The following is a 72,089-nucleotide window of genomic DNA, read 5'->3' as shown; positions in this document are numbered from 1 at the left end:
CTGTCTTTTACTTTGACGTAACCTAGTATTATTATCACTAAGTCTTAGTCTAATATTTATCGTGACTAATACAAAGTATACTGTTTGGAAATCCCACTTTAAACACCTCACTAAATCCAGCCTAGACATCATCCATGTAAGTAGATAAATCAATATAATGACTTGGAATCATTGATAAATCTTTTTATAGGTTCATAATAATTATAATGAATTTAAACATAAGTTATACTTAAAGTACGGTAAGCATAACTCAACTTACAAGTGGTTTAGCGAGAAACCAGACTCTGCCTGGGCAGAACTTCTAAACCAAAAGCTCTATTTCTCAAGGCTTTCTAGCACTCTAGAGCTTCACTACTAACACTTAGGAAGTGCTAGAGAAAGGAATTGAGGCCATTGGGGTAGGGGGCTTGGGAGAGAATAAAATGGAGATGTGTAAGGAAAAGAGTGAAATTCGCTTCTATTTATAGGTTGAAATGCGCCCAGTATGTTGGGTGTACACAACATTATGTTGGACGTAATGGGTTAAACAGGGTTATGTTGGGCATACATAAGAATTATGTTGGGCGTAATTGCCACATGCCATCATCTAGTGACAAGTCGTGGGAAGGAAGTGAGTGCACCAGATTGCGATACCTGTCACACCGAGGTTAATCCAAAAATTAATTATCTTGTAAAATTCATAACTTCGTATACGAGCTCCATTTTAGATGTTTTTTATATCCACACATAGCTATCGACAAGATCTACAACTTTAGTTTAGACTCCATCGGCTAATTTTGACTTTATTTTTAAACTTATATTGTAACAGTCTTAGACAGTTAAAGTCCGTTAAAAATTCATAACTTTGTCATCCGACGTCCGTTTTCGACTGTCTATATATCGTTCAACTCTTATTGACGAAATCTTCAATTCTCATTTAGATTGTGTTAGCTAATAATTGATCGATCTAAAATTCGATTTCCGAGTTGTACACTGCTACGCTGAATCTTAGAAAAATCATAACTTCCTCGAATGAAGTCAGATTTGGATATTCTCTATATGAACGCTCTCGGTTTAATGACTTCTACGACTTTTATTTTATATTACTAAGGCTAAAAAGTAATTTATCAAAAATTTACTTTTTACGATACGCATATATGTTTCGGTTTATTCGTGAAACTTCAATGGGTCATAACTTCTTCGTTATAAGTTGGATTTTAGTGTTCTTTATGTGTATGAAATCCTTGTGACGTATATCATAACTTTGTTTGAGATAGTTTATCCTAAATAATATTCTATCAAAAAATAAATTTTAACATTTTTATCTCTAAATTGGCTAACCCGAATCTATGAGCGTTACATCATACTAATGTGAACTAATTATTTCATGAATATGTTAACTTGCATGCTGCAAAGGTTAAATAATCTCATAGTGATTTATTTGAGCCTATTGTGCAACTCTTGTCTGAGTCCAACCGTTGTAGATTTGAGTATTTTACTCGAAGGATTATCTAAGCTTTATTGCATATCATTGTATTCATGAAGTATTTAGATGGAATTAGTGGGAGTCTTTAGGAACTGATGGTAGGGTGAGGACAAGGAACCAAGAAGAGCCTAAGAGGTGTCTTAGTAGGTATGGATGCGTTGTTCAGTAAGTATTTAGAGTACTTGTTTGACAGGGTGACTAGAGGATTCAGGATAATTATTAAGGAAAGTATGGATAGGTGTAGAAGTTAGTATTGGGTCCGTACTACTGGAAGCACATAATCCATACGTGAATCAAGGATGATCATAGATAATATAGGAAGCATGTAGGATAAGGACTCCTTGAGTGTGTTCTGATTATTGTTTGGTTGCTTTTGAGAATGGTGATGAGCACTCGTGGAGGAGGTTTGGGTTCTGATTCAGGCTCAGGTGTTGGCGTTAAACCGATTGAGGAGTGGATGCAGGAGTTAATCTTGTCGGAGATCACCCATGGTATTTTGGAACAGACTACTATAATCTTTAGTACTATTAAGGAGGGGATCATGGAGATTATGCAAGAGCGTCTGGTCGCATATCGCACTAGGGTTGTGGAGTTGTTGGATGAGAGACTCGGGGCTTTCGGGCCGAGATTGTGACATTATAGTTGGGAGCACGGACTCCCTCATTTCGAGAGTTCACGGCTTGTAGAGCTCTAGATTTCCTTGGGTCGAAGGACCCATTGCTAGCCACCGATGGATCGCTGACATATAGAATGCTCAGTGGGCAAGTTTCTATCCCGAGGGGGAAAAATTGGGATTTGCATATTGTCTTTTAAGGGACCGAGCCCATGATTGGTAAAAGGATATCGGTAGTGCATTGAGATCTGCAGCTGATGTGGCCATGTCTTCGGAAGATCTTGCACCAAAAATTAAGGTGCAACAGTTGGTAAGGGAAGCTTCAAGACCTTCTTCAGACTACTAAGACTATGGCAGAGATCACTGCCAAGTTTTGGGAGAGGGCTTGTTGGTTCTGCAGTATATGGTAGACGAGGAGATGAACAAGGTGAGGTATCATGATATGTTGAGAGATAACATCAAGGAGTTTGTGAGCTTTTCAGGGTGCAAGACCCTGAATGATATGATTACTAGAGCCAGAGAGCAGGAGATTGAATCGGAGCACATTATGAAGAGGAATTCAGAGCAGATTTAGATCGAAGTGGGCCAGGAGAAGAGGCCCAGGACTCAGGATTCGCATCTGTGATGCCATAAGGTTTGGGGCCATTATGCCAAGTGTGGGAGGACCCATGAGGGAGACTTACAAGAGACAAGGAGTGGATGTTTTAATTATGGTCAGATGGGTCATTTCAGTAGGGATTGCCCTTAAGGATCGATTTCGATGTTGTTTCATTCCAATCAGGTGGGACACAAAAAGACCGATTATCCAAGGCTATTGAGTGGAGCAGCAAGGGCACTTGCTCCAGCTACTTTGAGGATCACTAATGGTCGTGAGGGCTGATCGGAAGCCCCATCAGTGAGGATTCGAGCATTGCATCCTTAATTGGGAGAGGCTAGAGTTTCATCAGGTGCTATCATGGGTATGTTATCTTTTGTTTTCCCATTCCTTATTATTTGTATATATGTGCTTTTGAATCATGTGCTTGTATGTGTAAGGCATTTTCTTTAGCTTAGTTTCTATGTAATTACCTGGTTAACATTATCAAGGGTCTTTATATGTCAACCTTCATGCCGAGAGTTATGAGTGGGGCATATCTTGTTGAGCTAGATTTAGATTATCGAGCACCTTGTTGTGGGAATCGGTGGAAGCAGTTTAGGGGTACCACTTGGAAGATCAGTATTTGGATTAGCATGTTAGTTCAGCATCGGGGTAGAGGAAGTTATAGAACAAGTATGTTGGCTTTTAGAAATTCAAGATAGATTTGGGGTGCAGTCGATTGATTAGGATTTAAGTGCAAGAGAGTTGATGTCGGATCAATGCTCTCAGGACATGAGGGTGGTCCTTACATCAGAAGCTTGAGGCAAAGATCTCTTGAAATTGGTTGTGCCCCTATTCGAATAACATAGTCAAAGTTTAGAAGTGCTTACGTCACTCAGTATGGATGGAAGTGGTTTATCGATGGACTCTCGGGTGTGATCGCTACCATTACTAGGGAAGGAGTAGTGATGAGTAGGTAATGATGATGGTCGTGTAGGCTAGAATTGGCAAGGGAATTTCGAATTGTAATGGTTGAAGATGTTTAGAATGCATAAATCCTTCGATAAGTGGGATGTTGGGATGGTGATACATCAGCTCCGGTATAGGGGTTTGTATTTGTTGTCTTTACTAAGGTTGGCAGGGTAGACTTAAATCCAAGTGGAGGAGAACCATTTGGATTTCGGGGATATAATCAAGTGCGGAACTAGGAAGAGTTCCACATCCAAGTTGAGATGGAAGCTAGTTCAAGTGGCAATCTGGATAGAGGTTGCACAAGGTTGGGGGTTCAGAAACTCTCAACGATAGGGTGATGCATTCGTAGTGATTCATAGTAGATATGTGGTTTGATCCAGGTTGAGGGTTATGTTAGAGCATCTATACATGTTCTTATCTAGTGAGGGATTTTGGGTTTAAAGCATGAACCGAATACCTAATTGGGATGCAGTCAATATGGTCGTTTGATTGTGGGTTGGTATGGTAAATGGAGAGCAAGACCATGAGTTGGCTCATGGATAATATGGGAGTGTTGTAAGACTATAGGGTAACCGTAGCATACACAAGGATGAGAGGTTGATAGGGAAGTGTTATAAGTTTGCGATGTAGTCACGACAATCACCGGAATGAGCTAGGTCATTCTAGGAGTGGTCATTGGGCTGATAAAGGATCAGAGCATGTGTGGGTTGAGATTGAAAGTATTGTAAGTGGATTTATCTTGTTTTGGTATGAGGATCATTGGATCCAAGGCAAGGTTAGGCCTATGTAGCACTAGTTTGGGTGAGACTCGTGGGTGAGGCCCATTCAATTGTGCAGGCTGGGTGAGACCCATAGGCGCGGCCCGTAGGGTTATGATATAGTGGGTGAGACCTGGTCGAAATTGGCTTGAGCAAGGTACTAGACCACATTTAGAGTAGGATGACTCTGTGTTCATTGGTTGTTATCAATGTGATGGTTAGGCTACGGTATCCCTTATCAATTAGACTCTTAGTCGGAGTCTTGTGGTGGGACCAAGTGTGAGATTGTCAGTCTTTGCAATTGATTGGGGAGTTTATATCTCAGTTCAGTGGGAAGTCACCATGGAATCAGAAAATTTTGGATAGAAGCAAGTACGAGTCTTTGAATTTTGGAATATGAGTCATGTTCTTGGTTGGCACAAAGGGTTAGGAGTAACCTTTTCTTTTATGAAAGATCTTTTCAATAACAAGGTATGGTAAAGGATTCTACCTGCTAAGGGTATCAGTTGGACAATTTAGGATCAGTCTAGATTGCAGAGAGAGGATCTATTGATTGTGTTTTGGAATGGTTTTGCCTGTGAGGAGGTCAGGTAAATTTTTGGGGGTTTCGAACTTATAACAGTGAAATGTCAGTTTTTCCGCATTGAATAAATTAGTGGATCAATAATTCATTCTACATCAAGATGTATGAGTACTAATATGATTGAGTTTTGATGGTAGCATTGGAAGGTCGTTATGAGTATGAGCCAACTTTTCATCAAAGCAAGGTTCAAGAGGAATTGGACGGATCGTCTGATCTCCTAAAAGGTAGTAAGGAGTGATTTCAAGGACGAAATCTAATTTAAGTGGTGGAGAGTTGTAACACCCTATTTCAAGTCATTCCATAGTTCGGGACCATGAACCGAATATCAATTATCATAAGGCTTCGGGCCTTGGGGAAAGAGAGGTTAAGACCCATTTGGATGTGGGTAATATAGATTATGTGATCCAAGAGTTTGTTTGTACTTTGGATCCTAAGGGTATAATGGGAAAAGTGGTGTTTCAGACTTCTTTTATGAATTAAGGATTTTAGTTTGATGTGTTTTAAGTTAAAAGTAATTAGATAAGGTTGTAGAGCTCCTCAATACCATTATGTGGATATAAAGATCGTCGAAATCAGCATTGAAATGAAGAAGTTATGATCCTTTGAAGTTAGGACGGTTTTGGTTTAAGCCGCATACGTTGGGCGTACGGGGAAGTACGTTGGGCATACTAGGGTATCTTTGAGTACGCTGGGCGTACCAGGGGTATGTTAGGCATACACGATCAGTGCCCAAACCTTATTTTCATGGTTTAATCCCTATTTAAGCTCCTTAACTTCCTAAACCCATTCTATTCTCAGCCTCCACCTCTCCAACACCCTCTCTTTAAACCATAACCCTAGTTTGAGCCTTATGAGGAAAAATAAGGTGTTTTTAAGTGCTTTGGAGTGTTCTTGGTACATCTTCTATAAGAAGTAGCTCATTAGAGAAATTTTGGTTGCATTGGAGCTTGTAGATCCAGACTTTGTTCACCTTGATCTTTCATCTGGAAGTATAAAGCTTGAATCTTGATGATGCATTTGTTAGATCTAGCTAGTTTTGGGTGTTATGAGCTTTTAGTCACTTTAGTGAATAAAATTTAGATCTTAAAAGTTTGTGACCTTGTTGTGGATAAATTTTCCAACTTTATCCATCTAAGCATCATATGATTCAGATCTGAAGGTTGAAGACTTGGACGTAATGGATGAAGTTGAAAAAGATGCACTTTTGGTACCTTGGAGACTTAAAAACTAGATATTGGTTGTTTGGACAATTATAATGGATAAATTTGGAAACTTTATCCATTATGGAGTTATTAGGAACCATAAAAATATGATCTTAGACCTCCTATCCCCTCTATGCAAGAGTTAAGATGTCTTAATGGATAAATAAGTTGGGGTTTTAGCTTTTGGACCTTTTCTAACCATGGAAAGTCATAAAGGTGGAAACTTTATGACTTAAGTTGATGTTTTGAGATTAGATCTGAGTTTGGATGTTTTGGTCTTAAGCATTAAGTCCTAAAATGAGAAATTGTCATCAAGGGGGTATGATGGGCGTACATATGCATACGCTCAGTGTAATGCATGTCTTCCCGATTTCATATTGTGGCAAGTTATACCTTAAGCATCAATGAGAAGTACGTAGGGTGTACGAATGTGGTACGTGGGTCATACTAAAAGGGTTCTCGTTTTGGGCCTTTTGGGCCTTGGGTCTTTTGGAAGTTGGGCCATGAGTTATTGGGTCAGATACGGGAAGCATAAAATGGTCTTTTACCCTTGGTAATGATAGAGAATGAATTAGACCTTGGATTATGGGGAATTATCTCAATTATTGTCTACGAATAATTTGGTTGTGTTTAGTATGAGGAACCCGGTAGCAGCAGCGCGTGTGTTGCGGTTATTGCGGTTTGAGGAGAATCTCCTCCTAGAGTTCAGCGGGTCGAAGGCACCAATGTCGACGCATAGATTATTGTTATTTGTATACTAATTGTATGTATGACTCTTACATGTGTTGTAGGTGTTGTATGTATGTCAGGTGGGGCCTGATGTGTGTATTGGACGGGGCACATCGCATGTTACTGATAGATCTATACTGGCGTAGGGATATCAACGGGACCAAATGGGAGCGAAAATAGTTGCCCCCTCCCCCGCCCGGGAAATCAGTTGCTGCCCCCACCCGCGGATCCCCCATTAATATAGCCCTCAGTCCCGCCCCCGGTTACCTCCATCGCCCTCAGTCCTGCCCCCGTTCCACCGGCTCCTTCGGTTTATAGGCTTAAAATTCGATTTTTTTTTGCTAAAAAACTACTTTGTTTTAGGCTAAAGAAAACTATTTTTAATAACTTTAAAACCTTAAAACCTAATCTTTTAGAAACTAAAAAATTAAAAATCCAACATTACAATAGGACAATTCCAACACTCTTACAAATATAAAATACAACATTATAAATATAAAATACTTACATGTCCAAAAATATATGATCAATTCGCTACATCTTCAACATCTATTAATTGGAAACGGGAAAATGAAACCTACACTAAACCTAAAATTAGAACATCTATTTTGTATATGCATTTTATATTAAATATATATTTTTTACATAAATGTACAACCTTGGCCCCCGTGGGAGTACGAGACGGAAATACCGACTCCCGACCCAGGTCCCGAAAATAAACGGGGTTTAATTATGCCCCGCCCCCGTTCCCACTCTCGATTTTTTTAAAAATTTAGTCTCGTACGGTATCGGGGTTCAACATGTGTTTTTGGCATCCCTATACCAGGGGGCCGCTGTCGGGCGGGGCCCGATGAATACCGGGCGAGGCCCAATGCTGGGAAGGGCCCGATGGATGTATGTATGTATGGTATGTGGTATTTTGGGGAACTCATTATGCTTTGTGCTTAAAGTTTATGATTATGGTTTCAGGTACTTTCGGTTCGAAAGGGAAAGATCCGCTTGATCGTAGCGTATCCACCCATGTTTCCGCATTTTATGATTTTAGGATTGTACTCTGATAACTATTTATACTTTGATATGCTTTTGAATAGTTGAAAAGGATAAATGGTGTTTAAGTTTGAATTAAAAATGAAATTTTTACCTTATAATTTTTATGATGTTACATTGAAGATTACAAATCCTTATTTGTACAAAAGGCTACAATCATGGTATGAAATTGATTATGTTGATAGTTTTTCTTCAGTAGCAAAGGTTGTCGCAATAAGGATTTTACTTGCTATATCTACATCAAAAGGTTGGTTTTTACACACCAACTAGACATCAATAATGCATTTCTGAATGGTTTTCTTGAAGAAGAGGTGTACTTACTTCCTCCACAAGGTTATGACAAGGAAAAAAAAGGAAGAAGTATGCAAATTAAAAAATCACTATATGGACTAGAGCAAGCTAGTATACAATGACAAATTGAATTTTGAAACAAATTATTGAATTTTGGATCTCAACAATCTCCACATAATTATTGCTTGTTTACAAAAGGAGAAGAAAAGGTTTTTGTATCTCATGTAGTGTATGACGATGATGTCTTAAACACAGGCCCTAATGAAGCATTTATTACTAAATTCAAAAATTATCTACATCAGACCTTTACTATCAAAGATCATGGAGATGCAAGTTATTTTATTGGCATTGAATTACTGAAAACTAAGAAAGGTTTTTATGTTAATCAAAGGAAATATGTTTTAGACATATTGTCAGAAGCAGGGTTAACAGGGGAAAACCGACATTTAATCCAGTCATTAAGAACATGTAACTATGTTCAGCAGGAGGGAAAATACTATAAAAACTAGAGAATTATAGAAAAGTAGTTGGAAAGCTTCTTTATCTTATTTTACAAGGCCTAATATAAGCTATGATGTGCAACAATTTAGCCAATATTTGCATACTCGAACTCAAACACATTGGAAGGCTGCAATACAAGTGTTGAAAAACTTAAAAGATTGTCCATCAAAAGGTTTATTCTTTGAGAAAAAATCATAAAATTTAGAAATCACAGCCTATAGTGATTATGATTGTGCTACTTGTAAAGACACCAGAAGATCATTGACTCGATATTGTATATTCATCAGATCATCATTAATATCATGGAGGAATATTAAAAATACGTTTCATTCCGTTCAATATGGGTCGAAATTAATATATAAAATTCTTGTCCAAAAGACTTTTCAATGAGTATTAATTAACTTGAAGAATATGACCACTTAAAGACTCATCTTGTGGAAAATTCTTGTTACTTATTTGTCAGGTAAGGTTACATTGTCTTATTAACTAAAATAAGTTTTAATTATTATAGATCTAAATGTAAAATAGTTACAATATATATTTATCATTCTATCAAATCATCCAATAAACTTTGACATAGATAAAAACTTTTATCAAATTATGTAACAAGCTTCATAAACTTGATAAAGAAATGGTAAAAGTATTATAGTTTCTTATTGTTAGGAAAATATAACCCAAAGATTGTAGGAAAGAACAGAACTTTAAAATTGTTGATTGGGGATTGTGTTTAACATAGTTTCCTTAAAACAAATTCACCTTATATGGGTGTTTGTTTTCCAAGATACAACAGCAAAAAGCAGTTCTTCTAGATTGTTCGGACCCTCGCTTGACATGGATTATAAGTGTAAGAGAGGAAGAGTGAGTATTTCGTTTCATTCAGTGTATCTAATCAGTCATAAAACGAAATTGTAATTGTCACAATTAATCTAGAAATTAAAACCGAAATCTATGATTAATAGCTCTTAATTCGTTTTTGTAACTGTTACCCCACATGACACATACATAAAAGTTCAACGGCTCGAATCCAAATTTGGACGTATGATATATCGAAATGAAGATATCACGGAGGAGAACAAGAATATATAATCAATAGGTCGTTTTGATTTTATTTAGAATCCAAAATTTGTGCTCAAAAATGCAAAAAAATCCATTTTTGAAAATTAATAAAATTAATTTTTCAACTGCTATATTATATTAAAATATACATATTACATTAACCAATAAATTATGAAAATATTTGGCATTGTTAACAATCAACTCACTATTTTACCATAAAATTATCACTTTGACCTTTAGACGTCGTGTTTTAACCATTATCTACATTCCACCCATTCGTCTTATTTTCCAAAGTGCCTTGTGGATTTTGTCCATTATATATATGGTTGGATATCAACTAAAGATATCAAAACCGAAGCCATGACAACAATGCTAATAGTACTACTCGGCTTACTTTTAAGTCGTCTCGTATCCATAGGTTTTCTCTTTCTTTTCGTTACATTCACCGATATGATTTACATTTTTCATATATGTTTTATATAGTATGGTATGTTATTTGTATCGTTTCCGAATAAATGTTATTCTAATTTTTTATGACGTTCAAAATACCCACATGATATTCAAATTTTAGATAGAATTTCCAATAGTAATTGCTCCGGTTTTGTGTATTGGATATTTAGAGTATTCGAACATTCTTTTTCGTTAACGACATGGATCACCCGAATATATATGGTATCCGAAATGAGTCAATCAAAAATAGTGTTTAATTCTCGAATTATTTTGTACACTATGACAATTCGATGGTAGTTGAATATTCTAATATGTGTTTTAAAAGTTTAATTTTGAAATTTGTTAATAATTTTTTTATTTTGCGGAACTTCAGATAAATGAATGTGATACTAAAAGTTTACATATTTCTAATGTGTATATTTTTATTTGTATGCATTCATAGTGTCAAATAAATAAGTTCGTGCAAATTGTTGACTTATAATATCCAATACAATCTAGTTGTCTAAAACCAGTATGCAATTTAATTGTATACACGACAAAATATTATAAATTTCAGTATTTAATATTCACATCTAAATTTCTAAATATCCAATTTTGAATAGGAATACGTGTCTATATCTGAATACAAACGTACCCATAATAACTTGTGTCTGTTAACGTGAAAGAAGAACCATATTCTAATGATTTTATTTTTACAGATGCGCAGGTCGGCGTGTGTTACGGTAGAGATGGTGACGGTTTGCCGTCACAACAAGACGTCGTGAACCTCTACCGGCGCAACGGCATAACCAGAATGCGAATTTATGATCCAGATCAAGCTACTCTTCGAGCCCTAAAAGGAACCAATATCGAACTCATGATCGGCGTTCCTAATGATGCTCTGCAATCCCTCAATGATCAAGGTGCCGCAAATACATGGGTAAGAAACAACATCCAAAATTACCCCGATGTCAGGTTCAAATACATCGCCGTGGGAAATGAAGTCGATCCAAATAACGGGAATAGTCGATACGTTAATTTCGTACTTCCGGCGATGCGAAATGTTCAGAACGCCATTAACGCCGCCGGCCTGCGGAACCAGATTAAGGTGTCGACGGCAACCTACACTGGTCTGTTAGGCGTCTCATATCCACCAAGCAATGGCGCCTTTCGTAACAATGTACGGGGGTTTATCGAGCCGATAATCAGATTTCTAGCCGGAAACAACTCTCCAATGCTTGCCAACATCTACCCCTACTTTTCCAACCCTAATTCCAATCTCCCTTATGCGTTGTTTACGGCGCCGGGAACAGTTGTGACTGATCCTAATAATGGTCTACAATACTCTAACATTTTTGACGCCATGTTAGATGCTCACTATGCAGCTCAAGCGCGTCTTGGTGGGGGGAATGTACAGATTGTTGTGTCGGAGAGTGGTTGGCCGTCGGCAGGCGGCAATGCGGCGACAGTAGGGAACGCTGGAACTTACTATAGGAACTTGATTAGGCATGTCAGAGGAACAACGGGAACACCAGCGAAGCCTGGAAGGTCTATAGAAACGTATTTGTTTGCAATGTTCGATGAAAACAGGAAACCTGGTGAAGAGTCGGAAAAACATTTTGGGATTTTCTCCCCTGGTCAACGACCTAAATATCAATTGAGCTTCAATTAAGGAAAAGTAAAAAACGCCATTTCTGAAGCTATGAAGAATATTCCATACATAAACATAAAATAAAGTGGTTTTCCACTGCTTAATAAAGTGATGATGAAGTAAAGATGGTTGGTTATCTTTGATATTGTTTTGATAAAGGAGTTTAAATCTTTGATATTGTACTTGTATTCAAATATCTAAATAATATATATATATATATATATATATATATATATATATATATATATATATATATATATATATATATATATATATATATATATATATATATAAGAGAGAGAGAGAGATAGGTGGGTTCAACTGAGAAAAATAAAAAAAGTTGAGAATCGGGGAATCATTCCCAGCCACTCATTTAATCTAAGCATAAAAAGACACGGTGACAAACTTGTAAATATGTTAATAACCTTTAATCTCAAATACGTAACTATAGAGAATTCGATAACAGTTCGTTCATCATCAAAATTTCTCCTCCAACCTTCAACAATCATCTAAATTTCTTTAAGTAAACCATCATCAATGTCATCCAGTGTTAATCAATCATCGATATTCGTGGTTGGGAGGTTCGCTGTTCAAGACAAATTCGCAATCCAAATTCATCAATATCATCGATTTCTTTGTTGAAATACTCTGAATGTTCGTAGCTTGCAAGCATTTGTTAAAGTTCATAACAAATTTGGAACTGGAATTTCCGAGATTAGCAAACGAAATCAGTTGGAATCGTGTTCATGAAATTGGAATCAGAGTTCTGGACTCGCAGTCACAGTCGACATTGAAGGACTAAGAATCGGTACTCATAGGTTCCCAATCGGATTTTCGGAAATCAAAATCAAAATGAGAAATCGATCAGACATAGGATGCCGCTTCTGAAGTCGAAATCGGAAGTATATGATGATTTGGAATTGATAATTTGATGTTTTTTAACATTTTTAAAGTAGTTAACATGTATGCACTCCAATTGTTTGATGAAATGCATAAACTAAATTATCACGTTATATTCACATATGAATATGTTTTCTCACCTGAATCAGTATATGATTATTAAAAACACAAAACAAATATGCAAGTCTGTATGTTGTTCATATGTGAATAACAAAATTATATATATTTGTCAAAATATCTTCTAATATTCATAAGTGAATATATTTACAAGTGAATATACCTTGTAATATTCATATGTGAATATACTGTGTAATATTCATAAGTGAATATATCATCTAATATTCACAAGTGAATATACTATGTAATATTTACATATGATATACCATGTAATACTATGTAATATTCACATATGAAATATCATTTAATATTTATAAGTGAATATATCATCTAATATTCACAAGTAAATATACTATGTTAATATTCACAAGTGAATACATCGTCCAATATTTAAATATGAATATACTATGTTTATTATATGTTATATTCATATATGAATGATACTTAAATTGTAAAAAAAAAAAAAAAAAAAAAAAAAAATCATACTTTTTTTTCATAAGTAAATAACGAATGTACTGTAATAAAACATGATGCATTTTTATTCACTTATGAATAACGATAGCTGAAAATATAAAAAAAATATATATTTTATCTTAAAACTGTATTAATATGAATGTTTATTTGTAGAGAATAAAAAAATCATGAATTTTGGTATATTTAAAATCATTTTTTGATAAAAATAGCTTCCAAAATTTTTTAAAAAAAAAAACGAAAAAAAAAAAACTATGTTTTGTATATATATTAAGGTAACGATTAACATATTTAAGAAAATATGTTTTATTGGAAAACACATGTCTATTCATTTCCCATTTTCGCTGGTACGACGGAGGTTTTTACGGCAAAAATAAATGAGTGGCTGAGAATGATTCCCCTATTCTCAACTTTTTTTTTTCTCAATTGAACCCTCCCTTATATATATATATATATATATATATATATATATATATATATATATATATATATATATATATATATATATATATATAGCTAGAACTGAAACCCTAAACCCTCTCATCTACCTTATAACCAAATTGGCAAACGAAAACGGTTTATCTAACCACCTATTGCGACATCCCCATTTGTTTTGCAGGATTATAGGAAAGGATGATATCTTTGACGATTGTGGGGCATAAATTTTTTCATATTGAGTCACATCTTGCTCTTAGCCATCCTAATTAAAGACCTTAAGATTTGAAATTGGATCATCTCCAAGGAGGTGTTTACCAATCATGTATGAAGCATATTTATGATTTTTCATATCTTTTATTGATTAGGCAAGTATGTATCGACAAAATATTAGCAAAATATAATTACTTAATATACGGTCTTTTCAAAACGTGTAACATTTTTATGTGGAGTTTGGTTAACCCGTACATTTATCAAATACTTTCATACTTCATGGTGCTATTGATTATGGCCTCACCATATATGTTGAAATTTCTTCGTTTGTGTTGCGGGATTATGGGAAAGGAGGTTGTCTTTGACGATTGTTGGACAGAAGCTTGTCATATTGTTGCGTATCATTCTCGTAGCCATCCTGATTGAAGGCCTTAAGATTTGAAATTGGGTCCTCTTTAGGGAGGTTGCATGAAGCATATTTATCAATTTTCATATTTTTATCGATAGGACAAGCATGCATTGACAAAATATTAGCAAAATATATTGTTTTAATACATCGTCTCTTCAAAACGGGTAATTTTTAATGTTTAAATGGTTACTTTTACACTTATCAGAAACTCTACTACTTCGTGGTACTAGCGATTATGGTCTTACTACACATAAGTCGAATCTTCCCGATTGATTTCCAGCACCGGTGCAGATTGGGTCAGATGCTGCAACACCAAGTGATCCACTTTCGACTATTGTTTTTTCCTTGGAGAAAATTTGATCTTATGGCCCTCCAAATGTGAAACCACAATATCAACATCAAGGCCTCGTTTGTTTTTCTACAAACGTATTTTTTGACCACTTTTCTCTTCTAACGAGTAGACGTTTCTCAAGTGCACATCTTCTTCCACAAACATAGAAAAAGAAAAAAGACATTTAACCACTTCCAAAACAAACAACACCCAAGTGTTGAAGTAGAATATCGTGGGGTCACAAACGTGGTATCAGAAACATGTTGGATTCTCATCTCTTTCTTGGATTATTACATATGGTTACCATATCGTGATAATGTAAATGTCATCTACCTCTTCGACAACCGGTTTAACATCAACGAACTAAACAAGATATTGATAGACATTTTGTTGAGAATAAGTCGCCAAAGGAGGTGTTCGTGTTATGCACGTCCCATCATACTACCAGATTGTTGACATTTTTACGAATGAACTTAAAAAAAAATATTTGGATGTTTTTTGTAATAATTTGAGCAATCTTCCTCTTATCACTAAGACTAACAGAATGTATTATGTATATTACATATAATTGATTGTTTCATTATTAAAAATGTTATTTTGATAGATAGTTTCCATGATTATGTATTTGAGAGAGTATATGTTTCCTCCATTTACTTTATATATTGAATATTCACTTATGAAAGAGGACAAGCAATTATATAAGGTCCTCCGGTGTACCCAAAACGAAAGCCAATGTTGAGCACCATCCCAGCTATGTTGAGGAAGACGATGATGGTGACGTGGAGGTGGAAGGAGTTTGTAGTCGTGAAGAACATAACGGGTGGTCTAACCAAACAGTGAACAATAAATAATTAAACATATTTGGGTTGTGATCAAAATTCAAAACATATTATAAATTTACAATATTAACATCGTGTGACATCCTCATTTTCACGGCCAAAAAAGACCCATTTTGTTTATGATTTATAAAAATCAGAGTACCTCTTTTAATAAAAATGTTGCGGAATTTGTTCCCAGTAAAACATGATAAATACGTTATCAAAGCATTTCCGAAGAAAAGTATTTTTATTCATTTTAAAACATTTGGGATGTCATCGTCAATATAGTAACATAAGCATAAACAGAACTTACATTCATTATCACTAGTGATTTATATCTCCTTAATCTCTCAGTGTAATGTGACTTCATATCAACACTTGTGATATAAATAAACTGAGTGGGTCAAGTTGGGAAACCTGGTGAGTAGATAGGGTTTTCAACCTACAATAATATAATTATTATGTTAAACATCAAGCAATCAACCCAATTACACATCCCCATTATCTTCTTTACTCTGAAGGATCTACTCTAAGATTCAGCTATTCCTCGTCTGTTATTTCCTAAGGAGTATCCTAAGGAATCGACACTAAGTCTTCATAGTCGCCAGGGTTTATCTCATTTATTGATAGTATCATTTTCGAGAGTCCACTCGCAATACCTGTCAATGGGTTTTTAGAGTACACCGGGTGAACACATCGTTCACAACACCTACAGGTTGCGAGCGTGCTAGTGTTCCACTAGACTGTCTAGAATAGTCTGTGGTTGTCATCCATACTCTGCTAGATGACGGGGCCATCGCTTGGGTCATCGTTTGGCTCATCGTTTTGACTCATCGTTTTGGCTCATCATTTTGGCTCATCGCTTCGCACTATATTTTATCACTCATATATCATCGCTCATCATTCATATCATCTTTCATCGCTCATCATTTATCTCATCTTTCATCGCTCATCATTTATCCCACCTCTAATCTACCCATGTTTTACCCAACACATTTTGTAGATATAAAATACATATGCAGTTTAGATCATTCAAAACATGTATAAAACGTTTCATCCATCATAGACAGTAAGTATTCAGACAGTATACACACATAACACGTAATTTATATAAAAAACTCCATATCCATGTATATGAGGAAAGTAACTATGCATTCACTTGTTAAAGTGATGATTCCAAACTCGGGCAGCACTTCGCTTTTAACGATTCTATTTTCCTTTGACGAAACCTAGCATTATTATCACTAAGGTTTAGTCTAATATTCACCGAGACTAATTAATAGTCTAGCTATTATTACTATTATATATGCATTAAACAATACTCTTCACCCACTATGTACAGATAGGGGCCATACATAAAACACCGGAGGGCAGGACCATTTTGGCATATAACACTTCTGAAATCCAACAACCTTATGCGGCCCTTTAAACCAGATTCCCCGTACCTTAAGTAGTTAAAAAGATATTATAACGACACTTATATAACTCATAATAATATCCCAAATAATTATTATAGGGTCCTAATAACATTATTATATTTAAATAAAAGCTATATTAGAAATGGTGTAGGGGTAGCTCACTTACAGCGGGTTTTTATTAAAAATCATGCTTCGCTGGAGCAGAGTTTCAGAGCCAAAAACTTTTTTTCTCGGAGTCGTTGGGCGCTCTGGGGCTTCCTTATCATGCTAGGTAGTTTCCCTAGACTTGGGAGGGGTTTAGGAGAGTTAAAGAGAAGTTAGAGAGAGAAAGAAAGGTTATGGTGTGAAGAAATTATGAAGGAGTCATCATTTATTTATAGGGATTTTATCGTAGAGTAGCCCCTAAGCTTCGTTCGTACCTTCCACGTACGAGCTCCGTTTTCTATGTTCTTTATATCCACACGTTGGTATTTACGAGTACTACAACTCTCATTTAGACCTCGTCAGCTAATTCTCATTCTATCTCCGATTAGCAAAACTGTATTGAATTTATCGTGCTCGATGAGTATGGACTAAGTTTTGTCCATATCCTTCGCATACGAGCTCTATTATCGAAGTTTCTTATATCCACGCGTTGGTATTTACGAGTACTACAAGTTTTATGTAGTTCCCGTCGGCTAATTGTCACTCTATCTCAGATTTACAAAACTGTATCGAATTCGTCGCGCTTGAAGAGTGGGGATTAAGCTTCATCCATATCTTTCGCATACAAGCTCCGTTTTTGAATTTCTTTTTATCGTTTAACTCCTATTAATTATATCTGCATTTCTCGTTTAGATTATTTTGGCTAAAAATCAACCGATTTAAAATTCAAATTTCGGGTTGTGCACTGTTATGCTAAATCTTATAAAAATCATAACTTCCTCATACGAAGTCAGATTTGGACGTTCTTTTTATGCAAACTCTCGGTTTAACATATACTATGACTTTCGTTTATATCGCTAAGGCTAAAAATTATTTTATCGTAAATTCACTTTTTACGATTCTCGGTGCCGTGTCGGTTTAGCCGTAAAACTTTGACAGGTCATAACTTCTTTGTTATAACTTGGATTTCAGCGTTCTTTATGCGTACGAAACCCTTGTGACATATACTATAACTTGGTCAATATTATTTATTGTAAATTATCTTATATCAAAAATGTTATTTTTGACGCTCATTGTCTCTAAATTGACTAAGCCCGAATCTGCGGGCGTTAATAGATTTGTAGATTTTTTCCACGTTCTCTATGCCTTGTTGTTTTGGATGGTTTGATCTCATAAAGCTTGTAACTTTATGAATCTATAGGCCTTTAGGAGTATTTGTTGCTTTGGATCTACACTAAGATTGAGCTTTGAGACCATGCATGGATCTTGGCCCTTTTTACCTAATTTTTGTCCTAATAAGAGTTCAAGACATACATGTCCGAAAAGCACAGATTTTTATTTGAAAATGGTGTTAAAAACTCTTATGGAGTTGTTGGAGAAGTGACCTTATAGATTAAGTGCTTATTGCTTAAACCATGTGGTGTGTTTGGACCATAAAGTTAAGAGTTCTAAGGGATAAAGTTAGAAACTTTATCCATCTAGACCCTAAAATGGACCAGATCAGAGTTGGAGAATGTAACGTCTGTGTTTTTAGGCTAAGCATTAATGATGGTGTAATAGTCTAGGTCAACCATTGGAACTGGTATTGAAGTATTAAGAATGAATTATGTGTTTTAAACTTAATTATTATGATTTAATCAATTAAGAATAAAAATAAGCATCGAAAGTAAATATTAGATAAAGTAGATATCTTTGAAGAAAGTTGTAGTGGTTGAAACAAGGATTCCAGAGATATAAAGAATACCAAAAATCCAAGTTATACCAAAGAAGTTATAACTTGTTGAAGTTTCGCGACAGAACTGGCATGATGATGTATGACGTAAAAAGTGAATTTACGATAAAGTGCTTTTTAGCCTTAGCAATCTAAATGAAAGTCGTAGTATTTGTTAAACCGAAAGTGTGCATAAAAAAATGTCCAAATCTGACTTCGTATGAGGAAGTTATGAATTTTCTAAGATTTGGCATATCAGTATGCAACCCGAAACAAGAATTTTAGATCAACTGATTTTTAGCCGAAACAACCTAAACGAGAATCGAAGATCTTGTTGATATTAGTTCAACGGTAAAAAGACAGACGAAAACGGATGTCGGATGAAGTTATGAAGTTTTAACGGATTGTTCATGTCCTAGCCTGCTAAAAAAATATAACTCTAAAAATAAAGTCAAAATTAGCCGATGGAGTCTAAACGAAAGTTGTAGAGCATAGTCTCACCTACGCATGGATATAAAGAACGTAAAAAATGGAACTCGTATGCGAAAGTTACGAATTTTTGAAGTTTGGAAATTCAGAGTACGCCCAGCGTACTCGTGTTCACGGTCCAAGATTGGCCACGTAGCCTACTCCATTGCTTTATAGAGACATGTTCGTAGCTCGGACGCGTCCGGAGTTATCCCTTAGTACGTCCAACGTACTCGATGTACGCCGAGCGTATTGATTGGAGAGGGAGTACGCCCAACGTACTCTAAAGTTATGCCCAACGTAACTCCTGGGATCAGCCACTATAAATAGCACTCGATGCCATCCGATTTTGGGTTGCAAAGTTTCATTCTCCCACCCTATACTTTCTCCGATGTTGCAAAAATTACCCCTAAGCCTATTATATCATCGTAGCATCATAAGCAAACCCCAGAGAGCCCGAAGATCCTTATAAATAGAAGTTTTGAGCCGAAACTCTGCCCACGTGAAGCCCAGATTTTGAGAAAACATCTCGGTTTCATCAAAGAATATTGTTTTAAGAGACGAAGTGTTGTCCAATCGTTGTCTTATCAAGTGAGTGTATTGTCACTTTTATCTTACACATAGATATGAAGTATTTTATATAAAATACGTGCTATGTGTATATATGTTGTTTGTTTATTTGAGATGGATGATGAAAGATTGTTTTATACAGATTCTAAACTGTATATGTATTTTATATCTACAAATATGTTGGGTAAAACGTGGGTAGATAAAGAATGAGGGATGAAAGATGATATAGATGTTATTGGCAGTTGCGCCTAATAAATAACATTGGAAGCTATGCCAATTAAAGAATAAATGATGTCGTTGGCAGTTGCGCCTAATAAATAACATTGGCATTTGTGTCAATTAGAGAATAAATGATGTTGTTAGCAACTGCGCCTAATAAATAACATTGGCAGCTGCGCCATAGGCAAAGATGGACTTCGTGCTTATTTCTTAGGTATCCTTAGGAATGAATGAATGAGGAATAGTTGATTTCTTAAGGTGGATCCTTACGAGTAAAAAAGATAATGGGGTGAGAAATTGGGTTGATTGTTTGATGTTTAAACATAATTAATAAATTTATTGTTGGCCGATGAAATTAATAAATTTATTGTTGGCTGATGAAATTAATAAATTTATCGTTGGTTGATGAAATTAATAAATTTATTTATTGTGGGATGAAAACCATATATGCTCACCATGCTCCCAAGTCTGGCCCACTCAGTTTTTTATATTACATGTAGTGGACCTAGAGCATAGTTGGATGATGACAAGGGATTTTTGGATTATAGACCAGTAGATGTAAATAATTGTTGTAAGGCTTATAATGTACTTTTTTTGCTTTTGGTCTGTATCGAATCATGACATCCCGAGGTTTTGTTATATAATGAAAATGCATTTCTTCAAGAAATGCTTTGATAAATTTTATCATATTTTGCTTGGGGACAAATTCCGCAACACCTTTTGAAATATTACTCTGATTTTATTTTAATAAATCGGTCTTTTTTGGTCAAGAAAATGGGGATGTCACAGTTGGTATCAGAGCATTAGTTTAAGCGAACTAGGAATTTGTAGGATTTCTAGACTTAAACTTAGAATGCTAAGCGATGATTGTGAGATGAGTGTCTACCATATTTTAGACATGATCACTAGTATATTTTAGGAAAGATGCCTAAAATGCTTTTATGTGCTAAATGTTATATGTTTTCCATATATGATATCATTTGTTCGGATCTATGGTCTGTTGTCGACCGGATTTGGAAACCTTATGTGTTCAGGATTCTAAGCGTATGGCTACGATATTAGAACTAGCATGTAAACGTTTCGGAGTGATAAGGAGACTTTAGGTATCTATCATGAATGAAGATCTAAATTCGCCTAATTTGGTGTATAGATCATAATGGCAAGAACCCGAAGTGGAACTAGAAATGCGAATAGAAACCAGCAACCTCAACCCCAAGTGGTGGAACAGGTGCCGATAGCAGAAGCTGCACCAGAACCCATTACAATGGCTGGAGTACGAGCCATGATTCACGAAATGATGACTAATCAAAAGGAAGAAATGAGACAATTATTGTTGAACAACAGGATTGAACCTTTAATGCCTGTTGAACAACCTGAACTAAACGACGTTTAGTAGGAGGAAGGAAATTACAGTAGATATGTTGGTCAATATGAACCGTTTGTGGTTAGAAGGAATAATCAAGAGGATGGAGTTGAGAAAAATGGATGCAAGTATAAAGACTTTATGACTTGCAAGCCATCAACTTTTACTGGAAAGGAAGATCCCTTCAGAGTAATGAATTGGATCTCGGAGATGGATTTAGCCTTTATGACATGTGGTTGCAAAGGCAAGCTACAAACCATATTTGCAGTGCGTCAGTTCAGAGGTGGCGTTGTTCGCTGGTGGAACACTCTGGGGAAGACCCTAAGCCTTAATGAGCCACTCCAACTGACTTGGGAAGAGTTCTTGGTGCATTTCAAGCGCAAGTACTGATCGGCCGAAAATTTGCTTGAGTTAGAAAATCAATTTCAGACATTGAAGAAGGGAAGTATGTTTGTAGATGAATACACCAATAACTTCACAGACAAAATGGAGTTTGCTTTGCATATTGTCCCAGACGAGCTGACGAAAATCGATAGGTACGCAAAGGGACTTCCATGGGAGTATGCAGTTCCAGTACGTCAAGCACTTACTTTGGAGGCAGCTATTTGGGTTGTCAAGTCTGTTGAAGATATGATCAAGGGAAGAGCCGCCAACAAGGTTGAAGTTGACGAGAAGAGAAAGTTAGAAGGAACTTTAGGGTCCAACGAGAAAAGAAAATTCTCGAAGTTTGGAGGAGGAGGAGATGAAGCAAGATGGTGCAATAAGTGCAAGAAGAAACACGTAGGAAAATGTGGCGAGGAGGTGACATATTTCAAATGTGGAAAGTACGGGCATTATGCCAATGAATGTACATTCATTAAAAGGGTGTGTTATGAATGTAATGAAGAAGGGAACTACAAGCAAGATTACCCAAAGAGGAAAGGAGCTACAAAGTTAAATGTACCTCCAAAACCAAAGGCAAAAGCATTCCCGATGATCCTTAATGAAGCAGGCAAGAATGCAAGGGATCGGGAGTAAGGACTATGTGTTCCAAAATCAAGATATAACGCAACCATGGAGATAGTATTCGGTGGTGTAGCCTATAAGAGGCATAGTGTAGGTTAAACTACAACATCTTTGTAATGTTTTCAAGAAATAATATAAACCTTCGTTTTGTTATCTGATGTATTAAATGATTATGTGAAAATTTTGAATGATGACTTGGAAATCTCCGATACAATACTTGGGACGAGTATGATAGGTGTGAATAGTAGTAGAGGCTTACACTACTGGAAGTATAGGACTCATGCTTGGATCGAGGAAAGTCACAAGGTTACCAAGAAGCTAGTAAATGATTTCGTATTTGCTCAAATATGTCATTACCATCGTTTCGATAATGACTAAAATTATGAATGATATTCCAAACCTAGAGGTCATATCGAATCGAGTCCGACTAAGATGATTATGTTATGTGGTTTGGGGAAAATTGAGTCCAAGGTTTATTGGACCAAGCTTACAAGATAGAACTACCAGAAGAACTAGAAGGTATTCATAACAGCTTCCACGTGTGTTATTTGAGGAAGTTCACGGGAGAAGTTCCCGGCATCATTCCAATTTCTAAATTAAGGTTGGATGAAAGCAAGAGATTAACTGAAGAACCGGAGGCAATTGTTGACCATAAGACTAAAAAGTTGCGATGTAAGATGGTCGATTTAGTGCTTGTGTGATGGAAACATTTAAATAGGTCAAAGCTCACCTGGGAAATGGAGAGTGACATGATGAATCGCTATCCAAAACTGTTTGTTGATGTGTGATTCCGAGGATGGAATCATTCTAAGGGGGAGAGAATTGTAACACCTGTGTTTCTTGTCTAAGCATTAATGATGGTGTAATAGTTTAGGTCAACCATTGTAACTCGTTTTGAAGTATTAAGAATGAATTGTGTGCTTTAAACTTAATTATTATGATTTAATAAATTAAGAATAAAAATAAGCGTCGAAAATAAATATTAGATAAAGCCAATATCGATGAAGAAAGTTGTAGTGGTTAAAACAAGGATTTCGGAGATATAAAGAATACTGAAATCCAAGTTATAACAAAGAAGTTATGACTTGTCGAAGTTTCGCGATAGAACTGACACGACGTTGTATGACGTAAAAAGTGAATTTACAATAAAGTGTTTTTTAGCCTTAGCGATCTAAATAAAAGTTGTAGTATTCGTTAAATCGAGAGCTTGCATAAATAAAATGTCCACATCTGGCTTCGTATGAAGAAGTTATAAATTTTATAAGATTTGGCATATCAGTGTGCAGCCCGAAACTCGAATTTTAGATCGAGTGATTTTTAGCCTAAACAAACTAAACGAGAATCGAAAATCTTGTTGATATTAGTTCAACGGTAAAAAGACAGGCGAAAATAGACGTCAGATAAAGAAGTTATGAATTTTTAACGGACTGTTCCTGTCCTAGCCTACTAAAAAACTATAACTTTAAAAATAAAGTCAAAATTAGCCGATAGAGTCTAAACTAAAGTTGTAGAGCATAGTCTAACCTACGCGTGGATATAAAGAACGTCAAAAAACGGAACTCGTATGCGAAAGTTACGAATTTTTGAAGTTTGGAAATTCAGAGTACGCCCAGCCTACTCGTGTTTACGATCCGAGATTGGCCACATTGCCTACTCCATTGCTTGATAGCCACATGTTCGTAGCTTGGACACATTCGGAGTTATCCCTTAGTATGCCCAGTATGTTTGATGTACACCGAGCGTACTGATTGGAGAGGGAGTACGCCCAACGTACTCTAAAGTTACGCCCAGCGTAACTCCTGGGATCAGCCACTATAAATAGCACCCGGTGCAATCCGATTTTGGGTTGCAAACTTTCATTCTCCCACCCTATACTTTCTCCAATATTGCAAAAATTACCCCTAAGCCTATTATATCATCCTAGCATTACAAGCAAACCCCGGAGAGCCCGAAGATCCCGATAAAAAGAGTTTTCGAGCCGAAACTCTGCCCACGTGAAGCCCAGTTTTTGAGAGCACATCTCGGTTTCATCAAAGAATATTGTTTTGAGACGAAGTGTTGTACAATCGTCGTCTTATCAAGTGAGTGTATTTTCACTTTTATCTTACACATAGATATGAAGTATTTTATATAAAATACGTGCTATGTGTATATATGTTGTTTGTTTATTTGAGATATATGATGAAAGATTGTTTTATACATATTCTAAACTGTATATGTATTTTATATCTACAAATATGTTGGGTAAAACGTGGGTAGATAAAGAATGAGGGTTGAAAGATGATATAGATGTTATTGACAGTTGCGCCTAATAAATAACATTGGCAGTTGTGCCAATTAGAGAATAAATGATGTTCTTAGCAGTTGCGTCTAATAGATAACATTGTCAGCTGCGCCATAGGTAAAGATGGACTTCATGCTTATTTCTTAGGTTAATCTATATGAATGAATGAACGAGGAATAACTGATTTCTTAAAGTGGATCCTTAAGAGTAAAGAAGATAATGGGGTGGGAAATTGGGTTGATTATTTGATGTTTAAACATAATTAATAAATTTATTGTTGGCTGATGTAATTAATAAATTTATTATTGGCTGGTGAAATTAATAAATTTATCGTTGGTTGATGAAATTAATAAATTTATTTATTGTGAGATGAAAACCCTATATGCTCACCACGCTCCTAAGTCTGACTCACTCAGCTTTTTATATTACAGGTAGTGGACCCAGAGCATAGTTGGATGATGACGAGGGATTTTTGGATTATAGGTCAGTACATTTAATAACTGTTGTAAGGCTTATAATGTACTTTTATGTTTTTGGTCTGTATCGAATCATGACATCCCAAGGTTTTGTTATATAATGAAAATACATTTCTTGAAGAAATGTTTTGATAAATGTTTATTATATTTTGCTTTCGGGACAAATTCCGCAACACCTTTTGAAAGATTACTCTTATTTTATTTTAAAAAGCATAAACGAAATTGATCTTTTTTAACCGAGAAAATGGGGATGTCACAGAGAACCCTTAGAATCGAAGAAAACAATTTAACCCATTAAGTTGTTGAATACCCAATAGCCACGATGTGGCAAAAGTCACCACGACATGAAGGCTAGGTTGGTCTCGACTATTTTGTCGCATCGACACCACGACATGGTCAATGATGACCACAATGTGGTGGCCAGTCTGTTGATTTTCTTTGACCATTTACCATTGACTTTTGGACCAAGTTTGATTTTGGTTCAAACTTGGCGATTTTGATTAATTGATTGAGATCCTATTTGGTTCTAGTGTTGGTGGATTCGCTGGAGCAAGCAATGTGGAAAAGGGCATCGTATCGCAGTGTTCAGAGTGCTTTGATTCAGGTGAGTTTCGCCTTTCGCTTTCTTTCATTTTGGCTGTTCACTCGAAAATTAATGACACATCTAAGATTAGGGATTCTTAGAACATAAATCAACAAAAAAAAATTGTTTTGATGGAAATCGAACCTAGATAAGATGAAGATTCAGATTGAATTAATAACCAACACTTAATCCATAGTGAACCGATAGATATCGTTTGAGAAGGGGAGAACCATTGGATTCGTGGGACTATCGATTGTTGCCGCCGTCAGACAAGAATGTAGCAGAGAAGCATAGTGGTTGAGCAGTATAGAGGAAACGAAGAGGGTGAATTTGTTTTTAGGGTTCGATGTTGTAAATATAAACTGTGTGATGCAATTTTGAATATTCTATAGGATTCAATTTTGAATAAGATTTCGTCCTAAGAGTTTAAAGGATTATAAGGGGTAAAATTGGTATTTCATTTTGAAGGGGAGAGGCTTAGCAATTGCCAAGTACCAATTGGATACTCCAAGAAAAAGATTTGACTTTTATAATTTGTATTCCAACCATCTTTATTCCTGGCCTTCCAGGATTTTTCCAAAAATTAAAACAATGACATGTAAGATTTTGACATTTTGTCCATTATATATTTATATGATTAGATCTCAATGATACAACTCAAAACCCCTCAATTATGGCAAAAATGCTCCTGCTGTTCTGGTTACTTGTAGATCTTCTCGTATTCATAATCACAGGTGTGTTTCTTTTTTCATTTGATCCGTCAATACCGTTTTCGTTTTCCTCACAGCCGTTTTATCGTATAGTTTGGGCAATGTTTTGAAAACCGAACCGGTCGTCTTACCGGTTCGATGGTTCAGATGGTCCAATCGGTCAGACCGGTCTCAAAAACCGAGAAAACCGGATGATATCATAATTATATTTAATTATAAAAAAATAAAAAAAATATATAATTTTTTTTAAAATTTCCGGTTTTACCGGTTCAACCGGACCGGTTTTTACTGGTTTTCACCGGTTCAAATGAATACCGGTTTTTTGGCATTTAAGAACCGGATCCGGGACCGGTTCCCGGTTGAACCGGTCGAACCGGCCGGTCCGGTTTTCAAAACATGGAGTTTGGGTAATTAAACTATTATTTTCTTTTTAATTGTGTCAAAAAAATATTATAATGATTCATTTTGAAAACCGAATAGCAAAAAAAAAAAGGTTTGTTTAACTGTTAGAAAAGTTAAAATGATTCATTTTGATTTAATATAATTTCGCATCATTTCAAAATAAATTATTTTTATACTATGTATATAAGAATGAGTTTGTGTTTACAGTTGCACAAGATGCGCAACCTGTAGGGGTGTGTTACGGAAGAGTCGGTGATGATTTGCCATCGCAACAGGATGTGGTGAACCTTTACAAGATCAACAACATAACCAGAATGCGAATTTATGATCCAGATCGAGCTACTCTTCAAGCCCTAAAAGGAACCAATATCGAACTCATCATCGGCGTTCCTAATGATGCTCTGCAATCCCTCAACCAACAAAGCGCAGCGAACACATGGGTTAAGAACAACATTCAAAATTACTCCGACGTCAGGTTTAGATACGTCGCCGTCGGCAACGAAGTCGATCCAAACAACGCGAATAGTCAATACGTAAGTTACGTACTTCCGGCGATGCGAAATCTACACAACGCCATTAAAGCCGCCGGCCTAGGGAACCAAATCAAGGTGTCGACGGTAACGTACGCCGGTTTGTTAGGCGTCTCCTATCCACCCAGCAACGGCGCGTTTAATGACAATGCACGAGAGTTTATTGAGCCGATAATCAGATTTCTAGCTGAAAACAACTCGCCAATGCTTGTAAACATCTACCCCTATTTTGTAGACGCTAATGGCAATCTACTGTATGCGTTGTTTTTGTCACCGGGAACAATTGTGAGTGATAATGGCCGGAACTACTCTAACCTCTTTGACGCCATTTTAGATGCTCATTACGCAGCTCAAGCATCTCTTGGTGGAGAAAATGTGGAGATTGTTGTGTCGGAGAGTGGGTGGCCATCGGCAGGAGGTGATGCGTGGACATTTCAGACCGCAGAAACTTATTATAAGAATTTGATTGCACATGTCACAGGGATAACAGGGACACCGGCGAAGCCTGGAAGATCAATAGAGACGTATTTGTATTCAATGTTTGATGAAGGAATGAAACCTGGAGCAGAATCGGAGAGACATTTTGGGATATTCTATCCAGATAGACGACCCAAATATCAATTAAGCTTCAACCTCATCAAATCAAGAAATGGAAAGATAAGTGAAAGATATGGACTTCTCGCTGCCTTCTCTATACAAGGGTTTTGAGAATAAGGAAAGTATTCCATATATTTCGTTGATTTTTTAAGATATAAGGTAAATACAAAGATATTTAAGATATTTAGTCTAATTCATCCACGTTCATATTTCGTTGAATTTTTACTTCAATTCTTTTTGTCAAGATTCTTGAATCATAACATTTTTGCTGCAAGAATTTTGTGGCTATTGAAGCAAACTAATTTTTTTGAAATTGTTTCACTTTAAAGGGCCAAATAGAACTTTTTTCTCATGTTGATTCACTTTACAAAGCCAAACAACCTTTATGGGTTGATTGGAGACGAATATACAGTTTATGATCAGTTTAGACTTTGATGCACACAAGGTGTTTGTCTAATGGTCTGAAAGAATCTTATAACCCAACTAATTGTTAAATATGAAGACAATTACTAATAATTTGCTAATGTTGTCAGTAATCTAGTCATTAAGGTAACTGGAGATAATAGATGCTGAATTTGTTGTATCATGTATTCTTTTAGTACTAGATTTGATAAAGAAACATTTGATGCAACTATAATTTTCTTGATCAAGTTTCATAGATTTGCCAAGAACATGCATACATAAATTAAACAATAAAAAGGAAGTAGCAATTTTCTGTGAATCATTACGTGATCGACCACCAAAGCTTCAAGACAATTTCAAGTATATTTCATCACAGCTCCAAGATTAATCACAGCGCCAAGAATTTCGAGATTAGCTTTTTTTTTTTTTTGGTTTGTTGTATTCTCTGTTATTGACATTCATCTGATAAGGTTGTTCACTTGTTTGTGCTCTTGAAATTATTTTGTATTCAATTTGCTAATTTGTGTTCTTGTTATCTATCTTTTTGAAGCTACTGTTATAGTTTTTTACATATCAAAATTGCTTTTATTTGGCTGTTAAAAAAAAAAAATTGATGTTATATGTTTGACATGAACATGCATACATAAATTAAACAATGATAGGATTGCAAGTTTGGAGTTTGATCAGAGCATTAGAATTTGAGAAGGGACAGATGTTAAAATGAACATCCAATTTTTAAATCCTTTTACTAGTCTATTTTTAAATTATTTAAGTAGTCCTTTTAAAAGTGCTCATGACTTGGTGTGATAATGCATCTGCCTTCACTTTTATGCTCATTTGAAATCCTTTAACAAAAATTTGCGCACCAATTCTTAACAGCAACTAACTCTTAACAACAATTTATGCACCAATTCCTAACAACTAGGATTTTGATTAACTTGAATTAGCTAAAGGAGTAGCAAAGATCTTAACACCAACCTATAAAAAAAAAAAATGACTTTCTGTCCCCTTTCTTTCCCAGCCCCTCTACAACTAGGAGGTTTATATTATTAAAATTGAAATAATTGGAGTATGTGGATTTTGATTCACATCCACGTACTCTATTTAGAATTTTACATGTTGGTTTATGTTATTAAAATTGAAATACTTTCATTAACACCTACAAAATTTTCATATACAAATAATGTATGTATATTTTAAGCTATAAAGGATAAAATGTCAAAAATACAAAACCAATATTGGCATATTTATATGGTTTTGTTTAAAACACGGTTAACCAATAAAACTAGAAATGAGTTCCACTTTGATTAACCATGCAAGAATATGCCTTATTAGTTGACTTTTTTAGATTCTTTTATATGTTATAACTTTGAACCATAATAAATGTGTTTATATAGTTTTGTTTTAGAATTTTGGTTTCGCCCCTAGCTGAAATGGTGGTGTTCCGCCCATGTCTTCAACAAAATCTTATGTTTGTACACTTGATTAACAAATAACTCCCATATCACATTTGCATTTTGTCTAATTTCTTTAGCAAAATAAATGACATCAAACCATCCTGATAAGCATGGCACATGTGACTGTTTTAGCATAATTCATATACATATCCCACTTTAATAAATTTTATATGCTTTCAATATTTCATTATGTTACCATAATTTACTACTATTGCGGTTATGGCTCGCCTTAAAATGAATAGACGGGAAAGAACAAAGAAACTTGTTGCATTTAGTACATTGTGGATTGAGATAATTAGTTTAGTAAATTGGTATTTTCAACTAGTGAGTACTATTATTGCCTTACATATATTTATGTGTCCAACTAGACCTCGCTACAAGATGTTACACCCAGAGAGAAAAGAGTATATGCAAAGATTAGTATACAAAAGTGATGTGACTTGTATACAACAATTAAGAATGAATAGGGCAACGTTTGTTAAGCTGTGTCGTATGGTTGAGATTGATGGCAAGTTAAAAGCCTCTAGGTATCTCCAAATTGACGAACAAGTAGCGATATTTTTGTATATTTTGGCCCACCACGTGAAAAATCGTGTGGCGAAGTTTCAATTTCATAGATCAGGAGAGACAATTAGTAAACATTTCAATAATGTAGTCAATGTTGTTATTCGATTGGAAAAAAATTTGTTTAAGAAACCCGAGCCTATATCAGAAACTTCAACCGATGAAAGATGGAAATGGTTTAAGGTATGTGATTTGCTAGACTCGAGTATATACAGATTATTCTTGGTTAGCATTCTAATTCTCAACACATTTAACTGTGGTTATAGGGATGTTTAGGAGCAATATATGGGACACACATAAGTGTACATGTACCAAAGGCAGACAAACCTAGATACATAAATCGAAAAGGCGAAATAACAACGAATGTACTTGCTGCTTGTACTCCTGATATGCAATTCATTTATGTATTACCAGCATGGGAAGGATATGCTGCGGATGGTAGAATACTACGTAATGCAAGGAAGTGGAATGAGATAGGGGTCCTGGAAAAAATAAAAGGAAGTGGAATGAGATAGAAGACGAGAAACTTGTTGAAGCTATGGTTGATATACTTAATTCGGGTTCTCACTTTAAATCAGACAATGGTTTTAAGCTTGGGTTTTTTGGTGCTGTGGAAACCCGACTTATAGTATCACTTCCCAACTCGGGATTAAAAGCAAAGCCACATATCGAATCACGTATTATAACTTTGAAGAGCGATTGGTCTGTTATGCATGATATGATGTCATAGAACAACACAAGTGGTTTTGGATGAGATTATGAAAATAAAATGTTTGAAGCTCCTCAATTTGTTTGGCAAGCATACTTGCAGGTGATGATTTTAACTGAATGTTCTAATGTTATTTTAAGTATTTTTTAGCATAATTTATTATTTATTTATTTTTGGATTTATTTTATAGGTACATAAGAATGCAGCAAAATGGAGAGGTAAAAAATTTCCTCATTACTGGGACCTATGTCTTGTATTTGGAAAGGATGGTAATCTTCTTTACGGTTGAGGACGAAGGCAAATTTGGATGGGTAAAGGACTTGCTTGAAGATGATGCTTGACGTTATTTATATGATTTTTTTTATGATATTGCAATTTTTTTAAGTTATAAACATTACGATCATTTTTTTGTTAATGTTGATTTGACCTTGATATGTTTTTATGGTAGAGTTTTTTATTATGAATACAATTTTATATTTCTATAAACCATTTATGTTTATGTAATAGTTTTTGTTATTAGTTAAAGAAAGTAAAATTTTGACTAGATAATGTTGAATTTATTGAATTATGTGATCTTTGTGTAAGAAGGGTATTTTTTATCATTGTAAATTATTTTCATTCCATTCCTTTATGTTTTTTGTACATACCAAACAACATAGATGAATGACACATTCCATTCCATCAGAGTAACCAAACATGACGATGGAATGGTAATGAATCATTTCATTACCTCGTCTATTCCATTACTTAGTTCATTCCATTCTTTTCTCATTCCATTCCACCCAACCAAACACACCCTTAATGTATTATTAATTTAGATTTCAAACAAATCATTTGTTTCACATAAAATTGTTCATATGGTTAAAATGTCATTTTTATCATTGGGCATAGTCATTCACTAAGTGGATGTTTGGAATTGCTTTTCGGAATAGTTTATTAACTTATAGCTTTTTGAAAAGCTAATAAGTTAAAAAAAAATGTTTGGGTATTTAAAAATAGCTTTTGAAACAATTTTTTTGGAGCTTTTTATATAGGTAAAATATGGAGCTTTCTAAAAGCTTTTCAGGTTTTTTCTAAAAACACTTTTTAAAAAATTAGCTTTTTATCTTTAAAAAACTAAGGGTTTGTTTGATAACCCTCTTACCAGATCACTAAGAGGTTATCTCTAATCCGATCCAATAAGTGTGTTTGATATCATCCATTTTGTCTCTTACTCGGTCCACAATCAGTGCACAAGGCTCTTATTCGGTCCACTAAAATAAAAACGATGACTGAGTAGTTGTCCATATGTGTTTGTCTCCTTTTGAGCAACATCCTTCTCTTTACCCCATAGACGACTTCTTCCGGCATCTCCTCCGACCTCCGACATCTGCACCAACTCCTCCATCTCTGACCTACACCTTATCCGCCACCCTCTAGCATGACCTTTCCTGAGCTGTGGCCTCCATCCACAGGTAAGAAACACCCTCTTTTTTTCCTCCTTTTTCAGTTCAATTTTTCTGTATGTATTTTTTAGTTTGATTTTTCTGTCATGTATTTTAGATTCAAATCATGATTATTTCTCAAAATCAAGATTTGGGTGTTCGATTTTAAATTCTTGATTAACTCTAAAAGATTATTTCTCAATGTGAAAGTCAAATATATGATTGCTTTTATGATATGATGAGTACTAATGAGGATTTGTTACATTCATTTGCTCACTTTAGTATAGATAACTGTTGAATGTGATTTATTTCCAACAGGGTGCAAAGCAAGAGAGTGTTTCTGCTTATTAATTTAGAAGTTGGTTGGAATAGAGAGGTAAATGAGCATAATCATCAATAGAGTGGTAGACTTGAGGAAAACAGAACTTTACACAACATCATAAATGAATGGAAATATTATTTTTGTGAAATGATTCTTGAAACAGATGGAACAAACATTGAGAATAAAGGAAACATTAACCTTGATGATGTGGCTTAAGTAACATTGTGACAACATGAAGCGAATTCGAAAATTATGATATGTTTCTCCTAGATTTTCTAGGAAGCATAAGATAAAGGATAGTTTTGTAAAAGATTGTAAATATATGTATTTGTTTTATAAAAGGGTATTTTTGTCATTGTTAATTATATATATTCCATTCCTTTGTCGTTTTGTAAATATAGAATTTGTTATAAAAGGGTATTTTTGGCTATTTTATCAATTGAATAACACAAAAAATTGAATAAAAGGGAAAAACAATCATATTGAACAATTAGCACACTTGGTCAGAGGCGTAATCAAACAGTATGGTTTTAATTAGAGGTATAATCAATCAGAGCTTCAGATCGCATCTACTCAGTCTGATTGACTGACTCACTCAACAACTATCAAACAGCCCCTAAGTCAAACACTTTTTAAAACCAATTTATTGGCTTTTCAGCTTTTTCTACCATAAAAATTAACTCAAATACTTTTTAAAATTTGATTTTCCAAAAAGCCATAATCCAATAAGGATTTTTCATAAAAACATTTTTATGATAAAAAAGCTAACACACACCCTAAAAGTTGTCAAACGGTATATGAACCATTTTGTAGATCTTTTAAGACGGTTAGACTAGTAGGTGTGGACAACTAGTTAAGGGGTGTGAATGTGTCACCTTATATGTCATATCAAAATGGTGTTATAACACAAAATTGAGGAAATTAACAACTTGTTATAACATCTTTAATTTTCCATGTCATAATTTCTTTTTTTTAATCACATTGGATTAATAAAAAACGAAACAAGCAATTTAATTAACTCCTAGATTAACCATAACATTAAAAACATTTAAAAAAACAAAAAACAAAAAACAAAACAAAACAAAAAAAGCAAAAAACAAAAAAAAAATGTCCTAAAAACTAAAAACCGATCAATTGATCATCCAAATATTGTCTTTCGATTTTCTCTTTCATCTTCCGGAGCACTAGCGCTTCTCGTGGTCTCATATTTGTTTCGCTAGTCTGGAGAATTGCTAAATCTTTCGCAATTTGAGTAGGTTTTGCATTAGGGTGAGTTTGAGTTGAGCAGGTTCATATAACTTCTGTATTGTGCTAAACCTATCGAGATGGATGTGTTTGTGTTTGGAAGCGGGATGTTCAGGTTTTGCTCCATATTTGGTTGAAAGGAAAAGTGTTTTTTTAAAGTTGAAAATAGAATGAAGATGAGAAAAGATTGTGTAATTAAAATTTTATGTTTGTATGTGTATTTATATGTGAAATAAAAATATATATTTTTTTACATATTAGTAGTTCTCCAACGGTCAAAAAATGGACCGCTATACGTGTTATGAAACATTATAGGGGCAATGAAGAGGTAGCGACTTGGCTCACAACGGAGGAAAACAAAATGGGGTGGGGTGGGGGTGGGGGTTAGGGGTTGGGGGAGGGGGAGGGGGGTTCGTCGTTATAACGATGTTGAAGGGAAGCCACGTCAGAAAAACGATTGTGGGCGTTGCCCACACTGATTAACCAATTAGTCTTATGATCCAAATCCAACTAAACAAAAATCAACTTAAAACATGTAAATATAGCAAATTTGTCAAATAAAAAATAAAAATATAAGTTTGTTGATTCACAAAGAAGTATTAACATTTTTTATAAGTGGAATCAAAATGTTGTATATTTTTTAAAAATAACCCACAAAAAAAAAAACCTCCAAAATAAATACTCTTTATCACTTTCATGAAAAAAAAAAACCGGAATAATTTTTCTTAAAAGAAAAAAAAAATCCATTTGAGTTTTTATGTTGTAAACAGTCGAGCACAACCTAGATGTGCAAAGACTAGACACTCTTTCAATAAACCCTCAATCCCCTTCCTACCGCAGGAAGCCGCAGTTGTTTGTATTCGCTCCCGGAATACGTAATCCGATAGAATGGCGACCGCTGCCGACGTAGATGCGCTGGACTTTGAGCCCGATGACGATGATCTCATGGACGAAGACGCCGCCGTTGACGTCGATGCATCTTCTCCTAGGGCTTCCGCTCCCATCCCTAAACTGAAATCCGCTATCACTGGCGGCTCTGTCGCCGCCGCTCCTAAGAAAACTAAAGGCCGAGGATTCCGTGAAGAAACCGACGCCGAACGTAACAACCGTATGTCCGGTCGTTTCGATTCGCTTGATTCCGATGGCGGCCCTGGTCCTGAACGATGTAAGTTGTAACTTTTCTCTTTTGCCTCTAATTAATTCCTTCCGTGTAGGTTTTAAGTGTCCTCTAGAATAATGTCTACATTTAGTTTTTCAAATTTAGGGTTTTAGTTGCGTTGCTCTTGTTTCCCCCAATGCAAGTAGGAAAGTTACTTGAGGTTTCTCGTTAGGGTTTTTTGTTGATGTTAAAAATTCTAGGGTTTTGAAATCGTTTAAAGGTAGATTGCTATCATGGAAAATCGGACTTGGCAATTTGCCAACCCTTTTTTTATCATTGATTATAATAAATTTACGAATATCTGCAGCAATCGAGGGATGGATTATTCTGGTTACTGGGGTACATGAAGAAGCCCAAGAAGACGACTTACAAAACGCATTTGGGGAGTTTGGTGAGATTAAGAACTTGCATCTAAATCTTGATCGCAGGACTGGTTTTGTCAAGGTATTGTGATATTATTTTTTAGTAAGTTGTGTTTTCTTGATGTATGAAGTATGGAAGTGGCAAAGTTGTAATTTGGCTTTATACTGCAACAGGGGTATGCACTGATTGAGTATGAAAGCTTTGAGGAAGCAGAGAAAGCTATAGCTGCAATGGATGGAGGTGAGCTGCTGACTCAGAATGTGAATGTTGATTGGGCATTCAGTAAAGGTCCTTTCAGAAGGAGAAACAACAGGAGGAGGTATATATAATTATATATTCCTATTTCCTCTTTTTATTATGTCTTCAAATTTCAACATATGAAATAAAATGCATGTTTTAAGTTTCATTTTTTGTGTAGCTAATGTGCTTTGTTATAACTTATAATATGCCAGATCACCTCGTGGGAATCGGTCAAGAAGTCCAAGGAGGAGATTTTGATTTGGTGGGGTCCGGTTCATGAATGTGCGAAGGATTTGTTTAAGTTTTTAGGTTGAAACTTGAAAGTGAGTAAGTTTAACTTGACTAATTAATTGTGTTTGATTTGCTTTTGCCTTTGTTTGGATGTTTGTTACTTGTTAAGGCTCAAAGTTTTACTTATCTCGTGTATCGTATGCATATGGTTTGAAGACAAGAAGCTTTTTTCTTTTTGCACGTTGTAATGAGTTTGATGTATTTTGTATTTCAACACAAGATCATGAGAGAGAGAAATATGACTGTTTATGGTGTGATTCATTTACTCTTATATTTATGTCATTCTGTGAGAAAAAAGAAGTTTCAACTTCAAAACAAATGAAATTGCAACTACTAGATGACAAAATTGCATGAATGGTCCTTGTATTTAGGTCGAAATTGCCATTTTGGGCCAAACAGCTTTGGACTAGCACTTATGGTCCAAAAGCTTTTATTTTCTTGTCATTTTGGTCCACTTTACTCTAAATTTTTTTGTAATTACAATTTTGTCCTTGGATTTTGTTTTTTCAATTTCTCATTTTTTTAAATATTTTTATAATTAAAATAAAAATAAAAAAATACATCTCTCTCTCTCTCTCTCTCTCTCTCTCTCTCTCTCTCTCTCTCTCTCTCTCTCTCTGTAGACATCATTCTCCTACACCATCACTCCCTGATGAACACTAAATTGTGAAGATTAACTTCAACTTCTTCCCCACTGACTATTAGTTTATGGATAAGCTGAAAGGGTTGACGGAGAGCAAACTAAACCAAAATCAATAACAAAACTAAAACCAGTTTCCAAAAAATCAAAGTGGTGGCTCTGATGAAATCTAAAGAAGGAAGAAGTGGGAACAAGATCATGAACCAGATCGGAGTTTGCATTTGTTGGTGGTTAACGATTCGATATCAAAGTAGTGGGAAATCAAACATGTTTTCATCGTCACCACCACCCGAATCAATTTTTATGTGTGACAGTCAAACCCAAATTTTTTTTTTTTGTTCTGATGAACTGACCTTCACCACAATCTAAATTGATTTTTGTGTGTGAAACTCGAACCAAAACAAACAGCAAGATCCAGATTCCAAACAGAAGGGAGGGAAGGATGTTGAGAGGAGATGTAATCGACTTTGATGATCTTTTCCCCCAATCCAGAACTAAATGTGTGTGTGTGTGTGTGTCAATTTCCAAATCTTCCTTTGTTATCATCAACTTACAGAAGATCAGAATCTGATTACTCCCATCAATTCCATTAATGTTGTCTGTGTCTCCTTACTTCCTTCTTCAAACTCAATTGTAGGTCACACTTAAGAAGACAAATAAAGCGACCCTTTATTTTATTTTATTTTCCTTTTTTGTTCGATAATTCTCTGTTCAATCACAACCCCTCAATCATCAACCTTCTTCTTTCTTAATATTTTTTGAATTGCAGTTTGATCAGAAGAGAAATGGAAGAACAAGGAAGATGGGGATGATGGGTTCTTGATGGTGATGCTTTTTTATGGTGGGTTGAAGGTGAATATGATAGTGACTGTGTGAAGGCTCGATTTTTCTTGGCACAATTGGTATTTTTGGTGGTTTGGCGGTGGTTATGGTGGTGACCAAATGATCTACTTTGATAGAGATGGGAGGGGAGTATCGGGCGTTCTTCATGTTCTTAAAGGTGGATTTGTATGCTTGTGTGTGAAATGAGAGAGAGAGAGAGATGTGTATTTATTTTATTTTTATTTTAATTATAAAAGTCTTTAAATAAGTAAATAATTGAAAAAACAAAATCTAAAGGCAAAATCATCATTACAAAAAAGTTTAAAGTAAAATGAACCAAAGTAGCAAGAAAATGAATTGGACCAGAAGTGCTAGTCCAAAGTGGCAATTTCACCTAACCACAGGAACCATTCTTGCAATTTTGTCCTAGATCATAACACTAGCTTATTGTTATGTAGAAAAGAATAATAGTTGTTTATTGATATGTACATTACACATGATATCTCAAAATGAAATTGTTAATCGATCATTAAACACACACACACACACAAAAAAAAAACACACAAAAAAAAAAAAAACAAAAAAAAGGTAATTTTTCCGATGACAAGGAAGACAGATTTTAGTTTGTACATAATGTCACAAAGTGGCTAACAAATACTCTTATCAAGTCGTTTATCTTTTTAATCGAACATATTAGTAATAATAAACATTCAGAAATCCCATACTACACACCCAACAAGATTTTATTTATCTATTAATAGTAGTCATAAAATTCATGATAAATAATAAATTCAAAAGGTATTCGCTAATATGAGTGGAGAGATTTTTGCAATATGATGAAAAAGTGCATTTTTGCATACCTACCCATTAAATATCCCATGCAATTTACTAACACTATACACACTTATCCAATTCTAGCTCCAAAATTTCACAAAAGATAAACCATTTATCACTCATTTCCTCATTTTATACCACCAACAGCCACAGACACCTCTCTCCTTTCATCCACAAGAGATATGTTTTCATCTTCTTCATCATCATCTTCATCTTCATCTTCATCATCATCATCATCATCATCATCATCATCGAAACGAATATTGTTGTTAATCACTATATGCTCATTGATAGAATCATCACTCAATCCAACTAACTTACTAGCTTCTGCTTTCTCTTCAACTGAATTAGCCAAAGACAAAAGAATATTCTTTGCTTTTTTATCAGGAACAACCCCACAAGACTCCATCTCTTTAAACCAAATCACAGCATCTCCAAAATCTCTATTCTTCCCATACGCATCCATAATTGTAGTAAAAACAGTCTCATTCCCCTTAATACCATGTATCTGCATCTCCTCATACTTCTTCATCATTGTTTCAAGATCATTAATCCTTGCATAACCTTTAATCAAAGTCCCATATGTAACAACATTAGGCTCAAGTCCATCTTCCTTTATCCTTCTAAAAAATCTCTCAGCTCCCTCCATATCAGATGCATTCACATATGTCGACAACATAGTTGTGTATGAGCAAAGATCCGGTGTACATCTGCACACCATAACATAATTTAGTCCGTATCTTAATCTCTTGTTTTTTATATAAAAAAAGACGAAAATACCCTTCTCACCTGTCTCTTCGCATACTCTTGAACACAATCTTGGCCTGATCCACCATTCCAGATATTGCAAATGCATCAAGCAAGATGTTATATGCTTTTTGTGTTGGCCTAAAACAAAACAGAGTAAAAAATATAAAACCCATAAAGTTTTTTTTTTTGTTTTTGTTTTAAATTATGAATTAAAATTACCTTACACCAGCATCAAGCATTTCTTCAAAAACAGCTAAAGCTTCTTCTTCTCTTCTGGCTTTTCCATAAGCACTAATGAGTAGGGCATAGCTGACTACATCAGGGCGGACCCCAGCTCTATGCATCTACATGCAATATCAAAAGATATAAATATAAAATAATATAAAAATGAATTAACTTTTTTGTTTTATATTACCTGATCATAGACTTTGGCAACCTCTTTATAGTTAGATTCGTATGACATCAAGCTATTATAAGTCACTGAGGTTTGCTGGAGTCCTCTTTCATTCATCATTGAAAATAGCCTTCTAGCTTTATCATTGCTTCCTGCTTTTTTGTACATATAAATCATCATGTGAAACATCTGTTGATCTGCTTTCAAAGATGACACCTCATCTGTCAAAATGCTTTCAAAAATTTCTTCAGCTTCTTCAAACTTGTCTGCCTGCAACATCCATAAGATGAGGTTCAAAATCTAAAAACACAAATAAGAAAAAAGAAGAAGAAGAAGAAGAAGAAGAAGAAGAAGAAGAATGGAATGCCTCAACAAATATCTTGAGAATTATTTGATATGTTACAGCAGAAGGTTCAGGTCCTGAAGATTGCATCCTTCTGAATATTGCTTCTGCTTTGTTGCATTGACCTCCTTTTCCATAAGCTTCCATAAGAGCAGTATGAGATATAACACTTGGTGGATAACCTTTCTTGTTTATATAACTAAAAACCCTTTCTGCTTTGTTGAAATCCCCTTCTTTTCCATAAGCAGTAATCAGCATCAAAGCATCCATTTCATTGAAATTCCACCAATGCTGAGTTCGAAGCCACTCAAGAATCTACAACAGCATTACAAGCAACACCAAACCCTAATGAATAATCCAATAACTTAATCATATGATAAAGTTGTACAATTAACAGTGATCATGTATAATTAATACCTCAGCAACAATATTCCATTTCTTTTGCTGTTTAAATCTAACTAAGGTTCCTAAAACTAGATCTTTAGGAAGAGGTTGGTTTTTTGTTCTTCGTGTTCTGAGCACAGAAACTGCAGAGCCCACCTCATCGATTTCATTCATCATCTTCCTCCAGCTCTTTTGATCTTCTTCATCAGCAGCATCTTCAAAAACTTCTATCTTTTTCCTTCTCTGCATAAATTTTCTGGGTGCCAACATGCCTTGGCAGACCACCCTTGCTCGTCTTTGGCCATTGAAGTTGGGGTCAACGCGATATATGCTAACAATCTGCTTACTAGAGTGTTCAAGTATGTTAGCCTATTACAGTGAGAACTTACTTAAAAATCTTATTAGTGTACAACAGCAATGGAATCCTTAGAACAATGAAGATAAGATGCATTCTTTACAAAATCATATCAATTTTCGTGTAATGTGACAGAAATTGGGTTATAAATAAACTACAAACCCTGCTAATTGATGAAGGTAGCCAAACGCTAGCGACAGAATTGAACTAATCTCATTTTAATAGGAAAACAAAACGATATTATCGACTATATGAGAAAGATCAAGTGCAGATAAGGGTAAATATGAGAAATGATTGCTTACTTGATATGTGAAACGAAAGAATGACCGCGACGAGGAATGGGGAGAGTGTGAGAGAGTGACGCGGCCATTTTATTTGTCAGTTCCCGTCCGTCTGCCGGCAATTGTTACGGCGGTGAAGAGGATTGTACGGTGGTTGCGCGCGTTCGGGGGCAAGTAGAGCGACCGTGTGACGGCGTCGCCGGTTGGATAATTGAACTGAGAGGTCGCTGTAGCAACAGGATAGGATATTTGAGAGAGGTTTAGACAGGGGTTTTCACTAGATGAACAAAAAGATAATGGATGCCTGCGCAAACCAATACTACCTTACAAGAAATAAGAAAGCTATTTTGTTATGTATAATTTAAAAAACTTAATTTTTATATAATATTTAAATATAATAATTACAACCTATGTAATTTTATAGTTATTTTCAATTAACTTTTTTCCCTATGATATTTTGTGGGTTTTTTTTTTTTTTTTTTTTTTTCTATTTTATTAATTTCTACATAATATTTAAATATAATAATAAATTACATATCAATTTCATTAATTGATTTCTTTCTAATTTCAAATTTTATAAAATAAAGCTTCATTAGTTTCATTTGTTTATTTTTCTAAACTATTTGTTTAATTTAAAAAAAAATTAAACAATTTAATTTTAATAATTCAATATTTTACTATTTTTTTCTTATAAATTCAAACTTCTCAAATATTTACAATTTCATATTTTTTATTCTTTAAAATGAACATGTATAATACATGGGTCTTACACCTAATAACTTTATTATACGACTTTAGTTAAATATTTTCCAAAGTTACAAACTCCATTAAAAAAAATCTAATATATAATCTAATAAATGAATTTTTTTGTCACATGTCACATTCTTATTGATTTAGCCACATGTTACATTCTTATTGATTTGGCCACATGTCATTTTGTGGTTATTTTCAATTAAAATTTTTTTATATGGCATTTTGTGGTTTTTCCATTTTATTAAATTCCACATAATATTTAAATATAATAGTTGCAATAAATATAATAATAAATGTATATCAATTTCAATAATTGACTTTCCTTGTAATTTTAATATTTTTAAATTAAAACTTCATTAGTTTCCTTTGTTTATTTATATAAACTATTTGTTTGAATTTAAAAGAGAAAAAACACTTTAATAATTATAATTCAACATTTTTCTAATTTTTCTTATAAATTAAAACTTTTTCAAATATTTAGAATTTTTATATTTAATTTTCTTTTTAAATGAAACTCATGTAATATATGGATCTTACACCTATTCATCTCTAATAAATGAAAGTTTTTTTTTTTTTTTTTTTTTTTTTTTGTCATTTGTTACATTCTTATTCAGTTTGTCAAATGTCATTTTGTGATTATTTTGAATTATTATTTTTCCATATTTCATTTTATGAGTTTTTTCTATTTTATTAATTTCCACGTAATATTTTAATGTAATAATTATAATAAATGTAGTAACAAATGGATATCAATTTCATAGTAAACTTACCTTTTAATTTCAAAAATTCAAAAATTAATGTTTATTAGTTTCTTTTATTTATTTAAATTTATAAAAAAAACATTTTCATTATAATAATTTATTATTTTTCTTATTTTCTTATAAATTCAAAGTTTTTAAATATTTTGACATTCATTTTTAGTTTTTTTTTTTTTTTTTTTTTTTTTTTAAATTAACACATGTAATACATTGATCTTACAACTAATCGTATAATAAATAAAAAAGTTATTTTGTAAGTTTTCATGTAGAAAAAAAAAACTTAAAATAACTTTATTATACAACTTAGTTAAATGTTTTCCAAAACTGGGATGAGCAACAGACCAAATCCAAATTGAACCGACACGAAGACCGAAATCCCGAAACCCAAAATTCTTGAATATCCTAACAGAAAACCAAACCGTTTTAAATTGTGTCCGTTTGGGTTTCAAAACCTTAATTAGGATTCGGTTTTTGGACCAAATTGTAGTATTTGTTGGGCTAATTATAACTTTTGGCACCACATGGTTCATATATTCTATTTGTTGGACATCTTTTTCTAATTAACTATTTGGTTACTATGATTTTAAGTCTTCAAAATCATTTTTTTAGTTTTTTGGTACTCTATTTATGTATATTATCATTTAATTATTTCATTGTCAAATACTTGTCCGATACTAAAGAGTAAAGTTAGATTATTTATATTACATTTTTCATGTATCATTTCTATTAGATAATCAAATTTTATTGAATGCTCAACGTTACTGTTAATAATCCTTGATGGCTAAGTACTAACTGATATTTATTATTCAATGCAATACGTCGACCAAAAAAAAAAAACTTTTGTTTTCGATTCGGGCCGGGTAAAAACGTATATTTTGGGTGTGGTCCAATCCAAACCCAAAAACCGATTTATGTTAAAAATTAAAATCGAAACTGGTCAAGTTAGATGTGTTTTCGGTGCAGTCCTGATTTCTTTTTTTTTTTTTTTTATTCGGACCGGTTAGACAAATCATATGCTCGTCCCTGTTCCAAAGTTATAAGCGCCACTAAAATTCTAACATCTTACTAGAAATAAGAAATTTTGTTAAGTTTTCATGTAGAAATAAAATAAAATAAAAAAACTTAGAAATTAGAAATATTAGAATTTGAAAGTTATGAATCCTATTAAAATATTAATTTTTATAATGTAAATTAATAAGTGGTTATATATATATATATATATATATATATATATATATATATATATATATATATATATATATATATATATATATATATATATATATATATAATCCCCAAATTCATGGTCATTTTAAAAATTTTATTTATACTTATTTTAAAATCAGAGTATCATTTTTGTAGAATATTATTGCGGAATTTGTACCAAAAATATGATAAATATATTATCAAAGCATTTCCGAAAAAATATATTTTATTTATATTAAAACATTTGAATGTCATCGTCAATACATAAACATAAGCATAAAAGATATTACGTTCATTTACACTAATGATTTACATCTTTTTTATTCTCTCAGTGTGATATATCTTCGCATCGATACTTGTGATACCAATAAAATGAGTGAGTCAGATTGGAAAACCTAGTGAGTACATAGGGTTTTCAACCCACAATAATATAGTTAATTTGTTTATTTACATATTTCATGTCAAACAATTAACCCGATTACCTATCCCTATTATCTTCTTTTTTCTTAATGATCTACCCTAGGAATCATTTATTCTTCATTCATTCATTCCTAAGGAATAGACACGAAGTCCATCGTTGTCAAGGTTTATCCAACTGGCACTAAGTCTATAGTTGTCGATGTTATCTGTTAGGCACAACTGCCAATGTTCATCTATATGACACTAAATCCATAGCTGTCAAGGTTTATTAATAAGGCACTAAGTCCATAGTTGTCGGGGTTTTTAGAGTGCATCTGATGAACACTTCGTTCACAAATACCTACAGGTTGCGATTCTGCTAACGTTCCACAGGATTGTCTAGAATAATCCGTGGTTATCATCTATATTTTCTGCTAGATGACACCATCATTAAGGTTAAAGCTTCTTATCATCTTACACATCTCATCATCTATATCATCTTTCATTTCTCGTATTTTTTCACATCATCTCTCATCTAACCATCTTTACCCAATATATTTATAGGTATAAAAATACATATACAATTTAAATTAAATAAAACATGTATCAATCGTTCATCCAACATATATATCCAGAACACAGATAATATGTACACATAGCACATAGTTTATATTAAATACTCCATATCTATGTGTAAGATGAAAGTAAATATGCCCTCACTTGTTAAAGGGACGACTCAAAATTCGGGCAGCGCTTTGCTTCTAACAATCATCTTTTTCTCTGACGAAACCTAACACTGTTATCAATATATTTTAGTCTAATATTTATTGTGACTAATTATTAGTCTAAATTTATTATTAACCTAGAGTCTACTTTCATGATCTATCAAGTAAGGATCAACCAAGTAGGACTGTTAGGAGGCAGGACCATTTTAGAATATAGCTTTTCTGAAATCCAACAACCAAGCCAACATGACTGTTATAGACACCTCTCCCATAAGTAGATCAATCGGTATAACGACTTTGAATCACTGATAAATTTTGTTTATAGGTTCATAATAATGATAATGAACTTAAACATAAGTTATACTTGAAGTACGATAAGCATAATTGACTTATTGGGGAGGGGGGTATCGAGGAATCGGGCTCTGCACGGGCAGAACTTCTGAGTCGAAAGCTCTTCTTCTCAGAGACTTATGACGCTCCGGGCTTCGCTACTAACACCTAGGAGGTGCTAGAGAAAAACTCTTAGGACCTTGGGGGGTTTGGGAGAGAATGGAGCTGAAAGATGTGAAGGATTGAATGATTTTCGGCTCTATTTATAGGTTGTCCATTGGCCTCTCACGTCGTGAAACATGCCTCTCACGTTGTGAGTCTTGTGTAGGCCCCGAGGCTTCGTCTGGTGCTGACACGTGACACAGGACGCATGTAAAACATCCAATCTTAAAAAATTCATAACGTTGGCATATGAGCTTCGTTTTTTACGTTCTTTATATCCACGTGTAGGTATTGACAAAATCTACAACTTTCTTTTTGACCCTATTGGTTAATTCTTGAGTGATCTTAAATTTAATAGTCTGATAAGATTATACTGTTAATGACCGTGTAAATTTGATAACTTTTACGTACTGACTCCGTTTTCGGCTGTCTTTTTATCTTTGAAGTCCTGTTAATGAGATCTTCAATTCTCATTTCGATCAGTTTGGCTAAAAATCAATCTATCTAAAATTCGATTTCTGAGTTGTATAGTGCTACGCTGAAACTTTAAAAAATCATAACTTCCTCGTACGAAGTCATATTTGGACGTTCTCTACATGCACGCTCTCGGTTTAAGTCTACTATGACTTTAGTTTAGATTACTAAGGCTAAAGAATAATTTATCAAAAATTCACTTTTTACATTACACATAGTCGTGCCAGTATAATCGCGAAACCTTGACGGATCATAACTTCGTCGTTATAAGTCGGGTTTCAACGTTCTTTATATGTACATAATATTTGTGACATATACTATAACCTTGGTTAAGATTATTTAGAAAAAAGTCATCTTTGACGAATTTTTCAAACCAAGAACTCGTTAAGAACTCATTAAGAACTCGTCCACTACTAAGATGAGGGACAAACTCACTAAGAACTCGTCCACTACAGAGGGAGGAAGAAAGATGACGGATTTTTCAAACTAAGGTGCAAGGAATGATGAGAATCCTAAGGTCCTATTTATAGTATTTGATCCCTTTCTTGGTTTTGTTCTCCATCCAATGTGACATAGGAGGAGATTTCAAAATTCACTCTTCATCCCATGTAGGATGAGGCGATATCGTCCAACCCCTAATTTCATAAAGGTTCTGAAATATTCACTCAACCAACTATTGATTAATTAATATTAAACCCTTTAATTAATCAAATTGTTTAATTAATTCCCAAAATATATTTTTGATTAGTTTCTAATTAATTATTAAACCATAATAACTAATAAAGTAATTTATCCTTTATTTATTCTACTCACTTTGAGTCTTGAGAGAAACCCAAGAGGACCCTGCTATTATTAGAAATTTCACCAATAATTAATGGCCTTATACATTCTTTCCAATTTTTACAATCCACTTCCCATAAAAAGGTTTCCGTCCTTAGAACCACCTTTTTACACATTTCATAGTTTAAGTTTATGTATGTGCATTCCAAATGTAATACACTTAAACTATGGCTTTGATACAATTTTGTAACACCCCATACTTTTAACAATAATGTTAGCAATATGGTTTCACAAACGTGTAACATCCGAATCCTCGAGGTACGAAAAATTAAGTATAGTATGGATTTGAGGGTGGCCACGATGCGAGGAAAGTATTGTCACGTTGTGACATGTCCGCGTTATGTGGAAAGGATTATTTAAGTGTCACATGACACTATAAGGGTCATGACGTGATGCCCGATCAACTGTAAAACCTTAAATTTTTTGACCTGGGCCCTATTTAAAGGACGTGAAGGGCTAGGGTTTCCTTCACCTTCAACCTCTATCACCTCCAAACCTATAAAAGAAAACTCTAACCCTTCTCCTCAAATTTTGGGCCCATTTTGGTGCTTGTGTTCGCTTTTGAAGAAAGGAGTCCTTAGAAGTGTAATGAATGTATTGGCTAGCTTGGATCTTCATTTTAAGCAAGTTTGGACCTTTGTAAGTGTCCACGGTGTAAACTTTCTTATGCTAGGTTGCTAGATCTAAGGGTTTGTCCCATTTTCTTCATATACGAATTGGAATGGTAGGATTCCATAAGTTTAGAAACTTTATGGATCTTGAGGTCCTTTGTATATCATATGGATCAAATCTGGAAATTAAATGTGTATTGGACCCATGCATCTGAGCTTTGGTGATTTTGTTTTCTTCATTTTGACCCAATATGAGATCTAGATATGCATGTCTATAAAACATTGATTTTTAGGATGATTTTATAGTTATAAGGCCCTTTAGAAAGTTGGAATAATGCCGAGTGATTGAAAACCATATGTATCTCATCAGGCTTCCCAACCTAACCCACTTATTCTATATGCATCACAGGTAGCGATGTTAAGACTGCTGAATATTTGAATATGATGCTGAGTGATTGAAGAGAAGACCCACCATAGTATTTTAGGGTCGTTAGGTATTTACGCTGTAACATATACTGTGTATCAATTATAACATCCTTAGAGTTTTTATTATTTTGAAACAATCATTTGTACTAAAAAAGATTGCAATATAATAAGATTTTTCGCAAATAAAGATGTTATGACTTTTTAAAGCGTAAAGATTTTTTTTTTCGATTCTGGAAAATAAGGGATGTCACATGAACGAACATATGTAATAGTTTTATTGTTCAATAACAATCCATGCAAATATGAGCTATCAATTCTATATAGTTATTTCTCCATAAAACGATATTCGTTATATATACAGTCATATTTATTGAATAATGACTTTTCCTTATTCTTACTATGTAATACCATCACCTAAAATTGATGGTCATTTAGGGAACAAGGCGTACAAATGAGATGCTATATATGATGTTTCATTATTAACGTCTATTTAAACAAATCGAGAAACTTAGGGTACTTAAAACTCACTTTGATCTTGGAAACCAAACGACACATTTTGACTCATTACATATCTAAAAGTTCATGTATCTTACTAATATGATCTTTAGGATGCATAAATTTCTAGTACCGATAATTGCTTATTAAACCAAATATCCTTGGACATATTACCTATCTTCAGGAAGAGACAAGACTCGATCATTTTTACTTTTTTTGTTTAAGATCTCTTTTAATAGAACTATGCGTTGGAATCTAGAATTTGCTTCCATCCTCTGACATGTCATAAATCTAACATTCACACTCGTTCATAAATTTTAATCACAACAAACTTGCCAAACGAACAACCACACTAATATGCTTATGCTTATACCATTAGGGCTAACATGACTATTGTATCCTATCCAAGAACCCCATGTATGTTGCACTTGACCTTTTTAACACATTTCGATCAATAAATATAAATGCAATTGAATATGAAAAGTTATGTTGTTATAATTATCCAAATGGTTGTGTTGTTTTAAAAATATTTTATAAATCCAAGTTTAAATTTCATCTTTATCTTTATCTATAGCCTAATATATTATCAGTGACAAATAAGGAAATGAATTGAATGCCAACATTTTTATCTAGGCCAATAAAGGGAATTACTTGATGAATATCTATTTGAAAGGAAATATGGTAAATACAAAGGGACAAAAATCGATGAAATTCAATATTTCAGGTACTATTTATGTCGTGACCAAAACTTTTATGAGACATATCTGGGCGGGAAACCCCGACTACTAATATCGATCCCTCAATCTCTCCCCTTCGCACACCGTTCACTCTCTCTCTTTCTAGGTTTTCTCACTCTAAAACAATGAACGAAAATGGACAGGAGTCGTCTCTTTCGGATTTTGAAGCCGCTCGGAGTAGTCTTCGACAGCGTTGGGAGTTGGCTTCTGTTCTCAATTTCTTCAAGGTAATCTTTAGGATTTTTGATTTGACTACTTTTCAAAGTTCCATTTTTCGTATTTAGTTTGTGTAGAACGATCTACATTTGTTTTGTGCATTATGCTTTTATGAAAGATCAAGCGTAAAACTCAAAATCTCACTCGATAAAACTCGACTGTTTAATAAAAACCTAGAACTTTTTGTGGTGGGGGGCGTAGGGATAGAGAGGAACGACGGAGGGGATCATTAAAATACATCAAATATAAAAATTCATAGAACTTAGAGGAAACGTATGAAATTCAAATAGGGAGAGAGCATTTGAACGAATGCCAAATTTGCAACGAGTTTGATTGGCAACAGCGTTTGTTTTCAAATTTCATTGCATCGAGTGTGCAATCTGCCAAACTACGTCTTAGAGAGCACATAAAGGGTAGCATACTAGACTACTAGTATATGTATATAACCCTATGTATGTGTATAAATGGATATGGCTACTGAACTTTTGAATGATTTTGACATAGAATGGGTATCTGAAGCCTATAGAAATATTGAAGATGGTTATATGATAATATGAAGCCTGAACTTTGGAATGATTTTGACATGCAACTACGCATATATATAGTTCGTTTAGTTAATTTACTATTAAATGAAACGAAGTTATATCATTTAGTCTACAAAGTTTGCATCTTATTTTTGGCAGCTAGTATATTGAGTCTCAATAGGTAGGCTTTCTGTTAGATCGGTCATTATGTACACATATGGTTGTTCTAATGAATTTATAGCTTCCATTATATACAAACAAATACACAATCTTGAATTATCTAACATGTTTTATATAGGTGTTTGAGCCTGTTATAGAAAGTAATCTGAAGATTTCTGCTGAAGAGATTGAGACATCACTCATTCAACCAAACAAATCTCTTGCTCAGATTCACATATCACTCTTAAAGGTTCTTTCTTTTTTCTCAACTGTTCACTAAATTCTAACTTCACCCTCTTTTTTGGCATTAATGTCATTTTTGTGTTTAATGATAATGATATCTTACAACCATCAGTCTAAGATAATAGTACCACATAGATGCTTCGCATCGGATCATTCTTGTCCTGTTGTAATTAATAAGCTGCAGATATGTACAAAAAGAACACGAAAAAAGACTGCATATATTGTACATAAGAGAACAAATATTTATTCCAATCTTTTTTTACTTACTTTATCTCCTCCCATAATGCTGAACAGGGAATCCCACCTGTAAGTAAAAACCTAAAAGATCCAGATGCTTGGGTTGTAGCACTCTCTAAGAAGCTCAGCATGTGGTGGCCATGGGTACGCCACTCATTAATTTATACTTTCCAAAACCCTAATTCTTTAACTTTCTTCTTTAAAATAACTTTAAGTAATTTGATCTTCAGGTTGCTGAGGGTGATTTTCCATTAACTGCAGCCAAAGGGTACTTTTATAGTTTTATTTTCTTTCATAAAAGTCAACCACCTAATTCATATTAATTTCAACTAAACTCTAAATTCTTTTCTCCTATAGGGCTGAAATGGAAACATACAAGAAACTTGACCCCACAATTCGTCTTGTAATCCTTAAAGCACTCTGTGAGATCAGAGCTGATGTATCATATCCTCAAACCCTTCTTTTTTCCCTTTCTTTATATATGAAAAACTTAGTATTTAACCATTTTATATTCTTTTGTTTTTCTTCACAGCAACATGATGTGGTGTCATACATTAATGAAGGAGTAAAAATCAAGAATGAGATGTCTACTTTCAGAAAAATAAACATTGGTGATGATGGAAAAGGCACTTCATATTGGTGTGATGGAGATGAAGTTATTGGTTTTAGATTGTACAAAGAAATAAATACTTTTAAAAAAACTGGAACAGAAACAACTGTTGGTTGTATATGGGAAACACTTGCAACTAACCTACAGGAGTTCCAGAAAGTTGTGGTAAGTTTAATTTTTTTATAAATCATTTGTCAAATCAGAATTGTGAAATCTTGGCTTATTAAATTGATAAATTTTAAAATTAATGGTTATTGCAGGATGAATACTCATCAAGTAAATCAAAACCTGAAGTTGCTGTTAGTGTTGTAGTTGAAACTGAAATCATGCCTGTTCTTAATAAACTTGAGAAGGTTTGTTGTCTTTTTTATGATTCTATCTATATTTTTTTTAAATTCACATGATATGATGATAAATAAGGTGTTTTTATTTTTTAATATCAAATTTTGGTCCATTTACAGAAAAAACAAAAAGCATTGCAGAGGAAGAGGCATGAAGAGAGGATTTTGAATAATTTCTGTAGAGTTGGAACCACACGTTCCTGTCGTAGATCTAAACCTGTCAGTTACACTTTTGGTATGTAAAATGACCTTTTTGCCCTCATCTTCTTTATCGAAATCCAAAGTTGAACTAATCAGAAACAATACTTTTTGCAGATGAATATGACAAGGTCATTAATGAAGCCATACGACAAACCAAGTAAGTTGCATTAATTACTATTAATCTTATTTTATTTTCTTCCATCAATATAATATCACTAAACCTGTAAAGCTGCATGATCAGGAAAATGAAAACCAAAGAAGAACAGAAGAATCAGAAAAAAGTAAGTTCAGTGAAGGAGGATTCACATTCAGAGAAAGATCAGGATGATGATGAGTCCACTGAATCTGACTCTGAGAACAGCAAGCTTGAAAATGGAAATGTTTCTGAAGATAGCAGCCAGGATTCTGGTGAAGAATCACATGAAAACAATGAAGAAGAAGAAGAAGAAGAAAACAATGATGATGAAAAAGAAGAAAGTGATGATGAAGAAGAAGAAGAAGAAAACAATGATGATGAGGAGGAAAAGAATGGGAATGATAGCAGTGAAGATGAGTTAGTTGAGAAATCTGAAATTGAAAATGGAAATTTTGTTGGGAAAAAAAGAGGTAGGAATGATGATGATGATGATGATATGGAAGAGATGAGAAACTTTGGTGCAAAGAAAAGAATGAGGCAAAGGCCAAATCGTAATTCAGCAATTGAATCCTCCATTGTTCCTGATTCTGAGGATGAAAGTTGTTCTGGAAATAGTGATAGTTAGAAATGGTATGTGTATAGTTTCACATGGAGGATTTGGTTTCGTATTGAAAATAAAATACGAGTTTTGGAATTAATTTTTTTGGAGTAGAGGAGAAGGATTGTAGTATTTAAGAGCATCCTATCGAGGAAGAGGGTAGTAGAGAGGTATATTGATCATTGGATCCATGTTTTTTTTTGTTGTTGATTGATTGATAGGGTCATAGGATTTGTGGTTTTGTTTTATAAGGATTGTGGTTGTATCTTTTTGAGCCTAATATCATGAAATGGCATAGTTCAAAGTTCAAATGGTGTGTGTGCACCTTTAAGATGCATTTGATGTGGAGTTGTGTTTTCAAGAGGTGAAAGGAATTGTCTTGTATGGGTTCCATGTTTAGAAAATGAAATATATATTTAAAGTTACAAATGAGATCTTCACAAGACTAAGTTATGGTATCACTTCATTTTTGATTAGAAAGTCATGTTTTTATATGAAAGTATATTATTGAATTGATGAAAATCTTGCTAGATGGTTTGTGGAGTACTTTGGATCTTTTTATATGGCATGTGGTAGATGTATAGTAGATTTGAAGCAAAGAGGGGATGATATTTACAAATTAACAAAATGAGGAGAAGACAAAGGTCTTATTTAGAAGTTATCTCTAGTCTGGCTCTACATTTGACCTCCTTTTATCCATGACTTTTTGTGATTTGGCTTTTGTTGTTTGAATGTATAATGGTATTGGTTGGTTAACAAATTGTTTCTAAGGCTATAAGGAATGATAGCATTTCTAGCATGCTACCGCATTAGATTTTTTAAAGCCACATAAGATGAAGATAGCTGTAACATCCAAATTATAAAAAATAGAGTGATAAAATCTAAATGTTGTGTTATTTTTATATTGGAAAAAAATAAAATAAAAAAAGAAGCATGCCAATAATAACCCTTTCTCTTCTCTTTCTCTTTCCTCTTACTTCCCGGCTGGTGAGCCAACCTTAGTGAGACATGTAGCGTGTTTGATGGGACTCGTAGAGTCCAGCTCCCAGCAAAGGCCACTTCCTCAACGTAACAAGGTTCTGAGTTCAAAAGTAGACATATATCAACTCCATTGTTTTTTTTAAATGTTTTTTCCCCTTGCCTCACTCGGGAACTCTTATCACAAATGAATACCACACAGAAAAATCAAGATCAGACTCCCTAATGGAATGTTTAACCGAGGGATAATGACTTAGAAGGGTAATAGGGTTTTTAGTTTGTCCGTATTAGGTCACTAAGGTTTTTTTTTGTGCGTATTAGACCAATATGATTGTTATTACCGTTTAGAAATAGTCCTTTTACCGGTTTTAACGGTTAAAAATGACTATTTCTAAACGGTAATAACAACCATATTGGTCTAATACGCACAAAAAAACCTTAGTGACCTAATACGGACAAACTGGAAACCTTATTACCCTCCTAAGTCATTAACCCTAATTTTATAGACATTGAGAATATATGGCCATCAACAGTAAACTACTTCGTTTAGAACTCGCGTCGTCCCATATAACCTGCTACTCCTCTATATGGCGAAGCTCTTCATCTATAGTCGTCCCTTTGGGGACATCCGATAAAATTGGAACGATACAAAGAAGATTAGCATGGCCCCTGCGCAAGGATGACACACACAAATCGAGAAATGGTCCAAAATATTTTTTAACCCTTCGTCGTCTTCTCTGGAACCCTAATTCCCTTTTCAAATGCTAATAGAGTTCAATTGCAATTCTTACGTTTCAATAGTTCATCTACTGAAGTCATGATCATACAACATGTTGATTCTATGGTTAGATTGATCTTCTTGTTGATGTCTTCAACAATTTGTGGCAAGTAAGGGTGATCTTTCTTTTTATAAAGTCTCCTTTAAGTTTTTTACTTTTCCTGTCATTAAGTTTCATGCTTTATAAACTTCTGTTTATGTGTTGTATATAGTATGTATGTATTTGTTTATGTGCTGATTTTTTTATTCATTTTGCAACTTCAGTTTCTTAGTTCATGTTGTGGTTTTGTTTTTTATAAAATAATTGATAATAAACAACCTATATAAGTCCTCGTTGGTTTTACATTTCCATTCGTTATCAAATGTAGACATTGATGAGAGGTATCAAAGTGAGATTTTGTTTTTGTACATATGGATGTGTTCATGTAAACATTTAAATGACAAAAAACAAGTTATTGATAAAATGTTGCATATTTATGTAATGAAGATCATCAATCATATGAGTTTTTGGACTTAGAAGTTCTCGGAAGGGTTGTGAGATAAGTTTAAATGGAAGCAACTATTTTCAGTCAAACAAATCATTCACATTAATTAGTAAACATGTTTTCTAAATAATTAGGGTTAATGATTTAGGAGGGTAATAAGGTTTCCAGTTTGTCCGTATTAGGTGACTAAAGTTTTTTTGTGTGTATTAGACCAATATGGTTATTATTACCGTTTAGAAATAGTCCTTTTTACCCGTTAAAACCGGTAAAAGAACTATTTCTAAACGGTAATAACAACCATATTGGTCTAATACGCACAAAAAAAACCTTAGTGACCTAATACAGACAAACTGGAAACCTTATTACCCTCCTAAGTCATTATCACGTTTAACCGATCCATTCCGGATCAACCGAATTGGTATGGAAGTTGTAACATGGGAAAACCAAGGAAAACACGACTTATTTAAATAATCCGGTGACCTACCAAATGTAGAAGTAGGATTTTTGGCAAGCAATAAGCATTTAAATAATACAATTCAATTAAAAGTTATTTATTTAAACAATATATAGATATCTAAGATATAAAAATGCGGAAATAGTAACTCAAAATTTATTATATGTATGTTCAGAGAATTTTGAAAAGTAGATATTAACTTTTTCTTTTTAGAACAAAATAATATTAAGAGAAATTCAATATCCTTCTGTTTATTTTCTTCCTATTATTTTTAGATAATTACAAATATAATAAAAATTTATTAATCTTAATCATATTATAAAGCATATTAAACTTTTTCTTGAAATTTAAGAGGTACATGCTTGATAAACTTAATGTACAAATCTTTTATGCACACACCACTTATCTTTTCATGAACAAAAACTAATTATGGTAAATAGTAATCAACGAAAATATTTAAGGAATGAACATTAATTAAATTTTGTTTGTTTTTTAATGTATGCATGATGTTTGTCCAAAGGTTGGACATTAAATTTTTATAACATATAAATTAAAAAATTTGTAATCGTTAAAACAGTCAAACAACATTTTCTGTCAAAAAAATCGTTCATTCAAAAAGTAATAATTGCGGCCCGCTCTTTTGGGTGGGTACACACCTAATTATATTAAATATGACAAGTGATACTCTTAAAAGAGTCATAAGGCGATAGGAGTAAAAAGGGAGAAAATATTTGGTTTCTTTAAAATTAAAGATAAATCTATTTGAATTTATAAAGATATTTTGATAAGTGATCCAAAAGGGCCGTGGCCATTAGTATCAACCTTAGAGTTGATGAAAAATTCTAACTAAAATAGATAGGTTTATAAGCAAAATAATAATAAGTTTATGAGTTTGTTCGTACTAAAAAGAATTAACTTAACTATATGGGAGAGTTCTTTATAAAAAAACTCTACTTTCTTAAATACTGTGGGAACTGGAATGTTTCCCAAGACTTCTAAAAGAATAATCTAAATTCTTATACGAGACACATGCAAATTATTTTTCATTTATACAGTATTTGTATTTAAGTTTTTAAAATGATTATTATGATTTTTAAATATTAAAATAATATAAAGGAATTGTAATAAAATGATTAAAATTAAAAATTATATAATTGATTACATATTTAAACTAAAAATCATTTTTTGTGTGTTAAATGAACAAAATAACACTTTATATCATGTCATTATCAATTTAGACCATATTTAATTTAAACAATTTATCCTACAACTTATCATAAATTCAACAAATCTTTAATTACAAACAAAGATACATTGTAAAAATTAACAAAAACTAACATATTTTTGCTATTTTACATATCATAACATACATTGTTGGAAAATTAAAATCAATATAAACCAAACAGTTATCCTATGCATTTAACATTTTTTGTTATATAATTTCTCATTTGCTTTATTGGTTAACTAGTTGTAAGACCCATGTATTACATGAGTTAATTTAAAAAAAAGTTAAATATAAAAATCAAAATATTTGAAAACTTTGAATTTAAAATAAAATAAGAAAAATAATGAAATATTATAATGGAAATATTTTTTATCTTTTAAATTTAAACAAATAATTTAAATAGATAAAAAAAATTAAAGAGCTTTAATTTTGACAATTTTAAATTTAAAAGTAAGTTCATTAATGAAATTGATATCCATTTGTTACTATATTTATTGCAATTATTACATTAAATTATTATGTGTAATTTAATAAATAAAAACTCATAAAATGACATATAGAAAAAGAATTAATTTAAAATAACTACAAAATGATATTTGACAAATTAAATAAGAGTGTGAAAAGTGGTAAAAAAACATTCATTTATTAGAGAGGAAGCAAAATGGATGATTTAAAATTCAAATTATTTCACATAATATCATTCGTAAGGGACGATTCACTTGGGATTATAAAAAAAAATAAACATCTTGAGATTTAACATCATCCACATATTTCTCATTTGCAGCTCTAACGCTCCATCGTACTTGCAACAACGATGTATGCCTAATAATAAATGATTATATTACAGATAGGTATAATCATATATAATTATACAATGTTTATACATATATGCCTAATCATAAATGATTATATATATATATATATATATATATATATATATATATATATATATATATATATATATATATCTGTTCACAGATTGAGTAATCGTATATGATTATAATGGTTTGTGGCAGAAGAGGTGGCGGTGGTATAAGTGATATAGGTGGCAGTGGCGGGGTCGGCTGGTGGCAGAGATGGTGGTAGTGGTGGTGGTGGTGACAATTGTGGTAGTGGGGGAGGTGACATAGGTGAAAGGAATGGACGGTGTTACATAATCATTTATGGTTATAACTGATCATTCGCGTCGGTACGCCGAAGGTTAAGAACGATAGATATGAATTATATGACTGAACTTAATCTCAAAATCTCTTTTATTTTGAATCTTAATAGAAAATGGGGATAATGACTTGAAAGGGTAATAAACTTTTGACTTTGTTCACCTTTAGTTAGTAAACCTTTTTTCACTATCTATTTGCCACTGAACTATTAAAACTATACCCTTATGACCGGTAATAGGATAAAATGTGAACAATTTCAATAGTTCAGTGACAAATAGATAATGAAAAAAAAGTTTAGTGACTAAATGTGAATAAAGTTGAAAGTTCGTTTCCCTCTAAAAAAAGTTCAATGACTAAATGTAAACAAACTTTCCTCTTGTATTATGGTTTAGCAAACTACGCAATATTATATGTATGAAAATTATCCTAATATTATATGTATGAATTTTGTGTTATAAAATTATACAACACATAAATTGACATACATTAAACCATATACATTGTTTATAAAAAAAATACATACATACATTGATACATTATATATGTTGTTATACTCCATGTATTGACATACATCATATTAATATATTTACTATTAAAAATGATATCGAAAATGAAAGTCAAGTTGTTTAAAATTTAAATATTTTTAATTTATCCGGACAATTGATTTATATTTGAGAGCGTATTTTCTTAAAAAGTTTGAATAATTATTGAAATTTATGATTATTTAACTAAACATATAGAGTTAAGTAAAATCGTTAACATGTTTTATGAAGTGTTGCACCCAAACCACTACATCCATATTACTATTACCTTTACAAAAATATTTTTTTTTAGAAAAAAATAGTTATATATTCAACAATTAAAATGATACTATGGGTGAGAATGATTTATTTTTTTGTTAAACCAAATTCATATTGGAAATTTTGATTTTGGAATTTATTAAACCATTGGTTTTTTATTTCGGTTTCAGGTATTCATTTTTTTAAATATATTTTTCGAGGTTTTGTTTTTTTATTTCACAGATTTATTCATCAACATATGTTGCTAGAATTTAGAAAAAATAAATAATTTGCTAAAACATAATACAAGAGGAAGTTTGTTCACATTTACTGATTAAACTTTTTTTTATAGGGAAACGAATTTTCAATTTTATTCACATTTAATGACTAAACTTTTTTTCATTATTTATTTGTCACTAAACTATTGAAACTGACCGGTAGGTAAAATATGAAGAGTGTCAATAGTTTAGTGACAAATAGATAATGAAAAAAAATTTAGTGACTAAATGTGAACAAAGTCGAAATCAAAATTGAATCAAGAATTCAAAAGTTTAAGAATCAAAATTGAATCAACATTTAATTTATAAAAAGTATATCATTTAAGTAATTTAATACATCATGTTAATTTCTTTTTTGGGTGGGCAACGTGTATGGAAATGTGTTGGACTCGATGATAATAACTGAGTTGCACAGCTCACCGCCTACCACGATTCGCTTTCCTGAATTACATGGCGACGAACGGTGGAACTGTCAGGGACGCAGCCGCTCGACGGCGGCGAATCGCCGAGAGAGGAGCGGAGCGTTTGGCTCTCATCACTGGTCGTGCCCAGTCCACATCATTATCATCATCTCCGTTGCCTCCTTCTGTAGTCGAGTCGCATCACTCTTCTACTGCACCATGCCCTCCTTCCATTCCTCGGAATCCTGATCAATTTCCTCTCTTAGGTATGTGTTTCTTTGAGATGTATTTCTTGTCCACTTTTTCCGATGATTAATTTCTTGTAAGGAGTTCTGCTGTGTTTATCTGTGTGGCCGTGTATTCGTTCGTGATTTCTGATATTTTGTCAAAATTTTAATCGAAGAAGCTAATTCGATTCTTTTAGTTTCCAGTAAGCCCTCGATATTGATTGATACGCGTGTACTTATCAACTGTTTTGGTAAATTTTTCTTGATTTCATCAAATCTATTAGATCTATGTTTGATTAATGCTATACCTAACTGTTACAATATGTCAATTTCACTTTTAGTTTATGATTTCACCGAGTTATATGAGACGTAAGAAGCAATTTTTGGCAAGTTCTTTTGAAAGCCATTGTTGACAGACTATAACATAAACCAAAACATTTCGATTCACATGTATCTACCATCCCAACTCTTGATTTCAAACACATAAAGCCATCATCATAGTTCTGAATAACCATAATCATTACATTTTCGTTGAACACAGAGAATTTGACATCAAGCGACTCATTTTTGCAGATGAACACAACGATTCCCCTTCAATCACAAAGCCTGCAAGTGATGATGTCAAGAATGATGTCCAAATAACCGAAATATCTGTAGAAGCACCTTCAGCACCAATCAAAACACAATCTTTTCCCAATCCCAATCCCAATCCCACCACAATAACAAAACAATCTCCACCAATCAATACCTCAAACAACCCACACAAGTCAAAATCACAAACCAATCTTGGTCAAACTCTCACCCCTAATAGACTACGCCCTGCCATTACATCATCACAAAACACCCGAACATACTGTTCAATCATAGCTGCACTGTTAGTCTTATTATCATATGCAGGCTTCCCTATTCTGGGCAACAACTCTATAAAGTATATCATACTTACAAGGCCACTTGTTCTACTTCTATTGACCAATATAACCCTTGTGGTTGCACCTGTTCTCTTGGAAAAAGTCAACCGGGAAGGACACAGGGGGTCTTTGACTGGTGAGGTGGGTGGTTTTGGTGATCAGTTAGGTATGGCTTTGGAGTGGGGTATGTTGATGAAAAGTGGTTTAAGTGCTTTGTTCATTGATTGTAGTGTTTATTCAGTGGTTGTTGTTTGTGGTATGTCTTTTCTGAAGAAATTTGGGTGGTAGAATACATTGTTTATGAATCTTGATGTGTTTTAGTCAGATTTATTATTGTTTTCTTCTTTTGAAATAGAGAATGTGATTTCATTGTATCAAGTTGCATTTTAATAGCAAAGTACTTCATGTTAAAAGTTGCTAGATTCGGTTGAAATGTGTATGTACATTGGTATTATTGGTAGAAGTTAAATTACTTTTATGTTGCTATTTCTCCTAAATGTTGTTGTTTGATCTTGTGTTTGAAAGAGTGTATACAATTTGTTTGGGTTCATGAACATACACGATCCTTAAGAAATACAAATCCTGTGATTATTTAATACCTTTTTTTGTTAACCCCATTTTTCTAGCAATAAGTTTACCCATTACATCAATGAGATTTTAATTACAATGACGTATCATGAGTTAACATGTTTTTATGCAATGCCACATCAACAGTATATCACACTATCAAACGTATAAAATGACACTGCATGACATGCATAAAAGCATGTTGGGAACATGACTTGGCAGGGTAATTATCTTGTTGTTTTGTTCACATTTAAGGGTTTTTGTTTGTTTTTTTTTAGTGCATGTTGGACCATTTACCATTGCAAATATTACCATTGTTATTTGCATTATTACGTACGATCTCAGGTGACAGTGATAACATGTAAATACATTTAACAAATTCAATGATAAAATGTGTACAAAAAAAGAACGTTGCCTAAATTTGAATATTTTTTTTTACAAATTTCTTAAATTTTTTATAATTTGTTACAACATTTTTAGGATATTTTTTATAGGTTTTTCTAATACAATGTTTTAAATTTCGTTTATAATTATTTTTATACACCTGCTTTTAAACAAATTATTTTCTAAATGTTTTAAACTTTTCTTACAAGTTTTTATTATTTATTCATTTTTTATTTTTATTTTATTTTTATTTTTCTTAAACATTTTCATATAATTTCTTTATAACTTTCCTACAACTATTTCTAAACTTTCTTTTACAACATTTTTAAAATGCTTCATCATTTTTGTATAACCAATTAATATTTTTTATAACATTTGAAAATACTTTCGTTAAATACAAGTTTAGAACCTTGTATTAAAAAAATTAATTTTTTTATAAACTTCTAACTATAAAAATATAAAAAAGTTGTAATAATTTTAAAGCATCTACATTATAATTTATTTTATTTGTTATGTAATATTTTCTTTTTATTTTTTAAAACACCTTACATACTTATTGTTACATATTTAATTTATTTAATTTTATTGTTAAATACTATATACTTTAAACAATTGCATATGCTTAAAAAAAAAGAAAAAAAATATATAATGCAATATAAAATATTTTACAAAAATAAAAATATATTTATTAATTAAAAAAAAGTTTAAAATGATTAATTAATATTTATGATAGTAAGTTTTTGCAAAAATAAATAAATAAATAAATAATAGAAAATTGATTTTTCAAATCAAAATGCTATAAATGAGATAAATAATTAATCATTATGGATGGTTTAAAAATAACACTTGGAAAAATAATACAAACAAATATGAAAAATAAAACTTCTACTAAAAGTGGGGAAAATGACTTACCACGGTAATAACCTTTTTGTTTCGTTCATATTTATGCATTTTTTTTTTGTATACATATGACCATTTAATTTGTTAAATGTGTTCACAGGTTACCATAGTTACCGGAAATAGCTGTTGCCAATGATAATAAATGAATACATTTAACAAGTTAAAAGGTCAAAATGAAAACGTGATCATCCTAGTAAGTTATTTTCCCAAACATGTTAACTTGTCTTTCGTAATTCAAATCTCTTCACCATCATGGATATATATATATATATATATATATATATATATATATATATATATATATATATATATATATATATATATATATATATATATATATATATTACAATGCTCTAATAAAGAATAATATAAAAGTACAACACTGTAATCAGACAAAAAAGAAAATAAAATACTATAATAAAGAAAAATTAGAAACTAGATTGCTATTTCTTGCATTTTATCCTCTACATAATTAGGGAAATTTGTTTTAATAAAAAAGGGATAAAACTAAATTCCTTCCACAGGTTGTTACACAATCAACAGAATCTCATGTGTTGGATAAAATACATGTCTATAGTCTCAAAATGAACAACAATTTGTAACCTTATTACAAAATACCAAATTCTTAACAAAATTCAAAACCCAAAAACCTGCAACTCAACCACTTATGATTACTTTAAAATTCTTTTCGTAAACATCAAACAACAATTATGAATTAGCAACCAACTCATCATGATGAACAACTTCAACATCTTCACTCCCTTCTTCAACCTGCTCAATTTTAGGACACCAACCATTCGCCTCCCTTCTTGCATCCCTACGAGCAACCCTCTGTTGAATTCTCATCTCTTTAAACTCCTCTGCAAGATTGGTTTCCTCTTCTTGTGGAAAGAAAACAACCTCCATGTTTCCAAGCTCTTGATACATGTTCTCAATCTTGGCTTTCCATAAGAGCCCCATTTCAGTGTCCATCTTCTTGTAAGGTGTCTTTAGTAAATACTCATCAATTCCACCTGCTTTGTCTATACAACGAAGAGCATGTGTTGTTACTTTTACTCGAATGTGTCGATCCAGAATGTAACTGAACAGCCTCTTTTCTTGTACATTGGGCTTCCAGTTCCTTCGAGTCCTGTTACAACAATGTTCTCAAATCTGTTTATTTTTGATTTAATTGGTTAAGCACTTAATCTGGATTTGCGTCTTGAGATTCAAACATAATCAACATTTTAAACCATTTTAAACACCTAATGAGTGATTCGACATAATCCAAGGTGTATAGCAACTGCAAATCGAGTATAATAGAAAATTCTGAATTGATTTCTCTAAACTATGCGAGATTGAGGAATTAATAAGGGACAAAGACAGTGTGTACTAACTTGTTTCCACCTTTCTCGCTGACTTGGTTGCCGAATTGAATATGACGGCCGGCGAAAATTCCACGCTGGGCTCTCCCCATGACCACCTTGCTGTCCGGCAAACATTTCTTCAGTGATTCTTTGACTCCGGGATCCAAATTCTTCTCGCCTCCTATCTTCTTCATTATCTTCTTCACCATCTCATTCGACCTGAATGCCATTTGATTTTACTTCTGTGTTCGTGTTGATGAAAGATCCTATTTAGGTCACTGTGTTTGGATCAAGAATATGGTTTGCTTGGAACGTTTGGGGTTTTAGGGTTTTTTGAACTACCGAAATTTCACTATCTACGTGACCAAGTAAATTACATAATTCGTCCCTAGAATAAGCTAATACACATTCGCACTTTGGTTTTTAAATTTCAATTTCTATAGATAGTATTATGGCAGTTACATAAATGGTCCTTATGGTTTGATGAAATAGACACATATAGTTAACAAATAGATTAATTGGGTCTTTGTGTTTAGTCGATATTGCGGAAATGGTCCTTCCAACACACAAAGTCAAACAATGCCGTCAAATTTATGTAAACCGACATTTCTACTCTCACCCTTTAAATTCTACTTCCTTGTCATCTCCAACCACTTTCTCATGCTTCAAATATAAGTCCAACTCTATGAAATACGAACTACTGAATTTATATTTAATAAAGCAAAATTAAAGCACTCAATTTTGAAGCACTTTTAGAATCAAAACCTTTGATTCAAGCTACTAAAATGAATAAACTCTATGAAATAAGGATACAAATCCAAAACAACATACACATACATACTCACAATCTATGTCTCTCTACATCAATATCTTTTGTTATGTTTCTTTTCCTCTCGATCAACCTTTGTCTCACTTATGGTTTGGAGAAAAAAAATAGGACTTTGACTGAGGAAAAAACTATGTTGAATAAGACAATGTAACAAAATATATCGAATCTAATCATTCTTGTAAACTAATTTAGAGAAAAGTTGTCGTCAGCCATCAGAACTCCCTAAACTTAAGTGAATCCGAGTTGGTGCTGCAAATATTTGGGTAAGAAACAATCATCGACAGTGATGGGTAAGATGATGTTGTCAGTGGTGGTGGATAAAAGGAAATCACAATTGGTGGTAGGTAAGAGGCGTTTTCAATGATTGTCAAAGATCCAACCATTTATAGTTTTTAATTTACCTGAAAAAGGAAAGAAGGGAATAAAGGTTTAAGAGGAGGGATAGGGACGAAGCGTAAAGTTAGGGCGGGTCCTTGGAGTTTAGAAAATAATCACGAAATACAAAAAAAAAAAAAAATGAAAAAGAAAAAAAATGGTAAAAATGTCATTTTATAGAAAATTAACAACATTTTTTATGTCATGTGTCGGAAGGACCATTTATGTAATATCAACAAACCACATGGGATGTGTTTGCCTATTTTCTTGAAGTTGGACTATATGTGCCTATTTCGCCAACCACATGAACCATTTATATATTTTTGTTTAGTATTATTATTGCGGGTATTCAATAAAATTGCTACATTAGAAGGTTTTAGGCAATTATATAACCAAGTTTTTTTTTTCTTTTGGATTTAAACATCCTTGTAAACTTATAAGAACAAAACTTATACATGAATCGGATCTGGACGTCGAAGTTTGGCGGATTCAGAGAAGTCATCATGAACGAAGCCCATAAGACACGATACTCCATACATCCCGATTCAGATAAGATGTATTTGGACCTCAAGAAACTGTATTGGTGGCTGAACATAAAAGCCGAAATTGCTACCTACGTGAGCAAATGTCTGACCTGCGCCAAAGTCAAGGTGGAATACCAAAAGCCCTCGGGACTGTTGCAACAATCGGAAATACCCGAATGGAAGTGGGAGCGGATAACCATGAACTTCATAACCAAGTTACCCAAGACGGCAAGTGGACTCGACATCATCTAGGTGATCGTCGACATGTTAACTAAATCCGCGCACTTCCTGCCAATCAAAGAAACGGATAAACTGGAGAAGCTAACTAGAATATACATCAGGGAGATTGTACGACTGCATGGTGTGCCAATATCCATTATCTCGGACCGAGATAGTAGATTCACCTCGAGGTTCTGACAGTCGCTACAAAGATCTCTAGGAACGAGGTTGGATATGAGTACCGCTTATCACCCTCAGACCGACGGCCAGAGTGAGAGAACCATACAAACCTTAGAAGGTATGCTGAGAGCTTGCGTAATCTATTTTGGCAAAGCATGGGACACCTATCTACCCTTGGTCGAGTTTTCGTATAACAATAGTTACTATTCACACTGCTTCTTCATAACTTGATCTTTGGATATAAAATCCTCATTCCTGATTCCTTGCATTGCCATTTGTTTTATCAAGGATCATTTGAAGTGCTCTTGCCTTTGGCTTTGGCGGTGCCTCTAGCCTTGCTGCTTGATTTTTCCTTGGGCAGTCTTGCTTGAAGTGCCCCTCTTCGTTACATTCGTAACACACCTTTTTGTTGAATATACATTCATCAGCGTAGTGCCCATGCTTTCCACACTTGAAACATGTCACCTCCACGCCACATTTTCCCGAGTGCTTCTTCTTGCACTTATCGCATCACCTTGCTTCATCTCTTCCTCCTCCTCCAGGCTTCGAGAATTTTCTTTTCTCATTAGACCCTGAAGTTCCTTCCAACGTTCTCTTCTCACCAACTTCAACCTTGCTGACGGTCCTCCCGTTGATCATATTCTCGATAGACTTGGCAGCCCAAATAGTTGCCTCTAGAGTAGGTGCCTAACGCACTGGCACCGCATACTCCCATGGGAGTCCCTTTACGTACCGGTCGACTTTTATCAACTCGTCTGGGACGATGCACAAAGCAAACTCCATCTTGTCTGTGAAGGAATTAGTGTATTCATCCACTGACATGCTGTCTTTCTTCAATATCAGAAATTTGTTCTCCAACTCTAGCAGGTTTTGGGCCGAGTAGAACTTTCGCTTGAATTCCACTAAGAACTCCGCCCCAAGACAGTTGCAGTGGCTCGTTAGGGCTTAGGGTCTTCCCCAGAGTGTTCCACCAGCGAACAACGCCACCTCTGAACTGATGCACTGCAAATATGGTTTGTAACTTGCCCTTGCAACCACACGTCATAAAGGCTAGCTCCATTTTCGATATCCAATCCATAACTCCGATCGGATCCTCCTTTCCAGTGAAGGTCGATGGTTTGCAAGTCAGAAAATCCTTATACTTGCATCCCATTCCATCATTCCTTCCATTCTGGTTGTTTTGCCTAACTATCGGTGGGTTGGCTTGACCAACAGATCCACTGAAGTTTCCACCTTCCGAGTTCCCTTCATTTACTCGGGCTCTTCCACTTGAATTAACAGTTCTTCACGATTCTGTTGAAGCAGACGTCTCGTTTCATCCATCTGACGATCCAACATCGTCTGAATCATCAATTGTACACCAACCATTGTTATCGGCTCAGGTGCTGTTGCTATGATAGGTATTTGCTCAATCACTGGTGGTTGATCCTGTTTTCATCAGCATTTCCAACTCCACTTCTTGTTCTCACCATTTTTGATCTGTACACCGAATAAGGTGAAATTAGATCCTTATTCACGATAGATATTCAAATCATCCTTATCACTCCGAAAGGTTTACATGCTAGTTCTAATATCGTAGATGTACGCTTAGAATCCTATACACATAAGGTTTCCAGATCCGGTCGGCAACAGATCATAGATCCGAACAAATAATATCATATATGGCAACATATAACATTTAGCACATAAAAGCATTTTAGGCAACTTTCCTAAAATAAACTAGTGCTCATGTCTAAAACACAACAGAAACACATCTCAAAATTTCACTTAGCATTTTAAGTTTAAGTTTAGAAATCCTACAAATTCCTAGTTCGCTTAAACTAATGCTCTGATACCAACTGTGACATCCCCAATTTCTCGGCCAGAAAAAACCGATTTGTTTATGCTTTGTTTTATAAATCAGAGTGCTCGTTTAAAGAAAAAACGGTTGCGGAATTTGTTCCCAAAACAAGATATGATAAAAACTTATCAAAACATTTCTCAAAGAGAATGTATTTTCAGTAAATAATAAAACCTCCGGATGTCATGTTCCGATACAGACACATAAGCATAAACAGAACATACATTCATTTACTCTAGTGATTTACATCTCCTTTAATCTCTTAGTGCAAAGCAGCTTCGTATCGATACCTGTGATACAATTAAACTGAGTGGGTTAGGTTTGGGAGCATGGTGAGCATATAGGGTTTTCAACCCACAATAATATAATTATTATATTCAACCATCAAACAATCAACCCAATTACCCATCCCCATTATCTTCTTTATTTCTTAGGATTTTACCCTAAGAATTCAACTACCCATCATTCATTCATTCATAAGGATTGACCTAAAGAATTAACACAAAATCTATTGCTACATAAAGCGCATCTACCAACATCATCTTTTAAGCGCCTCTGCCAGGATTACGTTATACACTATGAGGCGCGACTACCAGGTTTATGATATTCTATTTTAGGCACATCTTCCGACATTATCCTATAAGCGCATCTGCCAGGATTATCCTATAAGCGCATCTGCTAGTATTATGACATTCTCTATTTGGCGCATCTGCCGACATTATCCTATAAGCGCATCTGCCAGGATTACGACATTCACTACTTGGTGCATCTACCGATATTATTCTTAAGCGCATCTGCTAGTATTATGACATTTTCTAATTGGTGCATCTACCAATATTATTCTTAAGCATCTTTCGTACCTCCTCATTTTATCACATACCAACTATCTCATCTATCCATGTTCTACCCAACATATTCGCATATATAAAATACATATACAGTTTAACTCATTTAAAAACTATATAAAACGTCCATTCCACACTCATCTCAAATAAGCAATGTATAAACACATAGCACGTATTTCATAACAAATACTTAATATTTATGTGTTAGAAGAGAGTGACTACACACTCACCCAAAACATATACTTAATACATTCAAACAATACTTGTATTAATATCGTGTTTATGAAAGGGACTATACACTCACACATATAAAAAACTTTATATTATACACATAACACGTATTTTGTAGCAAAACTTAATATTTATGTGTTAGAAGAAGGTAACTACACACTTACTCATATAAACAACAATATATATATACATAACATATATTTTATAAAATATTTCATATCTATATGTAAGATGAAAGTGACTATACACTCACACATATAAACAACAATATATATACACATAGCACGTATTTTATAAAATACTTCATATCTATGTGTAAGATGAAAGTGACTATACACTCACCTGATCAGAAGATGATCGGACAGCACTACGGCTTGTAGAAGTAGTATTCTTTGGTGAAACCGGGATCACTTCACACACACCGGGTTTCTCGCGGGCAGAGCTTCGGCTCGGAAACTCTTTTCTTCTCGGGATCTTCGGGCTTCGGGACTTGCTTCGGGTCTCGGGGTTGATACCGAGGCTTTGGGGGGTTAAAATTGCACGTAAAACGATGTAATATGGGAGAGATAAGAGAGATTTGGCAACCACAAACGGCTGCCCCTTCAAATCTATTTATAGGGCTATTTTCTCATTTTCCACGTCGTGGGCACTTCTCCCACATCGTGGGCTTGAACGTCATTGCATGCATCATCACAAGTTGCATCTGGGGGACTCCTGGAGGTGTCAGAAGACTTGCCACGTCGTGGCACTGCTTGCCACATCGTGGTCTCTGACACAACTTTGGGGTTCGCGACCTGAACTTCAGAAATTCATAACTTTCGCATACGAACTCCGTTTTCGACGTTCTTTATATCGACGCGGATGTGAGATTATGCTCTACAACTCTTTTTTAGACTCCATTGGCTAATTTTGAATTTATTTTTAATATATTATAAATATATTACTTATATATTATCTTTAGTAGGCCGAGACAGGAAAACTCCGTTCGAAATTCATAACTCCTTCATCTGAACTCCGTTTTCGTCTGTCTTTTTATTGTTGGGCTACTATCAAAGACATCTTCGAATCTCGTTTAGATCACTAAGTATAGATATCTATCTACCTTAAATTCACTATTTATATCGCGCTGGGTCGCGCTGGGTTATGCAGGTTCTGTCGCTAAACTTCGACAGGTCATAACTTCTTCGTTATAACTCGGATTTTGGCGTTCTTTATATGCACAGAAACCTTGTGAAATACACTACAACTTGGTTAAGATTAATCCTTCTAAATAATCTTCCATAAAAAAGTCATTTTTGATGCTTATCGTCTCTAATTTGACTAGCCCGGATCTACGGGCGTTACAGGTATAGTTTGCGGGTTATTCATTAGATTCTTACGTAAACATTGTGAACGTGAAATACTTTCATCCGCATGAGATATAGACTTTATTTTTCATAAATCTATTTATACTAAGTGTTGTGAGATATTCAACTTCAACGTACTCTCAAGTCCGCATTTCAAGCCCTGTATTATAAACCACAATCTCTTGGAGGGAGAGCGTGATATTTGTGTATAGATCTATACGGGATTGACAATCCCGCACCTAAAATGTTAGCCACAGTTAGACCAGCAGGTTTGGGGTGACAAACGTCATAACACTACAACGTATGAAGAACGTTGTTACATGCAGTCTGTGTCAATAGCATGGTTATAAAACTCACACGGAAGTATAAAAACAAGTTTGATTTACGTGACTCATGAATGCATTCAGTATTTACACTATTTTAAGTATAAATTTACCTTCATCATTTGAGCACGAAAGATACTAACGCCCTCCAACTTTTGGAACTTTTTCAAACTATATGTAGAAAATATTGGATTTTCCGGAAACTACATTCACCTATTTTCTTCTAAAAGACATACATTTTCCAGTACAAAAACACTTATGAACTTACCAACTTAATTGTTGACACTTTTTCAAAACTACTTGTATTTCTCAGGGAATCAGTAATACAGGTAACCATCGGCTTTTGGAGAAGGAACGCTAAGGCGTCTATTATTAAAACATTTTAAATCATCATATTTGTAATATTCTTTTGAAACATGTATTGCGCAACAATGTAAGTTTTTGTTATATATATGATGGTTGTGTTACTTTCTTTAAGTTATTCAACTGTTGTGGTACTACGTGAAGTCACCCACCTCCGAATGTTTCCGCCATTCTGGTTTGGGGGTGTGACAGCTAAGCATACATGTGAGTACGCTAAGCGTACTAGGGTGCGCCCTAGTATGCTTGGCGTACACATATGTGCGTTGGGCGTACTTATGTCCGAGTGAAACCCTAATTTTTAGGGTTTGTGGGGGGTATTTAAGTACCTTTATGGATCATTTAGCCTCATCTTTTTATCCTCCAAGCCCTTGAGTCATTTTTGGCAAACCCTAACCCCCATAAGAGAGTGTTTTGAGCTAAGAGTGTGTTCTTTGTATGCTTAAGGAAGAAGGAGTTGCATCAAGAATATTGGAAGTTGAAGCAAGCTTGTGGATCTTGGATCATCACCTTCTTGGGAAGCTCCAGAAGGTAAAAAGTTCCCACCTTGATGCTTTGTTTGCTTGGATCTCATATTGGTAGCTTTTTGATGTTCTTTTTGTCTCAAAAGTCCCATTTCTATGCATGTTTGGTTTTGGACGTTTTGGGTTGTCCTTTCAGACCCTAGAAAGGGTTCTAAGCCATAAAAATGAGGTCCCTTAAGCTAATTTGGCTCCATGCTTCTTCTAGAAGGTCTTAATGGATTAAGACCTTACATTAAGTACTTTTTGGACGTGGAAAATAAAGTTGGGGACTTTATGACCATAGTATGCCTCTAGACCTTGGATCTGAAGTTTGAGCGCAAGTGCTAAAGCCTTTAAACACTTAATGAAGGATTTGAGCCTACGAGCATACGCCCCGCGTACCCGGTTAGCCACCCTGATGGTGGTTTCTCCGGTTAGCCACCCTGATGGTTGATCCATGCCCTTGTCCTCGCATGGATCAACCATTTTTGAGTTAACTCGGCTGGGTTGACTCAGTGGGTTTATGAACTTTGACCAATTGACTTTGAGTTAACCATGTTTGACTTTTAAGGGTATTTTGGGTATTGGTGGGATTTTGATGGAGTTGGTCACTTAGTGGTTGTAAGAATTTGAGTTGAGAGCTAAGATTTAGAGTCGGGCCTTATCAGTTATGTGCAGCTTGTGAGGTAAGTTTTTCTCACTGTACTTTTGGGTTAAAGGCACCAAGGCCGGCCCATTGGTTTGATAACCTGATATTGTTGATATGTTGAGTATGGGATATATATGGATGCTAGTTTTGATATGCTATTCTGGTAGATCTGTAGGACTACCTGTGATATTTTCTGTTTATCTGTATATGATATTATCTGTACTGATTCGTGCTGTAGCCAACAAACCCAAGAACAAGCCAGATATGAGCTGAGGGCCGGGGAGGGCATGCCAGACTCATACTGATGGCTCATGAGCATTCCAGATACAAGATGAAGTTCGGGAAGGTCATGCCAGACTCATACTGAGGGCTTAGTGGTATTCAGTCCAATGACTGATCATGCCGGGGAGAAAGCTAGACATAAGCTATAGGGCCAAGGGGCAAGCAAAACTTATGCTGTGGGCTCAGGGGTAATCCAGTCTATTTTGTGGACCCATTACATGCTATTATTATACTTGTGCTCTTTGTTTGTGTCTTGGTATTTTGGGGGTACTCACTAAGCTTTGGGATTACAATTTTGGATTATGTTTCAAGTACATCATAGGATCGCGGTAAGGAGAAGGCGTGATCGTCCACCTCCTCATGTTTTGTTTCATAATTTTGGGATTACTCTGATATTGAACTTGTATTGAAAACTATTTGTAAACAATGATGGTTTTTAGGTTTATTTAAATGTTTAAAATTTTCATGAATTTTATGAATGTTACAAGTTGGTATCAGAGCCTTG

The 72,089-nt window shown here is 33.9% G+C and overlaps 7 protein-coding genes and 1 non-coding gene across 8 annotated transcripts; 6 read left to right on the top strand and 2 right to left on the bottom strand.

Annotated features, from left to right (window-relative positions):
• Nucleotides 1-10,148: 10,148 nt before the first annotated feature.
• On the top strand, nucleotides 10,149-12,051 carry LOC145033515 (glucan endo-1,3-beta-glucosidase-like). The gene is made up of 2 exons (XM_078982112.1): nucleotides 10,149-10,212; nucleotides 10,943-12,051. Exons 1-2 carry the CDS (start codon nucleotides 10,155-10,157, stop codon nucleotides 11,893-11,895), a joined length of 1,011 nt encoding a protein of 336 aa, XP_078838238.1. The 5' UTR covers nucleotides 10,149-10,154; the 3' UTR covers nucleotides 11,896-12,051.
• Nucleotides 12,052-26,426: 14,375 nt separating this feature from the next.
• Nucleotides 26,427-28,989, top strand: LOC145033505 (glucan endo-1,3-beta-glucosidase-like). Its single transcript, XM_078982102.1, has 2 exons — nucleotides 26,427-26,543; nucleotides 27,129-28,989. Exons 1-2 carry the CDS (start codon nucleotides 26,483-26,485, stop codon nucleotides 28,157-28,159), a joined length of 1,092 nt encoding a protein of 363 aa, XP_078838228.1. The 5' UTR covers nucleotides 26,427-26,482; the 3' UTR covers nucleotides 28,160-28,989.
• A 5,949-nt stretch (nucleotides 28,990-34,938) lies between these two features.
• Nucleotides 34,939-36,404, top strand: LOC145033495 (RNA-binding protein Y14A-like). Its single transcript, XM_078982094.1, has 4 exons — nucleotides 34,939-35,336; nucleotides 35,638-35,774; nucleotides 35,867-36,012; nucleotides 36,146-36,404. Exons 1-4 carry the CDS (start codon nucleotides 35,060-35,062, stop codon nucleotides 36,189-36,191), a joined length of 606 nt encoding a protein of 201 aa, XP_078838220.1. The 5' UTR covers nucleotides 34,939-35,059; the 3' UTR covers nucleotides 36,192-36,404.
• Nucleotides 36,405-38,520: 2,116 nt separating this feature from the next.
• On the bottom strand, nucleotides 38,521-41,341 carry LOC145033482 (Tetratricopeptide repeat (TPR)-like superfamily protein). The gene is made up of 7 exons (XM_078982083.1): nucleotides 41,049-41,341; nucleotides 40,425-40,737; nucleotides 40,032-40,322; nucleotides 39,686-39,934; nucleotides 39,490-39,614; nucleotides 39,310-39,408; nucleotides 38,521-39,230 (listed from the first exon to the last, which is right to left on the bottom strand). Exons 1-7 carry the CDS (start codon nucleotides 41,114-41,116, stop codon nucleotides 38,648-38,650), a joined length of 1,728 nt encoding a protein of 575 aa, XP_078838209.1. The 5' UTR covers nucleotides 41,117-41,341; the 3' UTR covers nucleotides 38,521-38,647.
• A 7,668-nt stretch (nucleotides 41,342-49,009) lies between these two features.
• On the top strand, nucleotides 49,010-52,519 carry LOC144997400 (DDT domain-containing protein DDR4). The gene is made up of 10 exons (XM_078957306.1): nucleotides 49,010-49,170; nucleotides 49,982-50,092; nucleotides 50,380-50,466; nucleotides 50,553-50,590; nucleotides 50,680-50,761; nucleotides 50,855-51,097; nucleotides 51,193-51,285; nucleotides 51,394-51,508; nucleotides 51,589-51,631; nucleotides 51,716-52,519. Exons 1-10 carry the CDS (start codon nucleotides 49,069-49,071, stop codon nucleotides 52,233-52,235), a joined length of 1,434 nt encoding a protein of 477 aa, XP_078813432.1. The 5' UTR covers nucleotides 49,010-49,068; the 3' UTR covers nucleotides 52,236-52,519.
• Nucleotides 52,520-53,798: 1,279 nt separating this feature from the next.
• On the top strand, nucleotides 53,799-53,901 carry LOC145027886 (U6 spliceosomal RNA). The gene has a single exon (XR_013675649.1). It is a non-coding gene; the product is annotated as a U6 spliceosomal RNA (small nuclear RNA).
• Nucleotides 53,902-58,696: 4,795 nt separating this feature from the next.
• On the top strand, nucleotides 58,697-60,259 carry LOC145033474 (uncharacterized). The gene is made up of 2 exons (XM_078982079.1): nucleotides 58,697-59,012; nucleotides 59,547-60,259. Exons 1-2 carry the CDS (start codon nucleotides 58,796-58,798, stop codon nucleotides 60,167-60,169), a joined length of 840 nt encoding a protein of 279 aa, XP_078838205.1. The 5' UTR covers nucleotides 58,697-58,795; the 3' UTR covers nucleotides 60,170-60,259.
• A 2,027-nt stretch (nucleotides 60,260-62,286) lies between these two features.
• LOC145033462 (Ribosomal L28 family) lies at nucleotides 62,287-63,474 on the bottom strand. The gene is made up of 2 exons (XM_078982070.1): nucleotides 63,109-63,474; nucleotides 62,287-62,861 (listed from the first exon to the last, which is right to left on the bottom strand). Exons 1-2 carry the CDS (start codon nucleotides 63,306-63,308, stop codon nucleotides 62,441-62,443), a joined length of 621 nt encoding a protein of 206 aa, XP_078838196.1. The 5' UTR covers nucleotides 63,309-63,474; the 3' UTR covers nucleotides 62,287-62,440.
• Between the last annotated feature and the right edge of the window lie 8,615 nt (nucleotides 63,475-72,089).

Source organism: Lactuca saligna, chromosome 1 (genome assembly GCF_052625555.1).
Source record: "Lactuca saligna cultivar CGN05327 chromosome 1, ASM5262555v1, whole genome shotgun sequence".
NCBI classification, from domain to species: domain Eukaryota; kingdom Viridiplantae; phylum Streptophyta; class Magnoliopsida; order Asterales; family Asteraceae; genus Lactuca; species Lactuca saligna.
This window is presented reverse-complemented; position numbering and strand designations above follow the sequence as displayed.

Coding starts and splice junctions, on each gene's coding strand:
- LOC145033515 (XM_078982112.1), top strand. CDS start 10,155: ATGACAACAATGCTAATAGTACTACTCGGCTTACTTTTAAGTCGTCTC. Junction 10,213..10,942: donor AAGTCGTCTCGTATCCATAG/GTTTTCTCTTTC, acceptor TTATTTTTACAG/ATGCGCAGGTCGGCGTGTGT.
- LOC145033505 (XM_078982102.1), top strand. CDS start 26,483: ATGGCAAAAATGCTCCTGCTGTTCTGGTTACTTGTAGATCTTCTCGTA. Junction 26,544..27,128: donor TCTCGTATTCATAATCACAG/GTGTGTTTCTTT, acceptor TTGTGTTTACAG/TTGCACAAGATGCGCAACCT.
- LOC145033495 (XM_078982094.1), top strand. CDS start 35,060: ATGGCGACCGCTGCCGACGTAGATGCGCTGGACTTTGAGCCCGATGAC. Junction 35,775..35,866: donor GCAGGACTGGTTTTGTCAAG/GTATTGTGATAT, acceptor ATACTGCAACAG/GGGTATGCACTGATTGAGTA. Junction 36,013..36,145: donor AGGAGAAACAACAGGAGGAG/GTATATATAATT, acceptor ATAATATGCCAG/ATCACCTCGTGGGAATCGGT.
- LOC145033482 (XM_078982083.1), bottom strand. CDS start 41,116: ATGGCCGCGTCACTCTCTCACACTCTCCCCATTCCTCGTCGCGGTCAT. Junction 40,738..41,048: donor TCTTTCGTTTCACATATCAA/GTAAGCAATCAT, acceptor TGAACACTCTAG/TAAGCAGATTGTTAGCATAT. Junction 39,615..39,685: donor TTGCCAAAGTCTATGATCAG/GTAATATAAAAC, acceptor TATTGCATGTAG/ATGCATAGAGCTGGGGTCCG.
- LOC144997400 (XM_078957306.1), top strand. CDS start 49,069: ATGAACGAAAATGGACAGGAGTCGTCTCTTTCGGATTTTGAAGCCGCT. Junction 50,591..50,679: donor CCATTAACTGCAGCCAAAGG/GTACTTTTATAG, acceptor TTTCTCCTATAG/GGCTGAAATGGAAACATACA. Junction 50,762..50,854: donor TCTGTGAGATCAGAGCTGAT/GTATCATATCCT, acceptor TTTTCTTCACAG/CAACATGATGTGGTGTCATA.
- LOC145033474 (XM_078982079.1), top strand. CDS start 58,796: ATGGCGACGAACGGTGGAACTGTCAGGGACGCAGCCGCTCGACGGCGG. Junction 59,013..59,546: donor TGATCAATTTCCTCTCTTAG/GTATGTGTTTCT, acceptor TCATTTTTGCAG/ATGAACACAACGATTCCCCT.
- LOC145033462 (XM_078982070.1), bottom strand. CDS start 63,308: ATGGCATTCAGGTCGAATGAGATGGTGAAGAAGATAATGAAGAAGATA. Junction 62,862..63,108: donor AGCGAGAAAGGTGGAAACAA/GTTAGTACACAC, acceptor TTGTTGTAACAG/GACTCGAAGGAACTGGAAGC.